Below are 60,948 nucleotides of genomic sequence, written 5' to 3'. Positions count from 1 at the left end.
TTCGCTGAGATTGCTCGGCGATAACAAAAACCACACGGATGTTTTAAAGCTGGCCATAACATTTATAATGAGATAGCGTCAGAAGCCTGATAGGGAATAAACCGCCGTCGGAAACTAAATTCTGTGGCTAGTTGCCACGAAGTGACGTTGCCAGAGCAGAAGTGACGTCAATCCCAGTAAAAACATTAACATTAACAGCTGCTAATGCTATTGTATCGCCAGCACATATACAATTAAAGTGTCCAGCGAATTTTTTAGTTTCATTTAGAGGCCCCAGTGTCTTTGAGCAAGTAAGCCAGTCTTTGTTAGAAATGTATTTAGCAGAACCACGCCTTGACGTCATTACGCGAAAATTGGTAGAGACGCTTGCGCACTACTCCCCCCCCCCCCCCCCCCCCCCCCCCCCCCCCCCCCCAGAGAGATCTAACCTTAAAGAGCACCTGTCTGTCGGATCACCGCAAAGCAGGTATACAGAGTGAGTGCAATTGTTTCATCGCAGAAAGGAGCTTTACTCGTCAATTGAGTTGATCCTTAGACGCGCAAATATCGCTAGTTACACATTACATATCTACATTAGCGACGTGCATACCATAAAGGCATCAGTAATGCTCGAAAGAAAAATATACGTTTATGTGCTGACGCCTGATGTGAGGCAAACAGTGTGTTTGAGATGCATAGAGGCCTACACAAGACAGCAGATTTAAGAAGAGTGACAACTTATGCCAACAACATAAACGGCAATTTTTTTCATTTCATTTCATTTATTTTCTCCTTAAGGGCCCGAGGGCATTACATAAGGGGGGGGCGAATTAACATGATGTACAAAATCTTGAACGTGGAAAAATGTGAAGAGCAAAATACAAAATACAATGAAGGCAAGCAAAAACAAAAGTAAGAAAAAAATACAGTAAAAAATGAAGTTTTGGGGAATTTGATGCGCGTAGGGCAGAAAAGCCAGTTTATATCTGCGCTTTTGTCAGAATTTAAAGAGACCCTGTTTAGATTTTCCTTACATGACTTCAGAAACTGAGGATAGAAGATTAGTTGGGAAGCTGCGCTTTATAACGTTGCTACCCTGGCGTTAACAGACTTCTTTCACTATTGGGAATACATAAGTCAATGAGCGCATCTTTGAAAACGGCTTGAGCTATATTCGTTTTGCTTAGTTTGGAATGAGCCGTATCAAAACGGCGAATCAACTTGCTGCGCCTGGGTTTATGCTGCCAGCAAGCGTGGTCTGACGCAAATTTAAGGCCCAGTTCTAGAAATTGTAAAAATTCATTTCATGACAATCCATGAGGTAAAATAACTGTGTCAAGCAGTGAGAAAATACGGCTAAGGCTGTCTAGACCGCTGAATTACAGATATACTGATCGCAATTAAAGTAGCTAAAATCATCAACTGAAAGAGTTTTATAAGCTTTCTTCCTTTCAAGTGGCTACTGATAACATCATTTAGCTTCAATAGTTATATGTCGCTTAAAGGCGCGGTTATAACTGACCCAACGCAACGTGGCGTTAGAACTGGGCGTTAAGTACGCTCTCCTCATTTATGCGCCTGCCACTAGATGATGCGCCGTCTAACTTCTAGTTGTTTTCTCAAGTGAAGCTCCGGGCTCTGTTTTCGATGCAAGGGTTAGTTACGCTGCGCAGTTCTGGTGGAGCTAGCAGCAGACACTATGACGCACGAGAAAACTGGAGGATGAAGTTCTTTCGCGCTCATTAAGAAACACAAAAATTGATGCACTCCTGTTGAACAGAAGATTCGAACTTTTAATTTTGATACATAATCGTCTGATTCCACAATTTGAGTTTACAATTACTGTTCAGGCAGCAAAACTTCCCGGACACTCACTAAGTGCATGCGTTGCGTTTTATACGCGAATCTTAGCTGTTCTTACTCTTTCTATTCATCACAGTATTGAAAAATCTAGGAAAAAGATTTCATAGGATTCGCCCTGAATGATCCGTCATACTCTAAACGGTTGTTGTGCGTAAAATGGTTCTTGAATTTTTTTTTCATAAGAATACGACCTCCTTCCTGCATGACGCCTTTTCGTATGCACAGTTCCTCGGCTCGTTTCTTCAATACACCGGACCAGAAGTCTCCTACTGACACTGACGAGTAGAACAAAAGCGTTTCTGACTGCCAGGTGCAGCTGATGATGTTGCCTGTCGTGCAAGCTGTTTGCGGTGCTGTGGATTTCAGGGAGAAGCACAAGTTAGCGGGCAAAAAAAAAAAAAAACCCGCTCAATGAAGTGCACATGCGGAAGAAAGAATACTCATTGAGAATACATAAGTGCCGATGCCAGTATGCATTTGCGACTAGTGTGCATGAAAGGTTGTGAGAGCAAGAGACAGTCGAAGGTGGAGTGCTGCTGTTACGAGGGAAAAAATTCTTCATCTGGTTGAGCCATGATTTACTTGGTGTTTGTCATGCTAGCCCTGAGCTACATTGCAGGTACGTGAGGCGATTTGATTGAACATTCAGAGTCGGGATCAAAAGTCAGTGCAACACGTGTTCCTCAAACGAAGCCGATAGATCTGCTACTAGCCTCTGGCTGGAGACCACACTTGCGTAGATGAAAGAACAAAATTTTGACCTTCACCTCCACATGTGTGATCTACATCCGCCAGCTAATAGCAGAACTATCGGCTTCGTTTGAGGAACACGTGGTCCATTGCCGTTTGATCACAGGAACCTTTCAGAATGTGCAGATACACTCTAGAATTTAAGAATATAATCTGCACGAGACTTCGCAATATAATGTCGAAATTCAGGAAGTAGAGTTTTGAAAAAGTCATCATGTCGCACTAAGTCAAAGCTTGCTAATAAAGCGAGCTGCACCTGTGCTGCAGGTGCTGCTTATACTTTTAGACGCTATGTTCAGTAACGAAACAATACTTCGAGTACATTGCTAAGCATGTGCCTTCTAATTTGGTACTCACCCCGCATCTGAAAATCGCTGCCATGGAGAGCGCATTACGCGTAATCTCTGCTCTGAAAATAATGGTGACGAGTAATTAGTTTGAACCTGTAGAAACTAGGATTCCAAAGCTCCGTGACCAAGATTCCAAGACCATCACGCAGGCCACTCTGTTTCACAAGGACTTGAAAAGATGCTTCTTTTATGAAGCAGCAGTGGCAGCCAAATAACTGGGAAGTCTACGCCGAAAGGAATGCTCTTCTGCATTTTACTGCATCAGAGCACTCGCTAGGAGGTAGACATCAATATAAATCAGGGCAATCAAGGCCACAGAACTGCTAGCGGTTCCTCCTCCTTGCATCATTGGGCCGTCATTCACTATATTGTCAACTAATAGTCAGTTCAGTGCAGTGATGCCGGGACTCTTGCTTAAATCACGAAATCGCAGAGGTTCGCTGCGTACAACTTAAGCATAGTATTAATGTTGATGCGTATTCATGCCAATTTAGGTGAGCCGAGCAGACGCACTGGAAGCGTTCTCAGTGGTCTTGCGGTCTGTAAACAGGTCAGCTGTGCTCGCGATGCCCATAAGATCGTGGAAGGAGGATTAGGTGGGCAGCCCAGTTTCTTTTTCTTTTTCCAAAGAACGTTAGCCGGCACGCAGACAAGGAAGCTTTCTTCTGGCTGTGGAACGATGCCCCGTGTCACGCTGAAAATGGCCGTAAGTGTTCCCTGCTAAATGTTGGTTCCGCCTATGACCTGAAATTGATGCTAGCGTCGTCAACGGCGTTTTGTTAAAGCCAGTGTGTTTCGCGCCCTTCTGATGAAGGATACTAACATCCGATCTCTGAAAAGCCGCTATTGAGTGGCGCCATTTTCTACACTTCTAAAGTGAAGATAGCTGAATGTTGCAAAGAGTACGTAAGATGTATATACCATAGTGTAATACAGAACAGACAGGCTCATGTGGTACATACTACGCTTTCCTTAAAAAAAATTATCTTTAGACAGTCTATAGACGGTCCATAGGCTGCCGACTATAAATCTATAAACTCTCTATAGACAAGCACCAGAGAATAGCCTATGGGCATTACAAATCCTACAGGCAGTCCATACATAATCTGCATATTTTTGGCCGTACAGTTTATTAGACTTTTGTCCATAGAAAGTGTATTGACTATGAATGACCAAAAGGAATACCTATAGGAAGACAATAGAGTATATGATAAGTCTATAGACTGTCTATCGACCTTTTTAATAAGGAAACTGGCGCTCACAAGCTTTGACTAGTACGTTAGTGTCTCGTAAAAGTGCTTTATTTGAAACTTCTGTTTGAGTGACGCTAATTGTTTTTCATTCTTATTCTTTCTACTCTTTAGGAGCAAAACCTTCGTGCAGGGCAGGAGAGGAATTTGGCTGCATGAGCTCGTCTCCACAGTGTGGGGAAAAGCAATGTTTTGAAGAGCCCAGGAAAGGACCAATAGCCTGCAATGCAGACTGTATTCAGGGATGCTGGTGCTCCAAGGGGCTGTACCGAAACAAGCTTAACAAAAGCTGCGTCCCCAAAAAGAATTGCACAATATATGTCACCTATGGCTGAGTTTACGCTAAAATAAACAGAAGATGTCTGTTTTCCTCCAGATGAGATGTCATTCCTGCCTTCACTTACGTTGGTGACATGCTGACACGAACGTGTGGTCTCCATAAGAGCACAATTTACTTTTGGCGATAGTTTACCTTTTGTTAATACGCAGGGAGACGCTTTACATTTAACATTATTGATTAATTCTAGCATGTACACCCATGGAAGTGAGTGAAATAAAAAAACAAACAAAATGTATTAAAATATTCGAGCCTTCTTCTTCTCTGGCAATTATTTTTCGGTTCCCTGAGGTTCTTTCCCCTTATCACGAGCCTTCGTAGAGACTAAGGCCATTTTCTTTCAACCTTAAAGACCCCCTAATGAATGGAGAAGGAACGTGGAAGGAACAGGGCCTTTAAGGTAATAAATTTAAATGAAACTAAATGAAAAGCAGCGCACCCAGTGGCCAGTTTTGTGTTTGATTGCATGCCAGTCATGATAATTCTGCACTAAATTCGAGTAGACGATGACGCTTTTATCCCGCGCAGCCGAAACGCTAGACAATGCATTGATTTGCGCAAAAATAATTAAAGATCACGTACTTACTGCGTATCTACGAAGGTTTCTCGAAGACTTTGATAAAACATATGTATATTATAAAACATATGTAAATTGAAGGTTAAACCTTGTTTTGTTAGTTTAGTTGCACATAAAAGAGCGTTAAATAACGCATGAAATAATTGTCTAACCGAAGACACCACTCCGCAAGAAGGGAAGATATTCGCTGATTTGGTTGTGGTCTCTTCCATAAAATGCGTGGCAAAACTGTGTTCTCTAGAAGCTGCATTTTCATATACGCCTCTTATGGCGGGTGCATGAATCAGGTAAAATCGGGTTTTGCCTGAAAGCGAACTGTCTTGTCATTCAGTAGAACAAACTTTAGTTAATTACTATTGAATTAAAAGTTTGGCCAGCTGGAGTGAGATAAACCAACCGCATGGCTTTCAGGCCATGATATGTTAACAATGAGCAGCATCTTATCCGAATCAGATCGGTGACAACGCGTAGCTCTTTTCTCGAATCCATTCAGCCAACTCTCGAAGGGCTCGTTCTGAACTTTGCAAAGCATGCACTTTGAAATTTGAGTGTGGCTGTTGTTATTTGTAAATTGGGAATTTTCGACAAGTGGGAACCCTTGCTATTTTAGGCTCTATTGTGGTAGAAATGGTCGCACTTTCAACTTTTCAGATTTTTTAAAGCAAAGAAAATTTATTAAAAAGAGGTGCCTTTGCTTGAACGCCCTTCGAGGAATGCCGTGTGACATGGATATAAGAGCTTCTGCGTCCTTGCAAGACCTGTCTACATTCCTGTGTATAAAATGACTTGGAAGAGGACATCTTTAACCTGTCTAGTGCTATATACAATGACTCAAATTAGCCACCTGGCTGGTGCCCATGTTTTAGCGTCTGGCTTTTAAACTTCAGTTTTTGAACTTATCCTCACATTAAGCCGCGCCTTGAGTAACAAGAGTTAAAAAATAGCCTGCTATATTGCTGCTTTACAGGGACACAAATGCAAATAATTCGCGAGTGTACGCTCCAAATTACGACGTCATATAACCTGTCGCCCGTCATCATCTGTTTAATATGACACGACAGTAATCCGCTGTGTGCTGGCCAGGAATTGCATGCACCCTCCTGATAAGTGGCCTCTCGAGTGGCTAACGATAATATTGAATTCAGGCAAAAATGATTCGAGAGCACGTTCAGTCTCCTCATCAGAGGACTTAAAAGAACATCTTGCTGGGCAAGTTGGCAACTGTACATGTTTGGTTACAGGCGCGAAAACAGACACAACACAAGGCCATCCCGTTTTTATGCCTTGTGTTGTGTCTGTTTTCGCGCCTGTAACCTAACATCTCATCAGAGGACCGCTTGGTTTCCTGGATGGCTGCCACACTCACGCTCCATTTATTCAAAAGACGCCGTAACTGATGTTGCATTCGACGATTACTCAAACCACAAAATTTAAGGGTAGTGACCTGAAAATGCTGCTAAGCTCGCTACTTTTTGTGCTTGTACTATTGAACACCATCCCCTGAAATGGGGTGTCCCGCCTGCAATTCGGTGGCCAGTAGGGCAGACATCGCAATTCGTTTTGAGGTTATCCTTCCCAATGCTACTACACCGGATGCATTCAGCTCATCGCCAGCGACACAAATCTCATCTGCAGAATCTTTCAAAAGTGCGATGTTGTCCATAGCCTCTTCTCACACAGCCAATGCTTTGGCGCATGATGCCTAGTGAAGCACGCCGCTCGCAGCCACGCTGATAGCGAAAAAAGCCTGAAGCACGCTAGAGACTGAAGCCTCACTCCGCACACTGCTGTACTCCAGTGACGAAGGGTCATCACCGACGGAGCAGACCTTTCGCACATTCACCGGCTTTAGCGCATGCACTGATTCTACAGAAGAGATGCCCATTATTCGTGATCCCGGGGTGACAGATGGTTGTGGGGCAGCAAGCACAGGACTCAGATTGGCACGCTCAGGCAGACCCTGGTCCGGTGGATTGGGCCTGGAGACGAGGATCCTAGATGGTGCGTACTTGCAGGCTGTCCCATGCTGCTGTTTGAAGCAGAAAACTTGGATCCCCCTTCTTCTCAGAGCTCAGGACTGAGCTCATCAGACGCGTCCACAACATCCAACACATACATAATGTATTCTGACACCATATCACCCTCATGTGTCCAGTTGCCCGGACGTAACCTGTCAGCATAGCACATGACACATTTCTTTACTCTGTGCCCAAAGAGTCAGCCGGCATTGGGTGCACGGAGGCGTACGACAATGAATCAGTACATGACCAACCCGGATAGAACGAAGACACAGTGGAGGCCTACTTGGGATGAGAACTAAATTATGTATCCCGAAAATATTGAGCGCGTGAGGAAATGTTCTTGCTGACACTCCGTCCTGGAGCGTGAGCAACATTTCACGGTTCACCGTTTCCACGTGCTCGATTCCGGGCCATCGACACATCTCACTCTCGACGGTTTGTTCACTTCTAAAAGGTTCAAAGCTTTTACAATCCTTCGGTAGCTCCATATAGCGCGGAGGCCAAAGCAGCCAACGTTATCGCCGCAACCGATGCTCCCTCGTTGTTATTGTTGTTGCTGTTTTTGAGAGATCTTGAGGAAATTGGAATGAAAATCGAGGAAGCAAAGCGGTGAGGTTTGAATCACTAAGTTTTAAAGCCAGAATAAGAAATAATTAATTTTGAGAGAAAAGTAAAGGCAACGAGAAGTTTAAACAAAAACCTCCTGGTTTCGGTAATATACCTGTGAAAAAGCTCACACACCTGCTTAAGGGCATGCCCGTTGACCGTGGCACCAAAGGAGAGGAAGACGGGAAGAGTAAACGGCAGCCCTAACTGAGCGAGAGCAATTTGCACAAACTTAATTCTCTGCCGTGCAAATCACCGGCATAAGAGAATGAAATGATATACCCCTCGTGTTTAAGCGCCACTGTCTCGCGCGGTACACTGCATGTCGTCGTATTCATCAAATTCCATCCATGCGCAATGCTATCGCGTTGCCTCTTAAGTTTCGTTAAGCATTCCCAAAATTATATAGTGCGCTAGCATTGAGGTTCCCAATCACTGATTTCGCCGATGTTTGCCTGAATGGGCTGAACTTTTTTTTTTTCTCTGATACCTTTCTAGTCGACAACGTTGTGCCTTTAGGCTCCATTTTGATGTTGAAATATTTAAATTTATCTCGCGGTGATCCGTGGGGGAGAAATTTGAGCTCAATGGAAGGTCGATTGCTAAAAAAGCGATTTGACGAAAGGCAAACCCGGCGGTTTTCACGCACTTGAGCAAAAAATATACGCTCCTTACCATTCACATCGGTAGACAGTAAGGGCACTGTAGTTTTCTATTGAGCAGCTGAGTGAAAATGCGACGCGTTTGAGAGGAAAATAACGAGTGCAAACAGTGATAACAGAGATTGCATAAGTATAACTGATTTACTCTGCAATAAACACCATCTGATTCTGGGTCACCGGTAAGGCATAACGCATTCACTGAAGGGGACGCATAACTGGTCGAGCTCTCTTCGGTACATGTCGCCGATACACCAGCAGCCCTCGTTGCATACGAAGGGGCAGACCTGGTTCGCCGGCTTGGGTCCTTCGCTGCATTTGTTTTCCCCGCAGAATGGCCCCTCACCTGTGCACCCATACGTTTCGTTTGGATCGCAGTAGTCACCTAGCGAAGATAATTACAGAAAGCAATCAGTACTGGAAAAATGCGCCATATCAATAATTTAACCCAACAGCAACCAAAAATAAAAACAGTCATCCGATATAATCAATTGCTCTACGAAAGCTGCCAGTGACGTGGTGGGGCATAAAATGCGTAGTCGACATTTTCTTAGCACTGCTTTTAAAAAAGAACTAGTGCAACATTATATTGAGGCACTGCCCTTCTTTTTACACAAACCGACTCTGTTTGGAGCTAACTGAAATATGGTAAAATTGTTACGCTATTTTCTTCAACGAAGCTTCAACGCTTTACACATTACAGGCAAAAATTATGCCATTGCAAACACGTTGCGTTAATAGGCTGCAATGTGGGACAACTCAATACAGCTCAAGCCCAATTATAACGAACCTGGTGGTCACGGGGACTGCGTTCGCTGTATGCGATGTTCGCAGCAAGTGGACTCCTTCTATATATTACAGTAAAAATGACTAACTCGGTGAAAAGCAGCGTTAATTACGCAAAGCCTGCTTCATGCGCATCTGCTTCTTGAAGAAAGTGCCTACCGCGGTGTTTGCCAGGCTGTCGAGTGAGGTCGTGTTCTCCTCTTAGAGACCATTAAGGCCAGGAATTCTGCTTAGGTGCAATGTGTAACTAATCATGGTCCAAGCGTCCACGGAAGCTGGTGGCAGGTCCGCCACATTAATCACATTCCTAGTGTTTCGAGAGTGATCGTACTTTGCATGCGCTGGTTTCGTCATACAACGTCCCAGCGCGATTTTCGGAACGTAGACATCAGAGTAAACGTCCGGTGAAGTATGCATCAACGACTAGTTTCCACAAATCTACATGCGTCTCATAGTGTCTGTTTTTTACGGCGCCATCTGTCGTTTCTGGTCACTTGCAGCGAGGAAAGCAGCGCAGCGTACGTTCGCGCAGAATGTATCAGCTGCAATGTCTGCTATCTGGCGCTGCCTGTACGTGTTAGCAGCACAAATAGGTGGAGTTAACTGTGCAGCCTGCGCATAACACAGTGTGGCCAGAAAGGCATTCAAATTTCTCAAATAGCTGCCGCTACTTGAGCCACGACCATGTTTTGAACAGCCGGTGCACATGCACGCAGTGAATGACCTCGTAAGCGATAGGCGTGTGTGTGACTGGCGGTTACAGAAAGTTTCAATTGCGCTTTTTATTTTCCGCAGTTGCTGGAAGTCTGAATTTTTCAACTTTGAGGCCAAGTTTGCAACGCCTCCTCGTTCACTATAACCGAGTTGTGTGGCCGCAGTTCGTTGTGTCTGAGAGAAATTGCCACTTTCCTGATGCATAGTTTGATGGTAGTACCGCAAATGTCCATACAAGGCGAATATTCGTTCAATCTGCGGCCGTTATAAGGGAACTCGACTTACAAGGAATTACTCCTTTCCTGCAGCGGAAAGATCTTTGCATGCCTCCTAAGCTTTTCAACAATTGATTGACAGTCGTCGCTTTTGGTGTATCCACAGAGTGACTGCTTAGCTCCGTTACATTTAGTTGTTGCTTTAGAAGTTCCGTACAAGGGTTAAATTAAACCGGATCAGTATTCTAACATCAATGCTTAGAATGCTCTCTGTGGATGTCATGTCTAATTTACGATTGGTTTTCATGATTATGCCATGCAGGGTAAGAGTCAAATACTGCAAATACTGCTGCTTCTGATTCATCGTTATGTAGCTGCTGCTTTGCAGAGTGCATTGACTGGCCGTTGGAGTGCAGTATGTCTGTATCCATAATCAAAGAGTGCACGACCCATGAAAACGAAGTATTTCGATGTCTCGAGCTGTTTTAGAAAGATACATCGCAGGGAGTGACTGATGAGGTAAGCTCTTGCTTTTTAATGTGTGTGGCTAGGTAGCTTAAAATTGAATTCAAAACTCACCTCCGACGCTGGAATATACGTACTGTGCCGAGACATGCAACTTCTGGACGGTCAGTATGAAGAGCACTGCTAAAACAAAGCACATTGTGCAGCCGCACCCCCTGCAAAGCTCAAAACTATACGTGATCCTAAGTCTGGAAGAGCTCCTTCCCAACATTGTTATTTTCAACGAGAACCTATTGAAACAGAATCATTGAATCGCCACCTACGGTCGGTTATAATTTCAGCACACCTTTCTGAGCAGCTTCGCAGGCAAGCAGAAAGCTTTTTCATTTGTTAATCAACAATTTAAGCGTTCAGGTTGATGACGCGGCACTGACCGCCCTGACGCGGTTGATGACGCGGTGGTGGCTGAAGTTTTCTACAGGAAATAGTTCGTGTCAGCTCGTGTAAAACCTTTGGAGAAGATAATAAAACGAATGCTTTAAACCTAGCAAAAAGTGTGAAGATGCGCTCCTAAAAATAAAGCACATTATACAGCGATTCTCTAAACGCTGCGTGCTGATAACAAAGCGACCACCTGTTTTCCAGCTGGCCACTTTGTTTTTTGTATGCCTAGACCCAAGTTAGGCTGAGAAAATGAGCTGTTCTTTTGTTTCAAGCTGATGCTAACATGACTTCGGAACGTAAGCCTTGAAAGAGGACTCAAATGTTTTCTACTTCTCAGTCTGCGCACAGGACGAGCGCACTTCAAGTAGTAGGATCGGTGGTGCCACGAAAAGAGCTACAACCCATCCGCTGATTCTTTAATAGACCATGTCATTTATGACGACAGACACGAGGAATGTGAAAAAGTGCGTTTCAGCAGCTTGCCTAGAGTCTCACGCCCTTACAACAAGAGGAACAGCGGCAGGTGGTGAATTTATTTGAAGACATCGCGATGCAAAAAAAAAAAAGAAAACTTAAGAGAAAATCATTATAACATTTATTTTAACGCCTTTTATACTTGAAGCAAGTAACAGTTTTCTAACATCGCTATCGGCACAAAAATCATACATGGTGAAAACAAATTTATACATATTTATCCGGGAAAGAACAGCAACGTACACTGAATGAAAGTTTGGCAATCAATAGCAGAGCAATATCATGAAGGAGGAATGTTAAGCATTCAATAGAACAGAACGCAAATATAGGTACTACAATGATAATAATCAACATAAAGTGCCTTTTCAGCTCCTAAACATAAGGCGTTCGTGCTCGTGGCCTATGGTGAGCAACATTTTAAGCTGCCTCCGTAATGATGTCTCCTGAAGAGGGGAATCAATGGCGCAAAACAGGTCAGTATTTGCGCTGCGTTTCATATGAGCATATAGTGCGTATTAAGGCGGTGGTTTCCTAAGGCATACCGCACTTACGTCTAAATTTTATATAAGCCTTAGCCAGTGGGGTTGTCATGAGACACGATTCAATATAAAGAAATTAGTCATTAAATAATGTCGTCACCGAAGCTTCATACTACTAGTTTTTTTGCACCGTCTTAGCCATAGTGAACAACGACGTGTTTTTGTGGGGATATGCTTCTGGACTGAAACGATGAAGAGGAAATATGGTCCATGACAAGAATTGATTTTCAACAGGTGTTGAAAATCAATTCTTGCATTGAAGCCCCAACTCGCCCAGTCTGCCGTCCTTTTAAGATAGGTCCATGCCTAGAGAAATATCGCATGCCACTCGTCCACATGTGCGTGTTCTCCGGATAATCATTACTGAAATTCTGTACGTCTGAATGTCAACGACACTGAGTGTCAACGACAAGCACGCAACAAATTCTTCGTTGGGAAGTATCAAATTAGTATGCGGGTGTGTTCTTCGTGTGAGTTTCGAAAACGGCATTCGTTTCCAAAGCCGCTACGTCTGCTATGTATCTCTCGTTGCTTTCAGGGCGGCCTATAGTGAACCATACGAGGACTGCAAAAAGCGTTTCTACTGATGTCGTTTTAAAAATATACAGAATGAAAATCATGGAACGCTGTTGACGCTTCGCGATGTAAACGCCACTGGTTCCAAAATACACCTGAAAAAAGCGAGGTTAGTCTGCAGAACTACACAGTTGCGACGTCAGCGCCTTTTCCATAAATGCATGTGACATATTTTGTTTTTTGAAAGGCCGCACCTGCTTTAGCAATGAGCTGGGTGCGCTGTGCGTCAGACGCCAGATTTTATGAAAAGGTAGCTAGCTGACGCACGTTTGTTTTAAGTTCTCGCGACAGCCCGCGGCCAACTGATAGTTTAAGCGGACGGGAATACGTGGCTGCTCTAGAGAGAACAGCACGGAGGTTAAATCCTAGATTGTGTGATCAGCAGATGTCAAGGACTTCTTGGACTACTTGTTACGTACGAAGGACAACTCAGAAGGACAATGCAGCCAGTTCACTCGAGCAGTCTTTATCGTTTTGAGTCCAAACTCTGATTGTGAGCAGCAAATTCTGCCCAAACTTGAGAATTAAGAAATCAGACGCTTAGCTGGGTTTTCTACGAGAGGATCCGCTCAGCACAGAATCTTCAGTTCTACTTCAAGCTAAAAAGGCAGGGCAAGAATTCCATGCTTAGTTAACCCAGGAGTCAATATCTTCAACGCAAATCAGTTGGAGAAGTTTGCAGACAAACAACGTCGAGATATGTCTTCATTCAAGAGCTTGGACGCTGCCGACAGCGCCGTCTTCGGGGTTCTCACTGCCTTAGGATACCTGGTGGGCCTGTACTTCTCTTTTGTTCGACGGCGCAGTCAGGTACGTCGATGAGCTCAGTGCTCGTTTTAATTGATAGATTCACTTGTTGTATTCATTTATAAGTACGCAAATGCCGGGGTGGCTCAGTTTCTTTGCCGTTCATTACTTAAACCAAGGTAGCGGGTGGTATTGGTGGTAGTGGTTGTTTTATTAAAATAATAGTAAAAAGGAAGGAAAATATTTTTGCTAGCCCCGGCATCTGCCATCGATACTGAAGCACCTGAGCTGGGGCAGCGGAAATAAAGGATAGCAGGCAGAATGGAGAAATGAAATGAGAGAGGTGAGGGGAGAGGAAGAGAGGATAGGGGAGAAGTAATATATAAAACTATTTACACAATAAGAAATGTGTCCAGGTTGTGCGCATGATTAGTTCATGTTGGAGGAATTAAATCACACACGCGCACAGCACTGTGTTGGCTACAACTGGAGTGGGGCGTCCAGTTATTAATCGTTCAAGGTAGAGCTCGCGGAGCGTTCGGTCATGGTAGCGGGATAAAATCCCTGTTGCGGCCGCCGCATTTCGACGTGTGTGACATCGCACTACGCAAGGGCGCCTCCTCCGTCGAAATGCGGTGGCCGCAAGGAAGCGGGATAAAATCCCTGTTGCGGCCGCGCAATTATAACGGAGGAGGCACCCTTGCGTAGTGCGATGTCAGCACATGTTGGAGAACTCAGGTGGTCTAAAACATTGTGGAGGCATCCATAACGTCCCTGTTACCCCAAGCACCACTTCCAAAATTTAAAATTCGAAAATCTAATTCACGATATACAATTCATGATTATGGGAGCAGCCATGGTTTGAGCTGATAATTTCGGTGTTCTTGTAAACCTTTTCATAATGACCAAATTACTCGAGACAGCCGACATGCATCCAAAGGAAAAGGAAATAATTGTCTTTATTTCGAGCTTTTTAAAATCACAAACGTTACCTTTGAACTTTCCCTGGAGAACGTGAGCTACAATTACCGTTCTATGCTACTAATGCAACCACAAAAAATGGATATGTGTTTTCTGTCTTCGTATTGCTATCAATGAAATATATAGTTTGTGCGGTTTTAACGTCTCAGAGCGGCTCAGGCTATGAGGGGCTGCGTAGTGAAGGGCTTAGACCCAAGTTCGACGAAAGCTCGTCTGGCGACGAAATAACACCACACCTGGACTTTGCCTCTGCACGTTCGACTGAACACAAGCGCTCCGTGGCATCAGGACTCTTCTCACGCACAAAACGCCTATGCTTAACGCCACAAGCGTGAATGAGAGAGGAAAAAGCGTAAAAGAAGTGCTTACAAGAGAAGGCCACCATAGGCAAATCCTAAACAAGAACGTTCTGGCGGGCTAGATGGTTCATAATGAAGAGAATGAGTACAAAATGCGTTTTCCTTGATTTCCGCTAAGCATTCGATGTAGTTGTGCATAGCCTCCTCCTTAAGAAATTAGAAGCTTATAAGCTTGACTATAATATTATTAAATGGATTGCCTGATATTTGTCATTACGGAGACAGGCTGCTGTTCTGAACGGTGTTTTTCCCAATATACACCAGTGACTTCGGGAGTTCGACAGGATTCTCTGTTGAGTTCACTATTGTTTTTGTTATATATAAATGATATTTCAATTGATATACGGTCTTCATTTAGAATGTTTGCTGATGATTGTGTTGTTTATAGAGTAATTAGTGGAAATTCTGATTCACAAGCCTTGCAAGATGATTTAGATACCATAGCTGGTTGGTGTGCGCGTTGGGATATGTCATTAAATATAAACAAAACTGTTCACTTCATCTTTACAAGAAAACGCGCTTGCCATCCGTATAGGTATAGAACTGGTGACATTTCCTTAGGCACAAGTAGGGAATTTAAATATCTGGGAGTCTTTTTTACACCTAATTTACGATGGAACAGGCACGTTAACTATATTCGAAAAAGGACGGAATCAGTTTTGGGTTTCTTGAGGAGGAATTTCAGCCATCTTCCAAGTAACTCAAAAACCCAGCTCTACTTCAGTCATGTTCGACCAATAATTGAGTATGTGCGTGTTTGTTGGGATCTTCACACAGCTGAGTTATAGACAAATTAGAAAAAATCCAGAACAAGGCAGTCAGATTTCTTCTTGGAAATTACAACCGGAAACTTAGCATGACAGAATGCAAACATGAACTTCAATGGCAAGAGCTAAAGGGTCCCAGAAGAAATGGTAGATTAAAGTTTTTAATAACATTTACTACTCTAAAACAGGCATCAACCGCGATAAGTATATACAGGCACCAAATTATATTTCGAAGCGACTGGACCCCGATTTGAAGGTCAGGGAATTTTCTTGTAGGGGTGGCGTTTTGCGTTACTCTTTTTTTTTGTTAGAACTGTGCGAGAATAAAACAGTTTGCCATCAAGCAATGTGTATATTTCGATGAGCAATGCTTGTTACCATGCGTTCAAATAATATGTAAAGTGACAGTTAACGTTTGCAGCCTCCCTGCTGTAATGCCCTACGGGCGATGCTGGTATCCAATAAATAAATAAAAACCTACGTGCTAAAGCAGTCAAAACCTTTTTCGAAAGTATACTTACTGCTTCCCAGTTATTGTACGTTCGTTGCAAAACCGGTCATCTCAGCACACTTCTCTGCCGGATGCCAATAATTATCACCTGAGTATTGATTTATTTACTGTTTAGAGCACGGTACCTACATGGGATTACAAGCGGTTGTGGAGAATTGAAAGCATAACTGAAAAGTGCAATTTGATAGATAAATCTAATTATATGTCCGCAGGGAAATTAGCAAAGTACTCCTGCTTTCACTTAGCTGGTATGGGGCCCCCTGTGGAATTAATGCCGTGCTGGTACGTGAGCTCCGTCACTCGCAGTCTGCCAAGTTTTGTTTCTCTGCATGTTTACATTGCAGTTTTACCACAGTATCGCATTCATTATTCTTGTCGGAGCAGGTCGCCACCGGTGATGCGGACAGCGCGTCCAAAGCCCGGCTGGAGGCGTTCCTGGGCAGCCGAAGCCTTCCGGCCACCGCTCTTGCTGTGTCCATCGTGGCCTCACTCGCCAACGGCATGTCCGTTGTGGGCTTTGTGGGGCACCACTATGCCTACGGCTTCCACATGCTCTGGGTGCTTGCCTTGAGCCCGATTGCGATGTTGGTGACTTCTGTCGTGGTGGTCCCACTGCTGTACCGACTGCAGGCCACGTCTATCTTTGAGGTACACAACTCGCGAAAAAAAGCGCCAGAACTCCGTACATTGAGTGCACATAATCATTGCGCCGGAACAAGAAAGCGAACAACTTTTGCCCTTTGTTTTCGGCGCAGAGTCATGCGCGTGAACGGGATCAATACCGCACAGTTCTGCATAGAAGACATCTCCAAGCATGTTGGGACGTAGAGTGTGACCATTCCCATGGTCAATAAACATAAGTACTTCCGCCGCTTAATATACGCAGTTGGGCCGTGGTTTCGTTAAAGTTTTCTAGGATTAGCCTTTCTTTAGACCATTTTTCGCTGATTTTCTTGTAACTATTGAAGAAAACCTAGGTGATTCAAGTATATTAATCGTATTCTCCAGAGGTATTTAGCTTGCACAGATTCTAGCTTGAAAGAGGACGTGCATCGCTAAACAGTCGCCATGTGTGGCGGAATTACTATCGAGGTCATATAGAAAGTCTGTGTGCCTTAGTCTGCTTGTATACGTAGCGATCGCAATTTGAACCACATTGCTGGTGATGACCAGTAAGCTGGCACCTGGCGCTGTTTTCACTTACAACTGAGAAATATTAGTTATGTGATCAGTGTGAGAGAGCTCTCAACACTACCATTTGGAAATTACTACACTTTATGGTTTTACAAGCTGTTCACAATTAAGGTTTATAATTAGGAAACCAATTTACTTTCAGTTATTAAATGAGCTTTCGTGAGGCACCACAAATGTCAATTGCCACATAAATTATTAAGATCTACAGAAGGTAGCTTTAGACATCTCACATGTCGTTATTCCTTCATTAAGGTTGTCTTTTTTTTATGGAAGTTCAATTACCTTGCTGACTACAGACAGTAATGGACGTGTCTCTTGAGTTATGCTGGACTGCGCATGACCACTTTATTTCACATATTCAATGCTGTGACGCGCTCTCTCATTGCTTCTATAGTACCTCCGCATGCGCTTCGACAACAAGGTGGGGATTGCGGCCTGCCTCATCTACTTCGTACTCAGTGTAAGAAAATGACTTCTCTCTGCTCAATTTTGTCAAACCCAAATCAGTTGTTCGTTTGAAAGCAAAATGTAAGAGCACGAGCAGTTCCACCTTAGTGCAATGTGCTTCTGTAATTCGCATCATAACAATGGCCTAAATATTTAATAAAAGATGTCATTTCATGCTGCTGATCACATGGGCTTTAAATCACTGAGAATCGCTGCGGTTCAAACTTCTTTCAAAATTAAGCTTTCATGCACCCTTTTTATTTGATCTATGAATCCCTGCGTTCTGAATACAAACTAATTTAGGAGGAGGCAAAGAATGACTTTTAGGACTCTGGGATAATTCCTACAAACTGTGGCCCTTGACCGCAGACCAAAATCTCTGTACGCGTGTGTGTTTTCCCTCCGCGTGTACCAAAAACACCGGCATGGCCAGGCATTGAACCAGCCATCTTGAATCCAGCTGCACAACGCCTGAACATTTGGAGCCACTTGCAGCGTTGTAGTGCTTTGTTACGAAAGAGAGTTAAAAACGCTTACGTTCACTGTTTCTTTTAAAATAGAAAAAGAAAAGTTGAAATTCTGCGTTTTGTTTTGAATATACGTTAGAAAAGGCGTCCAACTGTTTGATAGCACTGCGTGTGAGGTGCTCTTGGTGGGGCGAACTTAACTCGCTTAATTGTCTTGTGCTACTTGTGAAGCTGCTCCACGAATTAGAATCGTGTCAGAATGTATGTGGTGGCCGTTAAAATTGCTCGAAGTAATCGGCCTGGAGTCTCAAGTTTTTTGGCATGGCAAACTTACTAGTTGAACACATTTTAAGCGTGGTAGCTGTGCGGCGAGTCAAATTAAGCGCTTCAAAGCATCTCTGTATTCACGTATCAACACGATGGGGATTCCTTCCCCTAAAAACTCGTCTGCGGTTCACAAACCAACCAGGAACGTAGAAGTCGCTGCTTGGACACTGCCAGCTAAGGGTCCGAGTCGTGCTGTGTAGACAAAATCTGCTTTGTTCACCACAGCATTCCGCTGGTGAAGATAACGATCTTTGGAAGTATTCTGGTGGCCTTCTTTGCTAGAGTGCTAAGCTCGACTTTAAGATACGTCTAATTGGGAAGAGACTGTCTTTATTATGTTTCTTTTTTATTTTTGAAAGCATGGTAGCATCTGCAGGGCTATGTTTAGGTAAGGAAAAGTTTTTTACAGTGTTTTTTAGTGAAGCCCTATACCTCGGCATATAATATTGAACTTCCACTCGGCTGAATTTTTCGCATTTAATATAAATTTCTCTGAAAAAACGCCAGTATTTACAATGACTGCATTTCTATTTTATTGCGGAAGAAAACCATGAAATACTACTTTGAAACCGACACGCTCATTTACATCATCTACACAAGCATTGCATATTGCAGTGCGAAAAGTTGTGTTCCCTCCTTGCTGTTCTCTTGAGTTTCTAGTCACGTAGACGCCACCTGGAAAAGTGGAGACCACTTGAGCCTTGTAGCGCATTCTTGCACCTGTGCGCTTTCTGCAAGGCGCTATCGAACGGTAAGGCGTATATGTGATTTTAATAAAAGAATGCTTGTCCTGAAATAGCCAAGACTTTACGTACAGACAGCGCAATGTCTCCGAAATACATAGTTTGAAACTGTGACGTTGTAGCCGTCTTATTTGGTTACTTTTTTTTTTCACACATAAATGTACTTGTCTTACTGTCCATTCTCCTTTTTTTTTTTGCAGCAAACGCTTGGCGCAGTGGGAATATACAGTGCTGCTATCGGGATTTCCACTAGTAAATATATTTTTTCGCTAATCTTGTTCTGCTGTTTTTGTGAACAAAAAACTGTTACTGCTAACTGTGCCTAAAGCGAAAGATAGCAAATCTTCTACAGATGAACGTACTTGCCTATACTGCTGCAAACTCCCTTTAAACAGTTCGTAAATTCCACATAAATTCCTCGCTTAGGGAAACCTCGAACAAACTATGCCGATTCGAATTAGCTGCCTTGTTTCAAATTAGGCAGGCCAACGAGCTTGATGATAGGTATGGATGTACCAGGTCAGAGAATCACAGAAGCTACGAAAATGTACTGATGAGCTGTCGCTTACAGAGCCGTCGCTTGGGGCAGCACCATACCACTGATTAGAAGTAAAAAACAGCCTCACACTGGTCCTTCTTCGGCAATCACTACCCGCAGCGACCGCGCCTAATGCTTTCAATAAAACCATTTTTTTTCTGTTTTTAATGATATCTCGTTATACATGACGGATGAGAGATTAGTAGCTAGCTTGGATGGAAAAAATTATATGTTTACTAGCTTACAGTGCTCTCATTACTTCATATTGCAAACCTGATCTCAAGAAATTCTGTGGGCTTTAGGTATACGGTTTGTCCACATATATTAACGGAAATATAAAATTTCTGATCTGAAGATAGCCGATCGCTCTTGGCAGGAGATGGTGCTTACCCACCCTGCTGCAAAAAAACACTACGGGCCACTTGCATTGCAGTTGTGAAGCGGTGAAGTATAATAATCCCTCTTCTGTTCTTTTCCTGAAATTGGTTTTTAATCTACGTTTTCAGTGTATTCTGTCCCACTGCTGTACTCAAACATCGCCATTGGCCTGGCGGGCACAATATACACGGCGCTGGTAAGGCATTTGTATTGGCCTAGGATCTGCTGGGCATAACGCAGATTTAATGTGATTACGTCTCCAGTATTTCTTAGTAAGACGCAAGTAATTGGTGCATTGACCTGCGCCACAGGGACAAATAAAAACCAGTTGCAATAACTCCACCTTTTACTGCTAAAAAAAGATAGACTTCTGTCAAAATGTTTTCTTTTGAAAAAGATAAAAGAATGAAATTTCGTTTTTAGACGTGAATTGTTTGTTTGCTTCATTTCTCTTCATACCTGTTAACACTCAAGGAAGTGGAAAAAGGAACATAATACTCCAAAAAGGCAATGATTTCCTTTTTGAAAGTATAGAGATGCCTTTCAGCAAATTCTATCGCTGACAATAAATTGGCCATGAATGGCTTTGATTTGAAATATGGTTAATTACCACCTCCGAGAGCTGATGGTTTGCCATTCGAAGACAACAAAACTCGATCCTGACGTCTCTCTGTACAGTACCAGCACTCTGTCACTCGGCGTTTGAGCGGCTCTTATCCAGTGAGTGGTGGATTAACCAGGTGGAGGGGCTGTCGGACATACTTCTCTTCAAGTCAGAGATGTCAGCCTGTGGGACCACCGGTTCTGCTGGAGGTTGAATGTGACCTCACAGAAGATCAGAGGGTTGGGTTGCAGCGAAATCGGAGCTCCATGAAAGAAAAAAAAAACGCGCTTCAACTTCTCTATTTGCTTGGCTTCCCAGAATGTTTCAACGAAAAAAACACAATTCATGCCCAAGAACTATCTGTCTATACCACTTTAACGCAAGTGTACAAGCTGCTTGGTAGGGAATCAGTTTTACTTTAAAAAAACATTCGGGAAATAATGCAGTCGTTCAACTAGTTCCTTGTTGACGAAATCGAGAGGGTGTTTTAGACGATGCAGTATTTTGTGTCCTTACAGTAAAACTTAAATTATTACACCTCTCAAATGTGGACCTTAAAGTTTTGTTTTACACTTCTTGCAGCCAGTTTTCTTAAAATAAACAGTAAATGTGATGTCATGATACGAAGCTTACTGTTAAACGGTTGTCAGAGGTCCTTCCTTGAGTTCACTTGGATGTACTTTTTTTATTTTGCAATGGAAAGGCTTGTCCAGAGATTTGTGTTCTGTACATGTAAATAGTTTCTTTCGCTTTAACAAGTAGCTACCTAAGGTTTTTTTACTTTGACAGTACTTTTCGCAGCGTCTTTAACAGCCGATGTTTTTGTTTCGCTAAAAGGGAGGATTCCGAAGCGTCGTATGGGCAGACTGCGTTCAAGCGTTTGTCATGCTGGCTTCGCCATTGACCATCATAGGGAAAGTCCTCTATGACCGCACAGGCGTGAGTCCACCGCTGCGGCCCATAAGTGACATTAACCTTACGGATGTTGTACTGCGGTGAGAATTATTCCGTCTTCCTTTTTTAGTGCACTGTGGCACTGAATATCCCAAGCACTGCATTGGTTTCGCGAATGAGTCGAACAAGAAAGAATGGAACAAGTACCAACATTGAAATGCCACAAAGCTAAAAAGCCCGTTTCTTACATACCAGGCTCGCTTTCCAAGAAGACCACGCGTGGTGGAGAAATGCGCCTCGAATTAACAAACATTTGCTTGCGTGTCATTTTCACACACAAACTAATAAAAAGAAGCATTTAAACCCGCCTTTAAAAAACAGCTTAAGTTGTGTGGCCATTTCATGAACTGTAGTTTTCATTTGCAAGTCAAACGGTTACACGAAGGTACGTACTCTAAGGTTATCCTAGTTTCGGCAGCCGAAGGGATCCGTAAAGATAGTACCCTGGGTCAAAACCTTCCATAGAAATATGTAAGCAGCTCACAGAAGTTGCGTATATGCCTAATACTTCACATATCGGAAATGCAATCAGCCAGTGAGCAATATGTCCTCGTAGTGTTCTCAACTTGACAAATTAGAGAAACTTTGTTAGATGATAAATACCTTTCCTCTAAAGAGGGAGCCACACACTTAGAAGCGCCAGAAAAAGATTGTTGAGTGAGCGGCTTCGGTTGCGCATTTGTGCCCAATCTCAGGTGGTAAATTCTATACATGTCAAACCAGGAGATGCTTGAATGACAGGCTACTAAAATAAAACAAAAACTGAGAAAATGCTGAAGAAATTCTTGCCGAACCCTGTGAGGAGTGCAAATCAGGTGACGGCAGCTTTAGTTTCAATGAAAGTAAAGTCAAATGAAGGAATAGCAAACTAGTAACACGTGATGTCTTGTGAAGCAGACGCATAAAAATCTGAAATGCTGTGAACAAGAGTTTAACTGTCCAGTGGATATAAACTTGCATTGTGATAGCGGTGAAACTTTTATGCTGCCGCGGTGCATAAAAACCTGTAAAGAACTCGCCTGATCAGCTATCGCGATCTTCTTATCTGAGCACGGAAAGTGGCATGATTGCTACGGGCGTTGCAGTAATGTTTGAAGTAATCTTTGCTGGGTGAGCTGTTTCATAATTTCAAATTCACAACAATGTGCTCGAACACACAAGACCAGACACAGAATACGAGGTTGATGGGACTGGCGAAAACTTGCAACTGATTTTATCGCCTTGAAAGTAAAAGTTGATATAGAAATTGGTATAAAAACACGAGAAAACACAAACTAAGAATGAACGGACACTTTCACAGACGAAGCTCGCGGCTGTACCTTGCGCACAATGTCGCCCACAATATAATGAAGGTGGAAAACTGGCATGGTACCCCTATGGTGTTTTGAGCGCCATGAAAGGACGGCGGCCGACATCACCGAATCAGTGACGGAGGGGGCGACCAAGTGTACGCGCATCAAAACATGCCATAAAGTTTGTGAAATGGGCCAACACTTTCGTCTACTGAATTCCTCTAATTAAAAGAGGAGAGCACATGCCAGTTCACTGCATTGCATGCAAATTTTGCGAGTCAAGACTTCGGAGAATCAAGATTATAGGCAGAACTAGAAGAACAGTATAGCGGGAGCTGTTGGAAGCGTACTGCATCATGAGAACAGGTGGTGCCTGCGTCAGTGATACATCAGTTTCTTTGCATAATTTGGAAAGAAAATGGCATGCCACGCGCACTGGCTAGTTTCCGTCGTTTAGGGGCATGTGCTTTTTATCATTGCTTATGTTAGCTTTCACCTTGAAGCCAACAAAATCCGTTGCAAGCCAGCGCCAGTCCCGTCAAAGTTGTCTTAAGTGTGTGTGATATGTGTTAGCTTAATTTGTTTGGAATTTAAAAAGGTGGCAGGTATAAATCAGGGTTGCATAGTAATAAATTTGTAATCTGTAACTTCTTGAGAACGAATACTTTCGAATGTAGGCTGCAGCCGCTAGGCGTATGGTAATGCCATCAAACGAAAGCCTCTTATCCTCTGAAGCTCTCAGAGACGGATTTTGACTTTGACACGCAGTGCCAATTTCGACGTATCGACGGACGAGAACATCTTGAGTGCCGTGATAGCTGCCCTACCCTACGTTCTAGTTCGTATGGGTGTTGACCAAATGGCGGTTCAGCGATACATGGCAGCCAGATCATTGAGGGACGCCAGAAGGTATGAATCTTTCCTTACGTTTTTGCTGCTGCATCTGTTAGCGGCAGATGCAGGTTGGTGTTTTAACCGGATAATTCAAAAAATATTTCCATTGCTCTGCTTTCTCAGAATTGTTGTTGGCGGCGTGCTGTCCGTGGTGGCCTTCTTCATTATTGTGGCGGTTTCATCAGCAGCCATTATATACTGGTACAGAGACTGCGACCCAGTTTTGCATGGAGATATCAAAAGCTACGACCAGGTGACTATTCCGTATTACGTGCAGAACATTATAGAAAGGCAAACGAAATTAAGGAACATTACCATGTGGCACAGATACTTATATCGTGAATCTTTGTAAGAGCGCTAGTTATGTTTGACGCAATTATTCACATTAGAACGCTATATGGTGCCTTAAAATACGGCTGACGTTAGAAACTGACATGCCATTTTTCTCGCCCGAGAATGAAAATATATTTTGAGCCAGGATCTGAAAAATAAAGACGAATCTGCAAATTGGCGACCCTGTTATTGCGGAATAATGTTGCCCAGAACTTCTTGGCTTGCACGAAAGCAGATGACCGTTGTGTTGTCCTTAAGAAATAACAGTAATAGGGTGTACGTTTGGTTTTATAAAACATGCACGTGTTCACAAGATGAACCTCCAAACCATGGATAGGCAGAAAAAAAGAAAGTACAGATTCTTTAAAGTAGGCTTATTGCCTCAATCATTAACTTTCACCACGTATACTCTTTAATTTTGCACATTCTTATGCAGCAGGGGGCGTCGTTTGCGCAAGTTGGTTCATGCAAGTAGACAGATTGGTGGCGCATAGGAAACATTCAGAAGAAGATGGGAAAGGGGCAAACTAAGAACTGGGGTTTATGCTAGGAAACAGACGTTGATACATATGCCTGCCAGCACAGGCGCAGATGAGTATCAAACGCAGATGGGCGTTGTAAAAAGAAAAGCGTTTTTTTTTCATGTTTTCAAGGAAACGTGCCTCTCTCTTATAAAATCTGATTGATGTGTCACTTGTTCTTTCTTTGTGATAAGACGTTCTTCTAGAAGTTCCCGTGCTCTTTCTTTATTGCACTTGCGCAGTCAAAACACCATGAAATTTTCTGTCGCCCAAGCCCAACTGACCTGACATCTCCCATAATGTACTTGGGGGGGGGGCTCTAGTTGAAGTACATCTGATCTCTACTTCCAATTGATTTGATATGGTAATAGGCTGTCTGGAATTTTATACGATTAATGTGTACCGTACAAGAAAAGTAGATAAGACCAGAAAACCATTATGCCGTCTTTTAGTCAAACTAAGGCCAAATATAGTCAAGAGAGGACGGGCAGATGGTTTCTTGACACACACAAAGCGAATAAAGGAGGGGAAAGCCTTAGTGTGTTTGCCAACGCTCTGACAAGAGAGCTTGTCTTCGTCCGGGCCAACTAAGGTGAATGAATGTGTGTGCGTAATAGAAGAAAAATACGGGATGTAAAATTTCAAGATTATGGTTAACCAGACCAGTAAAGTGCTTCTAGTGACTTCAAATAAACTGATTAGCTTCTCTTCCTTTTGGTCTTAATAATTGGTGATGTGGTGAACGTTCTGAAACATGGAGTACAAGCGACAGAGTTATATTGCATTCCTTTCCAAAAATACAATATAAAGGTGCAGAGGTGTCTGCTATTGTGAAAGAAAATCGGTGACACCGACAAAAACCACGTCCCCTCTTTCCGCCACTTCTTCTTGCTGCCTTCCAGATTCTTCCATTGTACATAAGGGACAGCCTTTCTGACGCTACAATGCTCAGAGGGTTATTTCTCGCAGGACTTCTCGGCGCTTCCACGAGGTGAGAAAAGGGATGAGGCCAAAGTCATTCTGTCGAATGTACACTCGCTTATAATGATTCTAGTTATAACGAATACTCGTTTATTGAGAACGAGGAGCATGCTACCGTCGAAATATGCATCGAGTTATTGACATTGTGCATCGCTTAAACGAGCAACCATTTTTACACCACTCGGCCAGAGTGAACCGAGACGCAGCAATCTCTCCACCCCGGTCCAAAAGTGCTCACTTCTGCCAGCTCGGAAACCGAATAGCAACTGCCATCTCCCGTGTTCCCCGTACCCTAGACGATGAGGTGACTAAAGAAAGCAATCTAAAAGACAGCTTTAAAACTGCTTTCGACTGCTGACCGAGAACTCTCCGACGAGCTGCGACGCCGATCAACGTGCGTGTGTGCAAGCTGGGTAAGGAGTCTAATGTGGTTGCAGATCAAGGTGGGCGCGTTAGCAGGGCAAGGATGAGAGTGAATCTATATCACGCGGTAGTTGATAAACCAGTTGCAGCGATTTGAGAAGTTTTGCACACAATTCACGTGTTTTCTCTCACTGGTCTTGCCGGTTGCATGGAGTGCGTCTCTCATACAATCTGCTGTCTGCCATCTCCGCTCTCGCTGAATGCCGTGAGTACAGACGCGAGCCACTTCTTTAGAGCGCTGGAGTTCTGTGCGCCCGGACAAATAAAACCAGATTTCTGCACGTCTGCATTGTTGCTGGCCTTGCGCATGTCCCTATGTCGTTCTATTACGTACGTGACTGCGCTTAAGTGCAAGGTGTTTCTGTGAGAACCACTAGCTGCTTAATAGAATGTCGCTTTCTTTGTTTCGAATAGCACTGCATGAGTGCTGTAGACGAGACTGCTTACATATACTTTCTGCGGGCACGTGAACTGCGCTAGCTTCGTCTCTGTATCACGCAACTTTAGAGGGGACTCTTAAGCTCTCCTTTTAGGTGGGGGGGGGGGGGGTTATGCCATATATGGTAAATTGGTCTTTTTTACTTTATATTCGTATATCCCTGGCAGTACTTATACTAACGCTGACGCAGTGGTGCAGCGTTTAAGCGACACGCCACTTCCCTGAGACGATGGGTGCTTCCACCGGCATGGTTTGAGCGGCTCAGGTTCTAAGGCTGCTCTTTTCAAGCAACCTGTGGCGACCAATCATTAATTTAACTGCCACCTGGAACGTGTCCAGTTTGCTCCCAATCCGCTGGGCAAGTTGTGATGACACGACAGGGCCACCCTGGGTGGATGAGGCGTCCACCTGAGCCACCCTACCCTGGCCGATTTTTCGCTCACAACGCCTCCGACGACGACGGATTTTCTGCAGAACGGAAGCCCAAACGCTGCCGCGTCAGAAAGAGGCCGGCCAACTATCAGCTGCCGTTCAGGATTAAATCGCAATTACTTGCAATTAATTAACAGCAAGTGTCTCGACGAGACGCACATGGCCACGCTGGAGGGTTTGAATAACAGTCTGATAGAGTGTGATTCGATAAATGAGGCATACATAACGAATTTTTAGCGAACTTATAAAAACAACCTTTTTCTGACTGTGTATTTTTCCGTAATAAGCCCTGTTACAACGACTTTCGGATAAAAAATGCACTCTGTGCCACCGTCAGGTTCGCATAGGTGGGCTTGAGTTTGTTACATAGCGCCCTGTTCACAAGTATGTAAAAATTAAGATTTTAAGACAAATGGTTACATTAAAATGTTGTTTTAACTGCGATACTTGCAGGTACTGCTTGCAGGTTGCACTACTGCTTGCAGGTAGCAAGCAGTAGTGTGCTGAAGAATAGCCGTGGCATTTTTTTTACTATATAGAAGGAACTACTCATTCAAACTTGCGTAAAAAACTATGTGACAAGAAATACGTTCTCTGCCGCCATGTAATAGTTATGTATGTAGATTCGCACACAATATATAGTAAAAAAACTCAGGTGACTGCGGGAAAGTGTCGCAGCAGAGCTAGATTACTTTCTCTGGCCCAGACAGAGAGAAGAAATGTAAGGGAGCTTTTTCTTATACGGTTACCGCTGTAAACAAATTCTCTCATGGACATTTTATTTATGATGGCACATCCGCGTAAGGTTCAGAAGGATCTTTTTGAAGACATGTGCTGGCTATGTGCCGTAAATGAAAACCAGAGCTACTAAATTCTCACCTCTCATTATGTCATATTGTGTGAAACTGAAAACTGAGCTGAAGCTTCATATGAACTCTTGCCTTTCCCCGAGTAATGCATCTGAAGAGTGGAGTAACGCCGCCTTAGACTTCCGTACGACTAAGACTTCTTTGATGCTTCTCTTGTAAAACAGGGCTTGAATGATTTTAAATGTTATATATTCATATATACTAATCCTTTTATATCTGGTCTGCATATACTTATATGCTGTATGTTTACACACCTACACTTCATGCATTTTTATCCGCGCAACTTTTTGGAGAGTGCGTAATAATTCATTATTATAATCCTCCTCTGGAGTAGCGGAAATGCCATATTATCAGGCTAGGACATCCTGTTTAACGAACCGTGACCACCCGTCCTCTTCGTTATTGAGTAGCAAGCGTCTCAAGGTGTGTAAGTACTGCGGCTGGAACTCTTCATTCAAACGCGTCTCCAAGTAGACACCTGTCAAGAGATTTTTCCACAATGCATCGGTTAGTTCAACATTGTCAGTACAACCTTCACGAAAATAAAAGTGAATAACGGTTTTTATTCGAGAGGAGCTGAAATCGCAGTGCTACTTGCGGTATGAAGACAGACAAAACTCCATCTGCGAGCTCTACTATGGAACCTAGTTTGGCTAGATCGCACATGTACATTACAACTACAGGCCTAGGCACATGTCATTGCAACCTGCTGCACAGGATGAAAAAAAAAAGTTTAGTCCTAAGCGCTTCAGGCACTCCAGCTGCTGTAGAAAAATGCCCGACGAATTTTCCTTGTACGCAGCTGGCTTCAGCTCACCATCAAGCCCCGCTGCGTGATGATATTTCAACGCCTCTCCGAACCGAAAACATATAAAGCATGTATGCTGCTGACGTGTGCATAGCTGAGTTTAGCCGTATTGACAAAAAAGAAGAAAAATGAGGTTCTCGTGGAGCAGCAAACTGGGAGAAGCTTCTTAGCCGCCTGTGGTGCAGGCGTAAAAAGCAGTCGACGAGCAGCAGCTAAGCAACTCACAACATGATAGCCTCGTGACTGCAAACTTCATTTGCCCGCGTTCTGCCATAGCTACAGCTTAAATGCCTACAAGGAAACCTTTGCTTCCAACCTTTGCCAAAAAAAAAGAACGATGCCGGTACAGTGGCCTTCACCCACTTCCAAAACGACGCAAGGCATACCTTGAGGCTTCAAGTTGATCACAGACGATTTTCTGCTTTTGATTCAGTTCGTGCCGGAAATGAGTTCAGGCACTTGGAACAAGGTTTGGGCTTCACTGCATCTCATTCGCGACCTTTCGCAGTTAATAATACGTCCCGCCTAAAAATTGCCAGTGGCTTAGCTCGGCTGTGTTAGGATATACGTAGCGAAAGCAAAGGCGTAGCTTGGTTAGCCTTAGTTAATCTTGGTTGCAAGTCCAGGTTAGTCTGGTTTTCTGGCTAGTTGTTGTCACGTGGTTCGTCACGTGGTGCGGTGTGACCACGGTGGGAATGCGAGCACGGTGGGAACGCGAGCACGGCGAAACTGCGAGTTCGTGGGCAATATAGCTTTCGCTACAAAAGAAAAACAACGTTGACCTTACAAGCTCCCACTAGAGCGTTTCCCAGCCCCTGTTTTGTCACGAGCTAGCAATTTGCTTAAAATTACTGTGCGATATAGCATAAGGAGCTCGTCGCAACATTTTGCGTTGACGCCGTGACGTCACACCAGAGCGTAGGCAGTATGTCGTGGCGTTTTGGTGCGTGCGGGCGCCATGCTGCTGTATGTGGCGACTTTATGTGTTTGAGTCATATGACCAGTAAGGAGTCAATCACATAGACCGGAAGTAATGGATGCTGCGTTGTGTGTGAATGTCTCTAGAACTATCTCAAGGAGGAAGGAAAGAAAAACTTTATTGTACTCTAGCGCATCTTCTTTTTGTGGGATTGGGGCATCTTCAGAGATGTTCTCTTTTTGGTTGTATCCATAGGAGTCTTTTCTGTCGACCCCGTCCACATTTAATTAATGGTCTGTTGCCCTCACTTCAGGGCTCCGCTGGCCACTGCCGCCCGTTGAGCTCGCTGTACCAGACCTTTTCGGTCTTCACAGCGGTCGCTGGACAGCAGACTCTCCCATTGCTCCGCACTAGGGCTTTGTATTTTGGGGACCAAGTCTATGTTTTGACAGGCCCGTGTGACCTGATATAGTGCGGGTTTTTCGTCGCACCAGGGACTTTTGTCTGCGTATATCGTAGGGTGCATTATGTTTGGTATGTGCCTCAAACAATGCGGCGTCGACCGACTCTCTTACGTGGCTTAGTATAGGGACAGCGGTTGCCTAAATTCGAGTTCGGCGTTACAATAACTTAGGGATGTAAAAAGCGTTACGGGCTATCTCAACGCCGAAAGGAATATTGGTAAGACGAGTGTGTTTGCGATGGCAGCACAGAGACATGTTTTTATGTCGACGCCACGTTCATTTCATCTCGTTTGTGAAACGCTTACGCTGTGCCCGCTCCTCGCGGCCATCGCTTCTTAAGCCTTATGGCCGAAATTCTTGCCATTGCATTGTCAACCGGACAAGGTGACGTCACAAAAGGAGCGCAGAGGCCTTCGCTGTTTCAAGATAATGCCGAGCCCAAACGTATGGCGGACTCCATTCTTAAAGTGAGGGAGCTCGATCCCCAAGCCGCCCATGAAAGATGCCAAGATTCCGTAACAATCAATATATCCACAGATGCCCAAGTATGCTGAATTCATCATTCTCTATTTTACGTTCATAGATTGCTGCTGGGAGCCCTTATATTATCATGGCACAGGAATAAAGCGGTTAAGTCATGCGACATTCCCCCGGTAGGTGGCTGTTTCAAACAAAGACCCCAGTGGGGCTTGTGAGATCCAGATTTCTCTGCCGAATCAACCTCTCGAGCATGCCAATTAACTGCCACCTGTCCCTGTGGGCAGTTTGCTCACAATCTTGTGGGCAGCTTGTCACCTGCCACGGATGGATGTTGCGAGGTCGTCATAAGGTTCACACCACGTCAGACTTCACGCTTTACGGCGGCTGCTATTTCCGCTTGCACGCACCCTTCTAATGCTAACGTATTAAAATTTGCATTTGAACTGATATTACTGTTTTCGGTTTTTCCGCCTTTCGCAGCACAGTGTCGTCCGTTGTCAATTCGAATGCCGCTACAATTTACGTCGACATTATTGCTCCTTACCTCAACATGAGCGAACGGAGAGCTGTTGCAGTGATTCGTATGCTCGGTACGTGCAACTCAACTCGGTGAACGCCGAATGCTCCTGCCTTTTTTACTTTATACGTTACGTAACCGACTATTTGCAAGCAGTATGCTCTAACCGCTAAGGACTTGTCTACGATATTCGTAATGAAAATGTGGAACATTGCCCGTATTAGCGTGCATTTTCCATAATACAACTGTTGTACATTCTTTAGCAAGGCTTAGCTGTCGACATTTTATGAGTATCCAATCTTGTTAATGTGATGTAATACTGCCTGGGTGATCGGGATCACTGCCCAGGATAGCCGCACTCCGAAAAAAGCTTCGTTTCTCTTTGACAAGTTAAATAGGAAATTTAAATTTTATTTCTTGCAAGGTAAATGATCTTGCGATAGTCGGTACACCACATGGCTTCGAATATTCAGGGGGCAGGGGACCACGGCGGCTATTTATTACGCTGCATGTTTCTACAAACTCATAAACCATGGTGTATTTTGCTTGCCGTTTATTCCAACGCACCATTTACAAAACGTTCATGCGACATCATCTGAGCGCCATCGATGCATTCAATAGAGAAAAAAAAAACAATAGACAAGAGCGTATTCAGAATGAAATATATAATTTTTCTTGACCCTATTCATTGCGTTTGCGAGTTATTGCTATTGCAACAATAATTATTTTCTGTAATAACAGAGTGTAGATAAGGGCCCAAGAGAAGTACCTCGCCCGCACCACTATTTTCTGGAAACGTGGTACTTGGCGTCTTCTTGCATTCAACTAACTCGCAATGGGCACGAAGCTTGCGGTCTAATCTAGTGGACTAATGAATGTGGACTAAATACCCTCTTAGATTTCATGCAGTAGTTTATTTCTTTATACGGTACTTACTTTCTCTCAGGGCTTCTATTAACGGCGCTTCCATAGAGGCCCCAAGTATTATTCGAAGCTAACCCAGTGCTGTAGCATAACGGAGCTCCTCTGTTACCCAACCTGCATTGGCGAGATGGCCTCCCAGTCTGGCCCGCGCACGTCAGCTCTTTATGTATGAGGTAGATTGGCCCGTTCACGACGATTTAGGCTGAAAAAGCAGCACCTCAACACAGGACAGGCACCGGTGCAGAGGAAGAACAGATTAGCCTCTGCGCACGTTTCACTGTCTACCTCCATGGTCAGGCGGAGAACAATAGCAGTACACGAGCGACTAGATATATGCGGAGTGGACATGGAAAGTTTAGAACGTAAGTTTTCATCTGTATGAGTAACTTATTTGACTAAACACTCTCCTTTCAGCCGTTGCCAGCGGCACAACAATGACACTGTTTGCCATCGCAGTCCCACTAATGGGAACAGCCGCAAAAGTATGTATTATCTCTTGGTGCAATACCAGAATTTTGTTTCTGATTTGAGTTTGCTCATCTGTAGCCGCGTTGTGCATTACTCTCTCACGACAGTGCTTGCGCAGTGATTGAATAACTCGCTTACCTACTTGCTGCGCAGCTCTTCTTGTCTCTATATTCCTCTGCTTCCGGGCCGTTCATCGGACTCGTCCTTCTCGCCATTTCATCACCGTGGGTCAACGCCAAGGTGCGGCTTTTCTCCTGGGGCTTGCATGCCCAGAAACGGTTACATGAAGCTGGTCGACTGCAGCCTTTGTAACTAAATCACCCACCTAGATTTAGTCATTCTCTACTTAACACTCATTCATCCCTGGGAGTCCTCATACCATTGCTGGCGCAGTGGTACAGCGGTTAAGCAATGCGTCACTGCCCTGAGATGTCAGGTGCTGGAACTGGTGGGGCTATAGCTACTCAGGTTGCTATTCGCGGGCAACCTCTCGCGGGAGATCAATAGTTTAGCTGTCACCTGCCACGGCGCGCAGTTTGCTCAAAATCCGGTGAGCAGGTTGCGATGACGCCACAAGGTTACATGATAAAGATGGCCCACCTGCCTCTTAGGTTGCTTGTCTGAGGATTTTCCCCTGATTTTTCGCCGACGACGCCGACGACGGATTTTCTGCGACACGAGCTCCTTAACGTTATCGCGTTAATCAGTAATCGAACTTGATCCATAATTTAGTGAACGCAAGCGTATAGCGAAGCAGCACAGGTAGTCGGCCCAATATTGGCAATGCATTGGAAAATGCTGGTAATATAAAGGACCAGTGCGAAGTCAGCACTGTCCAATATTGGGCCAATTGCCTGTGCTGCTTGGGATATACAGCATGGACAAAAGCACAGCAGCCTATCTACGAAAAGGAGCAGAGTCACGGTGTTTTACGAGCCCAATATTGGAAATGGATGGTTTTACTCTGGTCCTTTGTTGGACTGGCCTTTGCCAATGTAACTCCAATATTGGGCCAATCACCTGTGCTGAATCGGCACTTTATCTGGCAAAACATACACCAGCTGACATCACAGGGTGCCGCCTGGGCCAGCCTGCTGGTCTGTGGCATTCAGCTGTGGCACGCCGTGGGCAGGATCGTCTCCGGCGTTCCCCCACCACCTCACCTTCGCATGACACTCGACCGCTGTCCGACACTTTTGAACGGTACCGACATTGGATCCAACCACACAGCTACATCGTAAGCACTCAACTTTCGCAGGGAGGACCATATGTTATTAAAGTGTTTTGTTCGCGACGTACCCTTTTCCCTCTTGCAAATTTGTGTTCATCGTTAAATAGCGCGTTTTCTGGAAATGACGTTTTTAAAGTCACTTTGTACCAATATCACTTAGACTTTTCACAACCGTTCACTGCACTTTATTAATTGTACTTTTATGTGCATCTATCCATCATAATGGATAGTGTTGCAGGAATGATGGTCATGTGTCTGCTTCGGGCTCTATGCACCTTGAAGTCAGCAGACTTTTAGTCACATCATGATCTACATTCTCAGACATGAGTTGACCTAACATGCCCAAGTATTAAGGATTCCTTGACTTTTACCAAAGCGCATTACGTATTACTCTATCTGGGATGACAGTTACGTTCCTGTATATCTCCAACAAGAACGAAAATGAACAAAAATTATTAAAGTTTCAGTAGCTGAGAGTTAAAAAGTATGTAAACGCTAAGGAGCTTTTATGAAGACTCCATTTAATTTATTAAGTACAGAGTATCAAAGGTATATTGAGTTAAGGTCCTCATCTTTGAATCTTATTTGAAAGCAAGAACGTAATCATAGATGGTCAAAACCTGCCAAAAATAAGTAGTTTTGAGTTTGTTACTAATTTTGTGCCTAATCGCATTGTTTAATATCTGTACAGGGAGGAATATTGAGAGAAAAGGACAAATATTGAGAGAAAAACGATTCTCGTGTTGTAACCTCTGAATTAATTGAAATCAAATCATACGGTGCCTTTACAATCATAAGGTTGTGGTAATCCTAGATATCTCTCTATTTAGTATAATTGTCCTTGCGCGTGCCCTGTGCTACGAGATATTCATCTCCAGTTTTTCAACTCAATCTGCGTAATTGTGCATTTAAAGCGGCGGCGAGAAACGCGAATCTACTCCTCATTGTGGCACCGTACACGCATACAGAGCGTCTTCAATTTTCTGAGCCGAAAGCGATAGGGAAACAGTTATCATACTCTCGTGTTGCTCAACATTGTGGGAGGACCAAGCGTCATGCTACTCCTGCGTCGATCGTTACATGAATGGAATCGCAAATCCACAGATGAACATCGCAGAACAAACGAGTGCTTTAATAACTCTACCAAATGTGACTGCTTATGAGTTTTCATTCTTGATATGCAAGCTGCCGCGATGGGTGAGTGGTTATGGCGCTCAGCTGCTGACCCGAAAGACGCGGGTTCGATCCCGGTCGCAGCGGTCGAATTTCGATGGAGGCGAAATTCTAGAAGCCCGTGTACTGTGCGATGTCAGTGCACGTTAAATAACTCCAGGTGGTCGGCGTTCCTCATAGCCTGAGTCGCTCTGGGACGTTAAACCCCCATAAACCGTAAACATACCATCATTATTGATATGCACGTTGTTTTGGAAGAAAAAGCATTTAATAACTGATTTCAATTAAAAAGTAGCGTGAGTACGGCGATAATCCTGTTAATTATGTCCTCCTTGTAGAATAGCTTATGTGTGAAAACGGCTTTTGTGTCCTGCCCACCACTTGTTTCTGAAAAATCCGGAAAATACAACTTCGATCATCTAGTATTGCACTGCTCCACTTTGGCCTTTTTGAACTACAATGAATACCAACGAACAAGTGCGATGGCAATCACCCTTGACTTGGGAATCACATCCAGTCCAGACATATTCCCGCTGTACCGGGTGTCCTTCTTCTGGATATCATTCATCGGAGCATTGCTGACCATGCTGCTGGGAACCACACTGAGTATTGCTACAGGTGAGCGATGAGGAAATTCACGTGAACCTAATTAATGAACCACGTGAATGAGTTCACGTGGCTCTAAACTGTATAAAACCACGGGTTGCACACGTGGTTCTATGCGACTTGGTTTTGCGTGATCGTTAGAAATCCCCAGCTAAAAGCGATTTGTGCTTTCTTCAATACACTGACACTGAGATCAATAACAGAAGCCTGGACATTTGAGAGGCTCAATACTTTTTGCGTTTGCTGAAAAATAAAAGAATTGTGTTAGGTAACATGTGAATTGCTTTTGTTAGCTTTCCAGTATATACATACTCAGCAATTCTGGACAAAAGCAGTTGTGAGCGGGAAACCGTTTATGAACGCAATTTTTCATATAATGTAAGGTTTCACTATAGCAATCAGCATATCTGCAGATCACCCGATGACAGTCTTGTAATTTTTTCCATTTCAGTTTTTGCTATCGTCAAAAATGTGCCTCATTTGTTTTCTATGGAAGTCTAAACTCTTCGTTGCGATCGATGGAAACATTATAAAAGAAAGATTTTGGTACATATCAGAATAATGGGCGATTACCTTCAATATTTTCATAACAGTGTCTTGCAATTTTCCAACTTTCAATATTTTTGCTCGAGAAAGCTGCACATGTTTCAGCGTGGAGGAAAGTTTTGTGCTTCGACACTCGTAACAGAATCACCGTGCGAAATACTATAATTTCTGTGAGGCCTTTTTTTTTCTGTTCATAAAGAAATCTGTTGCAGTGAATGACCCTCTTTGAAAGCATTGGGAAAGGGTGTTGCTCTTTTATTGTGGTTTGAGCAGCGCAAAAGAGCAGAGATCGCTAAATTGCTGTATTATATGGAGCTTACACTCCGAGCAAGAAAAGCTCAGCCTTAAAACTGCCATTAACTACTGTCGCGTTCTCCAGAAAGAGGAGGAAGGCATGTTTGCCCTGTTGAAGGCGGACGTTGATTTCAAAACTTTCCGCGCTCAATTTCTCTTCGAACGCAAGTTGTGTCTACTGACTGACATCAACAAACCCATATTTTCTGTATGCGACTTAAGTTCAACACAATATTGAATAAAGTGGCTGTATTATAGCGTGAACAACATACCAAAGTAGCGAACCAGCTACACTTACTGTGTTTAGACTTCCGCATGGAGAATACCGAAACATCTCTTGATATCTCGGTGACTTCGTATTAGCTCACTAGGTTTGACTCCTCTTTCTTAAGGCGGAGCCCGTTATTCTAGAAGAAACCTGCGCCTCACCAGCCCCGTCTTCCTGAACTTCTGGAGGCGCTTCAGGCGTCTTCGTAGCATACTGCAGGTAAGCCTTTTTTTGTGCATATCACAGCAAGAAACAAAGAAATTAGAAAATAGTTTTCTTTAACACCTCCTCCACAAACTGCTTCTTTCATTTGCGTCGCTGTTTATAAAGCAATGAATCTCATTGAAAATGAGTTATGAAATTGTAGCCCGCTTGGTTTGATTTTTCGCTGCGCAATGCATTCAAGACGCTGTTTTACCCGTTTTTCATCACAGCTGGACGAAGTGATGGGTGACTACGCCAAGAATGCTTCAAATGATGTTGAAGACGACGATGACGACGCCCGTACTGCTTTGGACGCTGGTCGATTCATGATGTGCGAAAAAAATCATCTTCATGCTGCCTCTTTGGGCGGAGGGCCGTAAAGTGTTCACTGAGCAAGGAACAAGCAGGTTGGGGTCACTTTCAAGGAAAGAATGTGATGCAGTGCCGATGAACTTTTGAAGAAGGAACCTCTTGATTTCTGCTGTTGTGTTTTGTCGTGTATTTGTGCTGAGGTGGGGCGTAACAATAAATTCCGGTGAAGATATTTGCAAAAGGGGTTGCCCTAGCCCAAAATGTCCACATGGGACCTACAGGGGCCCACATCATGTGCGACTTAGGCTAGCTTTGTCTGCCGAACTGCGCCGCCTACGTAGATCGCATCCGCTTCAAACGGGAGCTTCTGCTCTCAGGGGAGAAATAGGCAGAGGCACGCTAGTATAAAGAAGAACCAAGAACACAAAGTGTGCAATAAATGTTTGCTTGAAGAAATGTGTTCGATGTACCTGTCATGGCAAGGAAGATTGAACTATAATACTATGTATATCCGTCCAATCGGCCGATCGATCACCTATCAATTTTTTTTTACGGTTGGCTACCATTCCGCGATGGCAATCTTCGGACGTTATTGGAGAACTTCAGTCTCTTGTAAGGCTTCAAGTTCATTGCACTTTCCGAACGATGCTGGCCAATAGTTGCCGGTAATTATAGCTGCAATCATTTCAAGCCAAAAATTTAAATGAAAGGATAGTTTAAAACGAAAGCAAACTCATGTCAACCCATACGCGTCAACACACTATTAAATGCTCACGTACACTGAAGTTTAGGCAGGTAAGGCAGTTTATTCGGCTAAATCCTCTAGGGCCATCTCTGTACCATTAATAGCGCCAAAAGTATTGCATACGCGGGCAAAGCCAGTCTGGCACGCATCGACCCCAGGGGTCCCTGTAAAGCCCCGCCCGGCAGAAACACCTCGACACACAGTCCGTGGTGCATGGCTTCTGCCCGTCTTGTCGCCAGAGTTGCCAGCAGTTTTGCTCGCCGCAGCTGCTGCTCTCGCATTCTCTGAAGACTTCGCTAAGAGGGCAACCTGCGTATTAAACATACAGGCAAGACCGTTGGGTGAAGGTGAGTGGATTTGTTTATCTATTGACCGCATGGAAGGAAATTCTGTAAGTCGAATGAACACAGAAGGCACAGAGGTGCGGGAGCGGGAGGACATCCTAAGGATAGCAAGTCCCTGTTCCAGCTTACTGTTTCCTGGTCGTTTTTCTTTAGGGTTCTTACAAGCTGCAATTATCAAAATTAACACGTGGTTGCACTGAAACTCGAAAGCCCCAAAAGGTAAGTTTCTTTAAATGCTGTGTCTAAATATAAATGACGTCCAATCTTTCAAGGTACCCCACACAAAGGAACCTTTGGGAAAAGCTACACATAGAGCAGAAAATTGAGAACTACTTTGGTGCTATGCTTTCAAAGTTCGGGTAGAACTCAACTTGATATCTTTTCATTGGAGCAATAAAATAAATTTATAATCATCATCAGTCAGATCCTATTCAAGACAGAAGGAATGCGCCTCTTATTGATATACAGTTTTTACAATATTGCGCTGAGCGCATGCAGCATATCTTAACAAACCCCTTCTCTCACCTCTCCTTCTTACTATCAGCCCCCACAGGCTTGCCATATCCTTGGAGTCTACTCTGTTATCACAGATTAAAATTAGTTATTTGCACGCCACACTACATTTCTCACCTAGATTCGCTTCCTAAATTTTGATTTGTGCAATGAGATTGTCAAGGGGCAGAGCCCGTATTTGACGCACACAACAAAACAACCAGGGCGAATAGCATGCGCCAGGCATATCACTTAGTTAATTTCGTCACCCATCGTATTTGAGGCAACAACAACTTCGTCTCATTGTATACGTCGCAGTATTGGCGCGAACAAGAATACGACGAAGCGGGCAGTAGCGCGGAGTGGAGCAACCGCGCTAGGCTGGCCATTGAACCATATCTAGTTTTGTCATCATGTCGTGCTGTTCTTTCGCTTCCCACCATGTAAAATCTCGGTGGAGGTGCTGCCGTTCATCCTAATTATGTCCTTGGTAAATTGATGTCTTCCGCTCTCCTTGGCCATTGGCGGACCGAGGGCACCTCGGCTCGGCTGCTTCGCTGAGCCCCAGCTAGTTTGACAAGACCCGATCCTCCGCTCGGCCTCTGCCCCGTTTCCAGCCGTCACCACAGGACACGACGACAAGGTGCTGACGCGATATGACCCGACACTTGCGGACCCTCGGTGGAGTACTGCTCCGACGAACAGAAGAACCAAGATTGCACCCCCGCCCTAGCCGTCCGGCGTATCCACAGGCCTTGGCCTCCGGGCTCTTGGCAAAAGCTGGACCTTAAGCTCCGGGGCCAACCCTCATCAGATCATCTCATTCATTGCGGTGGCAAGCCTTACATTTACTTCTACCTTTCCTGAAAAAGCTCAGTGTCGCTTCATCCATCCTTTTCCAAGCCATCGATACGGACGATCACTCTGTGGCCCCGGGTAATGCTACGAAAAAGACAGCTACGAAGCGGCCAGTTGCGCGGGATGGAGCTCTTGCGCTAGTCCTGCCGGCTGCTAAAGCATATTTATTCTGTCATCACGCCATCCTGTTCTTTTTCTTGCCACCATGTAACCGGATTTAACTGGAAATGACTCCATAAGTCACGTTACTTTTTTCTTCGTATGGGCGGTAAACACATTCTGGGGTATGTCCATGGACACATTGAGTTTACCAAAATCTCGCCATGAATTTTCCCACGGGTGCATCTTGTAGACGCAGATATCGTCATATGTCGTCACGCCGACTCCGACACATAATGCGCAGTTGAAGGAGCGGTTAGTTTATGCGGCAATTAGGAAGTAAGTCAAAGGGAAACACTTACGTCTCCAACCATGCCAAGTGTTCCACCCGGGCCAGTTACCGCGGAAGTAACCGTCTTTTTGATATGCGAAAACCACTGAGAGTGTCGCCAGCGTCGAAAGAAGGACTAGCAGCACCGTAACAGGGCGACACATTCTGACAAACCAGTGGGCTCACCCGTGCTTCGAAAAGAATGAATACTCCAGGCAGAATTCTTTTATACAACTTTTATTTCTTTTTTTTCTGCATTTATCAGTTTGTAAGCTTATGCACTCAAAGCTTTCCTTCGCATGTCAGCGTTTCCTGCAGGTCTTTTTCCGGACCATTGTTTCCTATCTGATATGACATTACACTGACCTTGTTTCAAAAACAAACATCTCGTGGCAAGGAATCCTCATAAGGTTCTACACGGGCATTATTATTTAGGCGCTGCGTGATGATAATATTCTATGCTGTTTTTAGAACCGAAATGAGCAGCCGTATGGTGTTTAGTTTAAGCCGCGTGAACCCAGAGGAATACGCCCAATACCACCAAAAAAGTGGACGAGATTAAATTTCGCGCCTTATATTGGCACATGCAAAGGGTTGAAAGAAACAAAACAAAACTGCTTAGAGTTTTATTATGTATTACCAGATGTAACTGGACACAATGAAAAATCACCGTGAAGTTAGCTTCTTCACACTGTTTTTATGCAGTATGCATTCTTTATTTACAGTCAACGTCCCCTGTAGCTAACGTATCAAGAGCTCTTACGTTCGGTTCATTTGTTGACATTCCCCTGCGCAGAACGCGCGTTGGCACGAAGTTACATGCTTATGTTGTTATTTATTGTTATTAAAATAAAGTATTGTTGCTGTAAGTCACGTTGCTGAATAATATGAAATATTATCGCTAGCAAAATGCGGCCTGTGAAAACAAACACAAGCACTGCTGTTACATGCACATATCTGGACAAAAACATTTTTGCACAGGAAACCTTTTGTGAGCGCAATTTTTTTCATATAATGCAAGATTTCGCTACAACAATCAATGTGTCCGCAGATCACCCAACGCCAATCTTCAATTTTTTTTTCCTATTAGCACTTGTGCTGTCGTCAAAAGCGTTCCCCATTGGTTTTTAAGGGTATGTTAACTGTTTGATGATATTGATAGGAACACTTCAAAAGAGAGATTTTGCTACATATCAGAAGAATGCACCATTGCCACCAATATTTTTGTAAAAGTCTTTTACAATTTTATAGTTCTCAAAATTGCTGTCTGAAATTGTCGGACATTTGGACATGATCCTGTTTTGAGTTACTGATGACATTTTAAGGCCACTTGTAGATTTAGGTCAGGATACATATGAGTGCTCCTTTATAGGAGCTAAAAGAGTACCCGTGGCACAAAAATTGCTTCTGCGCGGAATGATTTTACAGGAAGGACTCGGCTTTCAATGGTGAATTTTGACGCGGTACCTGTTATATGTTTCTATGAGATATGGCGTATTTTACACTCAGCCCACGATATTAATGTGCACATATATCCTACGAGGCCGTACGTTTCTTGCTTTGCGTATCGAAAATGTGAGAATATTTCATAAGAGTTGTAATGCCGTGGTGTTCACAAAGAACTTAGTCCCTTTACATAAGATGCTTGCATCCGGCATAAACACTTTTGAAGGGAAAAGCTTCACTACGCAATTTTTTATTTATTTACGTTACACCTAAAGAGCCTCCAGAAGAGGGTATTACATAGGGAGGTGGGGGAGGGGGGGTGCGGGTAGGCAATCTTCGAGTAGGCAGCACAACGACCTTGAACCACCTTCAGACCAACCAAGGATAGCCGTGTATGACCATATGTGGTAGAGTTATGGTGTCGAACCCTTGACCCCTGACCACCACACATGCGCTCTAGTTGACCTTTGACCGATGACCTTTAACATTGGGGGACCTTTGGGTTGACTTTTGACCTTAAGAACATTCGTTGGGGTGATGTGAAGCCACGTGACGACATCCGATGTGGGTGTCGTGAGACCAAGTGATATCACGTCATAGCCACGTGGTCGTGTGGGTATACACAGAACGGCTGTCGCGAGCGTGTAGCGGAGCTGCCATGGACGAGCCTCAGACACTTAGCAAACGCGCTTGCTTTTCGCTGAATTCCAGGGTTAGCCAACTTAAGTCACTGCCATTTTTCCCCGATAGATAAACAATAGGTATTCGGTATACAAGGCCTTTGCACCACCTCCTCCGGCTGTATTTCCTCCGTGAGCTATCAGCAACCCAAGAACATATACGGAAGTGCCTGTCTGTGTCACAGCTGGCGCATATGGAAGGAAATATAAAATCCCATACAATGATACGAAAACATGCTGTCGTCCATGCCGTTCCAGAAAAAAAAAGAAAAGCAGGAAGCTGGACTAGAAGAAAATGGTTGCAGTGAAAACAGTTTTACGAATTCACATCAGGCAGCTGTTCCGGATGAAGTACAAAACAACTGCCATTGTTTCAGATGTGAGACGTTGACAGCATGCAGCAGTTGCTCTTCTTTCTGCGTTTGTTTGAAAGAGTGCTTGCAGGAGAATATCGTGTCCTTATTCGGGCTATTGTGCCGTTCTCGAGCGATAATTACAGTTTCAGTCGGCTGTTGCTCATTATCGTTTGCCAGTAACAACTTAAGCGCTACTTCTGTCTGGTTCTTGGTGTTGCTTATATTCAGTTAATAATACAAACGTCCTCAAAACTTTACAGTTCGTTTCCTATCATCAGTAATGCGTATACGGTAACTGCCACGCAGAGTCACTGGAAGCCACCCTATAAATGGGTGTGAACAATATAAATAATTGATATGCAGTAAAGCTGGCACCTCACTATTAAAGAAAACAAGGTATAATATTTTAGAATCAAGTTTACGCCTTGTCTGCGTTGATTTAGAGGAGGCAGCCTGACTAAGAGGACGATAGAAGTGGTATATTTACATAAATTGGCAGTGTTTTGACTAACCCTAAAGCAAGAACGCTTGCAGCAGAGGCTCGTCCATGGAAGATCCGCTACAGGCTCGAGAACGCCGTTCTATGTATTACATATACCCACTCGACCACGCGACTATGAAGTGGTATCTCATGGTCTTAACGACATCACCATCGGATTTCATGACGTGTCTTCACATCAGCCCATCGTCGGATGTTCTCAAGGTCAAAGGTGAAAGGTCAACCAAAAGGTCCCCCAAAGTCAAAGGTCAACTAAATGTCAAAAGTCAAGGTCAGTGGTCGAGGGTTCGACACCATAACTCTACCACATATGGTCATACACGACTAACGTGGTTGGGCTGAAGATCGTTCAAGGTCATTATCCGGCCTACCCGACGACTGCTTTGCCTAGCGTAGTCAAGCCTTTCGCTTTAATACGCAAAGGTAATGCTTATATTTTGCAGAAACGAACCCTAGCTGACCTCTGCACCGTGGTGTTTTGAAGCGTTGCTGTTTCTCATTCAAGGCCGGGCACTGTCCTACGCTGTGCGGCCCTCAGCACTGGAGCCTTAGAATCAGTGCTCCACCCATGTTCGAAAATTTTTCTCAATCTATCCCAATAAATGTTTTCACCACCACCACCACTCTAGAGAAGTCCTTTAATTTGCCATCAGTACAACAAATAAATCTTCACCATCCGTAAAAGAGCTGTGACAACAATCGATCGCTGAAGCAGACACCGGTTTTCGTTGTCCCTCTTCTTGTATATCTTGCGGTGTCATACTTTCAGAGCACCATGGCTTGAAAAGGCCAGTGTTCCGCCTCCGTTGTCCTACCAGTTTTCCGCATTTACTCCATTGATGATGATGATGATGACCTCAGGGTTAATTGAACATGCCCACGGCAGGGGATTGGCCAAGGTTCATTGCGGATTGGTACAGACTTTTTTCTCTTTGTAACTTCTCCTTCTTAGTCTCTTCACCTCAGCACCACTGGACAAATTGCAGCCAGGAAGTTGTTCTCTGGGGTGCACGATGTGAGGTTCACCCCATCAGCGGCTACCACTTCGTGAGCAGGATTGTGTTCCGAATTGCTGCCGCTATCGTAAGACAGCTCCTTTCGCTCTTGTCTCCCCACGGCACACTTATTTTATTAAAGTCTACGGGTCTACCTGAAGAAATCACCTGTTTGTTAATAAAATGCAATTTCTTTGTGTTCAACGGTAATTCAGGCAGCAAAAAACTGCCTCTAAACGATTCCTTATAGCCTGTTGATGCGAAAACGTGGCGTTCCGTTACCCACGCAATTGAGCCCCGAATGTTACAACAGCGTGACTTTCTTTTTTCAAGAAAAAGCTGTTATGTAGAAGCGAATGAACTGAAATTCATTTTTTTTTGCAATTCATCAGCCTACCGCATTTCCACAATGGCGATGAAAGTAAAAGAAATGACCAGGACATCTCTAGTTGTTCTTTCATGCAAACAAAGGCACATAGAACATCGTTTACGAGGCGTGAGATGAGACTTCGCTGTAATGTGGTTGCTAGGCACGTTGAAGTATTGTCTGGAACCGGAGTACTATTGTTCTTGCGTTCAAACTCGATTCAGGATTTCACAAGCGGTATATCGCGAATTCTCTACACTCGGTCACAAGAAGGTGAAGAAAAGAAGTCTTCCCTGCATGAACATCGAGTACCTACCTCAGGTACCATTATCCTGTAAAAGAATAAAACTTCTCCCTAGCGAGTCATGTGCCTTGCGGCTTCTTGAAAAGATATTGCAGTAGCGCTGTCATTTCTTGAGCCGGTATACTATTGAACTTGTGCGGTACCATTCTTAGTGCATAATAGTGTTGGTTTTCATTCAGAAAACCCTCATCATGTTTAGCTGAGAGTCATTTATTTCGTTTACGTACGGCGGTGATCAGATAGGTTGCGTGTACTTACGCGTGGTTCAAGGGTTTGGCCAGAAGGTCATATTTTCTCAGTCATTGCCTGCAGGTATTTTGCCTCACAACTGGAAGGTGGAATAGGTCGTTCCCGTTTACAAATCAGGTAATAAAAATTCCCCTTTGAATTATCGTCCCATCTCACTAACCAGCGTGCCTTGCAAGATCATGGAACATGTCATATACTCACAAATCATGAACTTCTTAGATACTAGCAACTTCTTTCACCATTCACAACATGAATTTAGGCAAGGATTTTCATGTGAAACACAGCTGGCACTTTTTGTACATAACCTGCATGCAAATCCTGACTGTAACATCCTGACTGACGCTGTATTATTAGATTGCGCTAAAGCATTCGATAAAGTATTCCACCAACGCTTGCTGCTAAAACTTTCCCTCCTAAATTTACACCCTCATGTCTTAAGTTGGTTAGAACAATTTCTTACTAATCGTACTCAATCTGTGCTCATAAATAGCCAGTCGTCTAGCCCGCTACCCGTTACCTCAGATGTCCCACAAGGATCCGTCCTGGGTTCTCTTCTTTTCTTACTATACATTAACGACTTACCCTTGCATGTGTCTTCCTCAATCCGCTTGTTTGCTGACGACTGCGTCGTTTATCCTACAGTAACTAACATCCCAGACAAAAACGCTCTTCAGACTGACCTTAACAGTGTAGAAGAATGGTGCGATCAGTGGTTAATGACTCTTAATTCTAACAAATGTAAGCTCATGTCATTCACCCGAAGACTTCGACCTTTTCGTTCTACTTACACAATAGACGACCAACCAATAGAATGTGGGCTAACATTTAAGTACCTAGGCATCACACTGTCATCTAGCCTATCCTGGAAGGAGCACATTGTCAACATCAATTCGTCGGCCAACAAAAAACTACGTTTCCTCAAACGCCACATACGCCATGCACCAAAAGGCTTGAAACTACTAGCATATAAGTCACTGATAAGACCTAAACTTGAATATGCACCCGCCATCTGGGATTCCCATCAAAACTATCTGAAGGCTAACCTCGAACGAGTTAAAATCGAGCTGTTAGATTCATTCATTCCGCATACTCATACGACATCACTGTATCCTCTTTGAAAGCTGAAATTAACTTGTCACTTCTTTCCCATCGCCAGTGCATTGCTAGCCTCTGCCTTTCTCACAAATTATTCAGCAGTTCATTGCACGAAGCACCCTACATCGTACGCCGCATGCACACATCTCAGCGCACTGGTCATCCGCTTCAAGTTGTCTGTCCACGCTCCCGTACTACTGTATTCTCGGCCTCGTTTTTGCCCGAGCAGCATTTGACTGGAACGGCCTTCCCCACCAAGTCGCAGCCATTACCTGTCCATCAAGATTCCACCAAGAGTTAACGCAGCTGATGGTAGATTAGAACCTCATGTTATATCCGTAGTCCTACCCCTTATGTTATACCCATGAATAGGGGCCTTTAAGGAAATAAACTGAACTGAACAAGCTGCCTGTGCCGCCCCCAGGACGCCTAGCGGCTGGTTAAGAAGGACGCTGCACTGCACTCGCATGTAGGATAAAGCACACACGGCGAGCACGACCATGACGCCCAGGATGACCATGCGTATAGCCCCTGAAGTGCATTCCGCGCTGTTTATATATGTAAATGAAAACTGGCTGTGGTTTAGCTCTGGTTAAACCTGGAGTGACGCGATAGCTACAGCTGGCCGAGTCTTTCGCTGCTCCGTCTCGCTGGGCTTTCCTTTTTCATCTTCGTCCCTGGACGTGGATTCACTCTCTCCCCCTCTCCCCCTCCCCCCCCACTCGGTTTTGCCGCCGCGCCACCGGCAGCTGCTCCGCACCACGTGACTAACCACGTGACCAGCCATGGCGTCGCCACGGAGTTGAATGGGTGCCGCGCTGAAGGCTCGAAATGCTAGCGTAATGTAACTATCGCTACGAAAACGAAAGACTCCCAATTCCAAAACTTTATTTGGTCGAAGCAGTCAGCGTGGCTGTCGCATATACGTCCTTTTCCTTTACTTCACCTACCCACCTTGTCCCAGACTCCATTGCATTCTTGAATGACTCAGGACTGAGTGCAAGATTGTGAACAATCAGTGTGTGCCCTGTGTACCCTGCAAGTAACAGCCAACGGACACGGGGAAAAGTGATCATATTCCTTTGTTCTCTCCCTTTTCTATCTCTCCCTCCGTTCCCCTTTCCACGTGTAGGGTAGCATACCGGGCGCTGCCTAGCTAACCTCCCTGCCTTTCCGTCTTTCTCTCTCTCTCTACTGCATTGTGTTCAAGTCACACCATCTGCGCTTCCTAGAGAACTCTTTTTTTGTGTGCTTGTGAACTCATGATCAAGACTGCAGACGCAGCACAAAGCTTTCTGAGAACACAATCTCTCAGTTCCCCACAACACGTCTGAACTATAATACATAATCGAGAAAGTATATTCCGTAGTTGTTAGGCGGCTAAAAACGTACTTGGGCAAGGCTTAAGGTCAAGCCTGGATGTCCACTTCAAGCGTCTCACTGCCGCGTCGCTGGTGGCGAAACCGGCGGCATTGTGTACTTAACAATTGTACCCGCGTTAACAGTTCTGTCTAAGCCTTTTTTTCCTTGGAATTGAATGCATACTATTATTAAATTACTTCTGTTACCAAGAAGCTCCCGCTTAGGTGGAAAACTTAAGTAAGAATGTTAGAAGCAGTAAATTTCCGTTGCAGGGAAGGACTGTACCTTTTTAAAGTAACTCGACGAATTGTACATTATAAGGCGGCGAGTATCAGGACTAAGATACCGAATGCATATATGAACTCAAAGCTTTAAAAAACATCTTCGTACGAAAGAGCTCCAAGTTGAACTACATGTCATCCTTTGTTCCCTGTGTGAACCTCATGGAGGGGTGGTAGGCTATCATTGAACTCAATTTATTTTACTAATAATTCTGCTAATCCCAAAACAATAGACATAACTTGCACAGAGCTAACACTGTGCTTCAGCATAGTGTCTACGAAACTTCAGTGCAGAACTTTGAAGCCTACTGATGATTTTATAAAAACATGAATATTCACATTCATAGGAACATTTTTATCCCCCGCATTTGGGCTTCCTGCAAATTCAAGTTTGTTCACAATAAAATCTTATTACCAAATGCTGCTATTTTAGTCCAATACATGCACCAGACGTGTATTAATGTTAAACGAATGCGCAGGCGAATTGGATGTTGGGAGCAAAGAATTTTATTCAAATTTTATTCAAACAGTACTTCAGAAACTGCGGTTTAATGTTTGTCCGCGCAGTTGCAACCTCAAAAAGCGCTTATTCGCTTAATTTGAGCGCCGTTTCCTTGATCTCTCTGATCAAACCCTTCTTTTAGTTCATCTACTCTCTCTGTTTTCGTTATAGGTCCGAAATCTGTCATCATTGGTCAGAAAACATGAGTGATTTGAGATATAATCATCGGCAAATCAAGGCGAACGTCATCCTAGCATCAAGCTGAACATGTTGCTGAACATGTCGCCGTACTTAACGGCGAACCTAACATGAAACATGACGATGAGGTTTTACGAAACATTTCGAAACATTCCAGACTAACGGTATCCGCCAGAAAAATAAATATCCAGCCTCAAATTGGATTTCAGCCAGTGGCACTGAAAAAGAACGGCTGAGTTTCGCGCTGTCTTATACCACTCGGCCAACGTTGCGTTTTTTTCTCTTAAACACAGTAATTATTAAAGGGAAATAATGTGCTATGCCGATGTAGTATTTCCGAAGTCTTTACAAAGACGGGCACGAAATGGCCATTTTAAAATTCACAGCTTATTGAATAAGGCTCCAGGTGGGATCTACACTATAGGGCGGCCGCTACGGTGGTCACTGCTGTGCAGGCGCGCGCACGAAGCTGTCAATCACGCGTTGCGTAGACCAATCACGCCACAAGTGGAGATCGTAAAGCCTCTTCTCAGCACCACCTGTGTGCACACGCACACGCTAAACACGTGTGCTTTATATCCAGACACCTTCCTATCTGCTCCTCACCGCCTTCCCCATCCTATCCTCCTCTGTCTTTCCCCTTCCACAGTTCCCCTCTTCGCTTCGTGGCCTCCTGTTCGAGGAGAGGAGGCATTCTTCCTTCCTGGTGCTGTGTTACCTATCGCGTCTTCACGCAGCTGTTTGCTGTGCGCGGAAAAGCCGCGATGGCACACTTATCGCGGCATTGCTCGGTCAGCTATAGGCGGTAGAAGGTAGGAGCTTTGGTAGGGCGGCTTTTGCTTATTATTGTTTGCCTGCTAGCGTCATATATTTTTTACGGTGGACAAAAATACTCGGTTGGCCAACAGTACATCTATTATGCAAATACGTGGGCAGCAACGAGAAACACGTGAGTTAACTTTAACTTGAGTTAAAAGCTTAACAAAGAAAACATTATTTCGAAGCATCTGCGAGAGTGTTGTAACGATCCCTTCTCCATGTTCTTTGTGTTACCGCTGCTCCATTATTAGGCACCGCTTGCGACGCTGGGGTTCTTAGCCAGCAAGTGTTAGGAGTGGCTCCTTTATTGTCCCTTTCATACATGCAATATGTTCTACAGACCAGCAAAATGTGTAAATTTATGTGGCGGTGGCCACCACGGTAGCTCAGTGGCTATGGCGCTCAGCTGCTGACCCGAAAGACGTGGGTTCGACCCCGGCTATGGCGGTCGAATTTAGAGAGAGGCGAAATTCTAGAGGCCCGTTTACTGAGCGATGGCAGTGCACGTTAAAGAACTCCAGGTGGTCGAAATTTCAGGACACCTTCTCTACGGCCTCCCTCGTAGCTTCAGTCGCTTCGGGATGTTAAAATCCTATAAATCATAAAATTTTTGTGTTTATAATTAAAACCTACAGTGCTGCAAAAACAGGATGAGTGCTCCAAAATATTAGGAATTCACGTGGGCCATATTTTTCACTCACGGAATTACAGCATTGTTCTCTATTAAATAATATTTACAATAATTTAATTACTTTTATTCTAATCCGAAGTTCTTTCCGCAATGAAAACACGCTGCAGATGCTAATATGATAAGCGCCCGAGGTGCGACTGCGGCAAATAAGAGAGAAAGGGAGAGGAAACCATGGTCAAGAACAGAGGGGAGCGATAGCCAGAAAAGACCGGCAAGAGCTATGCACACTACCTAAGACTGATTTTGAAAGCAACGGATGACATGTAGTTCAACTTAAGAAACTTTTCAAGGCCAATATTTTCAAGTTCTGATTTCATATACGCATTCCGAGACTTGGCACTCGCTGCTGTTGGAGTGAAATTTTGCTTAGAGGGAAGAAAGTCCTTCCGTGCGACTAAAATCCTCTACAAGTAGCGTTCGTTTTTCGATGTTGTCGCAGTAGCCGGAACCGCCATGATAACACAAGAAAAAAACTTGCTTAACGGTGTGTTTTTCAAATTCAATGGAAAAAATTGGCAGAGGTTTAGCATAGTTAAACATGGTATTCAGCGAAAGCTAGCTTCACAGCAATGGTTACATAACGTCATCCACGCGACTAATCACATGACCCCTCCCCTTTTCCTAACGTCGACTGAATGGTAACCCAAAGGTTAAAGGTCATCACAGTGTCAAAGATCAAGGTCAAAGGTCATGACCATGTGGTGACACATCAAGATGGTCCGCAAGGTTAGGCTAGAGGGCTTAGTTGTGGTGCGACTTATAGCCATGAATGACCTCTAACTAGGTGAAGGTGAAATTGAGTGCCACGCGAAGTGCGGCTCTACCTAGCATTGTGAACCTTTCGTTTCAAAAGGTTTTCACCGAGCTCTTCAGGGTGTCCCTGTCGATTGTTGTTTCTTGTTTTAAACAAAAAGTCTCTTTCTTGACCCAAAAAAGCTTCAATTTGAGCACTTTTTCTCTACAGCAGTTAAGAAATCCTCTGTATAATCCCCGGATTACAATATGGCATTTTTCTTCATTCTTTGCTTTTCGTGAGTGTTCATCATCACCATCAGCCTGACTGCACCAGCAAACTTCTTAATCTCATCTTCCTACCTAACTTTCTGCCACCCTCTGCTATGCTTCCCTTCCTTTGCAGAACCATTTAAGTCCAAATAGATACCAGTCAAGGAAATCTCTGAATGCTACTCGTTGTGCGTGGGCAAGTTTTTCAGCAATACGTCACGCATTACAAGCAGGGGAGAACCTTGAGTTGGCCGCCATGAGCACCTCAAGCTGCATCATAAAAGAAATACTGCATAAGAATTCAGTTGCACCCTGACACATTCGGAATGCACTGCTGAATGAAAGCAAATGAAGTAATAATTGAAATGACTATTTTGTACGCTACTTTTACAGCCAGCCTTGTGTCATCTTAGCGTAACGACCTTATAATAGCGGTTGATCTGTCATTTACATCCACGCCATGTCTTTGAGAACTGTAAAAAAAAAAATTAGGCAGTGTTTAACCACGGTTATACTTAGATCTCGAGTGATAACTGCGGCATGGCTAGACAGACGGTCTAGACCCTTCTTCCATGGTTAATGAGGCAAGCACAACTACGCGGCGTTTAACTCCGCACCATAAGTTGACGTCACGTTACTTGACCTGTTAGTAGCACCGCTTCGACGAAAGTCATTTAAGGTGAAATGTAAACGGTCAAAGGCAAAGGAAGCCACCATGGTGGACATCAGGCACCATGGTGTACTTTGGTAGCCATTGTGCACCATAGGGTTTTAACTTTTATAGTACGAAAGTATTCCAAAATTGCCAAGGTCAAATTTTGGCAATAGTCACGGCAAAACCTGGATGTAGCTATCGTGTCGAGCACGCTCCATTATGGTTGGACACAGATTTTAGTCCAAATCGGCCAGGGTCAAATTTAGGGCGTGGCCCCGGCCAAATTTTGGAAATGACCAGGACAAAGCTTGGTGGACGCCATGGCGTCGGGCACGGTGAATTGTGGCTGGACATTGATTTTGATACAAATCAGCCAAGGTAAAATTTCATGGGTGGCTCATTATTTTCTGGCCGCTTCTCAGAATTTGAAAGCATTTAAAGAGTATACTCTTCGAAGAAGTCATCATAACAACTAGTTACTGCCGGCAAGAGACTACCAGATACCATTTTTGTTGAATCGTGTAGATGCGTTCGTAAATGGGGGCAAACTATGGTGCTAAAATTTTGTCAACTGCTTATTTCTGGAGCATGACTTTAGATTTGTATAGTTTATATATAGAAATTCATTATTTGCTGCACCTGAAAATGTATATGGTTTCCTGTGAAGGGCAATATACTACCAACAAACACATTTTTATTATTGTCGCGTATAACGCTCTGTTCAATTTTGATTCATTTTAACTATTGCCTGATCTTTACTTATTGTTGAGCGATCAGGAAAGCTCCGCTCACCGTAATTAACCCCGTTTCTTATTTGCTCGTAAAAAAGTTTTACTTTTGTGATGTTGTTTGACAATTTCATCTAATTCAGTACAATTCTGTGTATTCAATTTGCAGTTACGCTTTGAAATGCTCCTGTCGAATACTCTTACCCTGCTTGACCAGTTCGATTAACATTACTCAGAGCGAAATCCTCCATGAGGCATTGTAGTCTTTAGTTTAAGCTCCAGTTTTCTATAGGGGAAAGAAAAATAGGCAGAGGAAAAGTCTGCGTCGCCCATTCAACAAGATCTGCTATCCTCTTTCTGGGCCGATTTTACGCTAGTGTCGGGGAGGGCTTTGGTTAGTTTCCCTGCTGAAACATATATCCTAGGCCAAAATTTTTGCATGCTTGTGGAAGCCAGATCTTCTCATGGACTTCCTAGTCGGTTTCACTTGTGAGTGTACTTTATAGGGCATGTATGCGGGGATGCATTGATGAATGTCTGAAGTCCTATTCCAATTTCGCAAGTTCTGTAAATTGTAACACTCTGGAATGAACGCATGATTCAATAGTGCTGGTGCAACGTGCAGCGCAAAATAAGTAATTAAAAATGTAATTCAGCATATTTAGGCTTAGTTAGGCTCATAACATAGACCGTTGTCTCTTTTGTCTGCCCAGACCGACGCATACTCAGTCAAGACACTATCCAGGTGACCATTACGTTGAGTTTTTTTTTTATAAATATTTAGAATATAAAGAAGATCTTGGTGCGCCTAAATCTCTACACTTTCTCACGGCTCCGTAAGTATACTCTGCATAGGTTAAGTGTGGTCTGTACATATTCAAAATGAGTGATATAGAAAACACGGAATATATCTAATTTTATAAGTTTCTTTGTAGTAAAGTTACAAATGTAGCCCTACTGACCAAAACGTACACAGTACCCTAAGGAGGCAGTTAAAATTACTCGACTTGAGACCGTAGCTCCATGTTAACGACAAGCATGAACGTATGTACTGCACCACACCATTCACTTTCTCCTCAAATCAAGACGACGAATCACTGATGACCCTCACGCAGTACTATCGGGAAGAGAAGTCCCCAGGGTACGCGACCGGCAACCAACGTGTATAGGTTTGTTATCAGTCTGTGGTTACAAGCAACTCCTGCGGAGTGAAATTCGCTTTTGCGCTCTCCAATGTGTGCTAGTGAAATCAACGGAACATTGGCATACTTTACACCTATGCGCCAAGATCTATGGTTGCGTGTCGTAGACACTTTTGTCCCCAGTACTACATACAATATTTGTATGGCTTGCAGAACTCTTATCACAATTAGATAAGCAGCCTTATTGTGCTTTTCGCCATTGTTCCTTTGGACGGCCTTATCTTATGAGCACCCAAGGATTGTACAGAACGCGTCGGCGACTACAACGGCCAGCCATGAAATCGACACTGCTCCTACGCGGTACTCTTATTGCTGGTGAGCTGAAATGTATATTTATGTTCTTTTTATTAATATTATTTTAAATTTAGTTTTCAGAGTAAAAGCTTATTCTCTGGCATAGCATTTTGAACGGTGAAAGGTTTAACAAGCAAGCAAGAGGTCCTATATTATAACTCTTAATTCAGTATCTCGGCTCTACATTCCCGGCATGTAAATTAACTTATGCATTTTTGAAAAAAAGAAGTATCGCTAAGTAATTGCAAGTGCAAAGCATACAAAATAAAAAGATTCGAAAATTAATTCACTTGTGAACTGGAACTTTCGCACCTCCGGTAAATCCATCCAGAAACTTTATCATTTCTTCACTGCTGCCGCAGCAGCAGGATCCCTGGTATATTTCTTTGGTATCATAGAGAAAAAGTATATCAAAGCTTCCACTTTCCAAACAACATCTACTAATTATGCAAGGCATGCAGAAGATAATAACTCCTCTCAAGTTGCACAAAATGTGGACACGTGCATATTTTAGCTGGTGCAAACATAACTGTTTCCTGAATAGCACCTATAGTGCAGGACATAAAGAGAATGTTGCTAGCTTTTGAAGCGAGGGACCTTACCGGTCTCCTCCTGTATTCGATACCTGAGACTTCAGTTGCGCTTTTAGACCTAAGTACGCTAGTGTGGTTTCTAGCCAACTGTGAAAAAGTGAGTGTTCTGAAAACACAAACTAAAACTATACGTTTACTGTGTGGATAATACGTGGCGTGTAAAGTGCGGAACGGTTACTGTAATGACTGCATGACCGTTTGCAGTGTTCCTGCTGGACATCAGCAGCGACGTTTGCTCGGCGTACAGCTGTCGAAAGCCGCCCGGCGGTTGTCCTCCGCCAACCACGGAGAAGACCATCCGACTCTTCTTCTTCGACCCCATGTGGGGAGGGTGCATCGACATCGAGACGAGCGGCTGCGGGCCGTACGGTTGGCCCTCGCTGTACCATTGCAAGTTCTTCTGCAACGGGCCCAGGCTGTGAGTTTAGCTTTTCCCACTGATGAGCCCAGATGTGCCGGCAGCAGCTACACTCAAGATTCTCAACTATCATTTTCCCTCCACCTTTCCAAAATTCTTCTTCAGCTGCTCACCAGGAATGAAGACACCGAAGCCCGGGCTTCGCATCATGGTCATTAAATATTTTAATTTTCATTAGCTAAGCCATCCCTGAAAAATAAAAGAATCACTATTTAACCTTCCTTATTCAATAACTTTGCTTAAAAGCCATTCCAATGACTTCGACTTTGGCAATACCAAACATGTTTAAATCGTTTTCTTGTTCCTTTTGTTTGTTGCTATGCAAAATACTTATTATTGTTTGTTATTTTCGTATACTAAATTGAATTAAGCCTGTTTTTGTTAGTGTCACGGGCAGCGACCCAAAGTTTATTCGTGGTGTCGTCTTCGCGCAAGTACCTACCTTTTCAGAACACAACCAACTCGTCCAAACAAAGGTAATAAGTGAACATATTTCTCCAACTTTGGGCTCTCTTCTGTCTGCACTGAAGAATCCTGACCCGCCAATCACGTGCGTCAATTTCATCACCACAATCGCTTGCCAAGGAAGCTTTCAAAATTTTTGCATCCAAACGAAGCAAGCACCACTGGAGGTTCTTGGCATTTTTGGGTTAGCCAAGCCTTCATGCGGTCACGTGATGCGCATGTGCAAAATTCTTGCGCTCTGTACATGTCATATGTGTTTCTTCGTTGTGTCCTGTCTACTTCGAGCAAGTACGCACTTTATTATAAGATTCGTTTTTACTGCAAGTTCTTGATCGAAAGCATTAAAAAAATATTGTTGCGTCACCGTAAATTTTTCTGTTATATTTTTAGACTCGTTTAAGCACGATCTGAACAAAGAAATTACACTGCAGTACAGTGTACCGACGTGAAGGATGCAGCTAATGATCTAGCCCTAATGATACTATCGAACAGCCGGATTGCTATAAATCGCGGAAGCTATTTCTAAACGATGAAAGCAGCTTCCATATACGCAAGCAGGATAAGGTGCTTTGAAATGCTTGTCGGTGGGCGAACTATGTGCCAAGAAAAACGCATTTCTTTATCTAAAAGCTTGAAAGCAAAGTACTCAAAGACAATCGCAGAATTCATACCATGAAGAAGAGGAAAGTGCGTCGTTTATTGCCATTCAGTGCCTTCTAATGCTTTTCTCTGTAAACGAAATCATGTTTTTATCTCGTTGTTCCATCAGTTCGTCTTCTTGTGCATCTAGGCACTTTCAAATGTAAATATAGATCAGTGATACAATAAACGTAAAGGCATAGCTAGTCTCACACCGTGGTTTAGATTTTTATAGCATGCAACATGCACACACATGCAAAGTACAAATAAAATTACTCTGTATAATACTTGTGACGGCACCTTGAATGTGTTTCTAGGCTTGGTCCACCAGTATATCTTGTGGCAGAAAGGAAAAAGTGTATATCCTTTTTATTCCTACATAACAAACGTTTTCAAAGCTACACTTTCTCCGTGACTATGCATAGTTGTCACAACAGCCGCCATTTTACACCCAGTTAAATTTTCGCATGTGTTCCAGAATAATGTCACCTCTAAATCCTGCGCTGAATGCATTGCCTGAATGTTATTACACGAGGTCCATTAAATGTTGAAATAACATGGCTGACGAGCCGAAATTCATGTTTTTTTTTTAGGAGCGACACCTATATAAAGAACTTTGCCTAGGGGTGAACTGCGCACGGGTCATGATATGCAGCTCACAAGGCAATGACGGAAACCCCCTGCGTTCCCAAGCTGACCCAATGCAACATGCTGTCATGCTGTATGGGTAGGCCTGAGTAATAAGAGGCATATGAGTTGCAGAACGAGTGCTCTCAACTTGTGTCATCTGTGGCAAGGGGTCGAGGTGAGCCTGGAAGCAAGATCACTTATAGGAGGCCAAGGTTCGATGTCACAGGTGCGGCTGGCACATTATTGAAAATCTGGGTGCTTTTGTTTACTGCGAGTATTACAGCTATCAATACGTGGTCCGTGGAAATTGTCGCTCTTCTATTCAAATGCAAGTTTCGCTGTCCAGCATGATGATATACTGGTCTGATTTCGCGTCATCGTATTTATTGCAGGGACCAGCCACACAATGCAACACGGTTGAGAGATGAACCCGCGGCAGACTGACAGGAGTGCCACCGGAATCTTGGAAACGATCACCGCGCCCGTGTTCGCTCTCTTGTGGACAGTTCGAAAATTTCATCGCTACGCCACTCGTGTGAAAATGGCAAGAACGCCCTTCCAGATACCCATCAAGTTAAACCGAACAAGGAGAATATAGTGTCCACGACAAAAACGCTTACATGGCTTCTTTCTTTCGCGCACGTTTCTTGTACCTTGTTCTCTTATTCCTTCGATCCATCTCATTTTTCTCTATTTCGTTTCATTCCAGGTAAACTGTAGAGAAAAGTGCGCAATTTTTGGTTACATGTAGTTTTTGCGTGAAGACACGAAATGACAATGCAAAACGAAAACCTAAGCAAATGCGGGTGAAATCATGTTGACCTGAAACCTTTTACTTGAAGTTAATGACACGGCGAAACATTTCGTCATTGCGCTGATAAAACGACTGCGGAAGCAGCCGCTGCCATATCCACCACGGGTGGGGGACGCAGGGTTATGGGAAGAACCCGCCTCTTGTAGCGTGTCCCCTCTCTCGGTCTGCCTGGCCACTGCTGCCCCTGGAAAGAGACTAGTCTTAGACTTTCGCCAGCAACGCTCTCCGCTATCCACGCTTCTAGCCCTGGTCTGCTGTCTGCAACCGAGCGGCAGCAATGGACGTGCATTTTCGGCATATACGCCTTCATAGCTGCACTGCAGCTTGGAGTGACGCTACAAACGCGATAGCTGTGGAGGCTGCTGCCTGGTCCACGGAGAGGTCCTGATGCCGCTTGAACACAATGCGTTGTGTCAACTACGTTTGTTTCTCTGGTGATGGTTCGCAGAGCATCGTCATGCGAGTTTCTCGCGTTACGGCCAAGTTTCAGGTCAGGCAGCAATAGCTAAGATAGTAGTAGTAGTAGTAAAGACGTTTAATCGACCATAATTTATAGGCCGACCATGTCGACCGCCTGGGCGACCAGAAGCCGCTGTTCTTCTTCCCCTTCAGCGCCAAGCCAGTCGAGCCAGGTGGTGATGGATAGAAAGGGTGGGGGGAAGGAACCCGACTGCTGAGCAGCCGGGCAATAGAAGAGGCAATGGGCCAGGTCCGCATAGATGCAGGGGCAGTTGGGACAGGAAGGGTCCGATCGATAGCGATAGAGGAAGAGGCGGGACGGGGTGATAACTGCATTCATCTGAATGTGCCGAAGAAGGCGAGACTCCGGCACCGTGAGTGATGGATGAGGAGGAGGGTAAAGGCGTTTGTCGAGGTGGAGCTCAAGGTAGACCTCTTTTATGGTGCGGCGAAGGGTGAGCCTCCCACCGTCCTCCGAGGGCTTGGGCCAGGGGATCAACGGTGCCCGGAAAAGTGTGTCGCGGGCGAGCTGATGAGCCAGCTCATTGCCGTCAATCCCTGAATGCCCAGGGACCCAGCGGAGGAAAACGATGGAAGGCTGCAGTGCGGAGACCGCTCGTTCGACCTCCTGTTGGAGAGAAGGGGTCAGGGTGCGTTTCTGTATGTGGTGTATAGCGGCTTGTGAGTCTGAATAGACTGTGTACTCTTGGAGAGAGGGAAGGAGGGCAAATGACTGGAGGGCATGCGCAATGGCGAGGACCTCGAGGGACAATGCGTCTGGAGGGTGTAGATACGGCCCGCTGGTGTGGGTTTCAGGAGCAGGGAGGTGTGGATGGTACAGGGCGTAGCCGCAGGAACCTCGAGGAGCCACGAAGGAGGCATCCGTGTAAGCTACACCCTGGGTATCAAAGAGAGGAGAATGGTGCTGTGCGGCCGCATGACGACGTCCGGCGTGCAGGACGGGGGACATGTTGGTCGGGAGGGGAAGGATACGAAGATTGGGAGCGGGGGTGGGAATAGGAGAGGTAAACGGGGAGATTGGAATGGGCGAGATACCCGCTTGAGTCAATAACCACTGACCCTGACGGGTAAGGGAAAGCCGGGCAAGTTGCAAGTCACGATGGAGACTGAGAAGAGAACGAAGAGGATGGAAGAGGCCTGTGGCAAAGAGCTTAGTGGTAGAGGTAGTGATAGGGAGGTTGAGAGCTGCCTTGTAGAGGCCCACAAGGGCAGTCTCGAGAGTGTTAAGTTGAGTCTGATTGAAGGAAGCGTAGGGTGCAAAGTACAAGACTTTGTTGAGGGCCAGCGCGTGGGCAACGCGGCACGCGTGAGCCTCGTGGAGACCTGAGCGTCGAGTGACCACGCGCCGCAGGAGGTGAGTTACAGAGTGGCAGGTGGTGACAGCGCGGTGGAGGGCTTGCACATTCTTAGCCGCATGCAAAGGGAAGCCAAGAACTTTGCACTGTGTGACGACAGGAATGGGAGAGCCAGAAAGGTGGAGAGAGACGAAGTTGTTGTGTGAGCGCTGGTAGGAGGAATGGTTGAGAAGGAGAAGCTCGGATTTCTCAGGAGCAGGAGAGAGGCCAGCGGTGGTGAGAAAGGAGTCGATGAGATCTAGGCCACGTTGCAGGGTGTCCTGTACGTGACCGGGAGAGCCAGATGAACACCAGAGAGTGATGTCATCGGCGTAAAATATATGATGCAGGTCGGGAATTTCAGCTAGCTGGGAGGCGAGAGGGGCCATAGCGAGATTGAAAAGGGTAGGAGAGAGAACAGCACCTTGAGGAGTGCCACGGGTGAGGTGGTGTGGGTTAGACAAGTGGGTATCTACACGAAAGCGAGCCACACGTTTAGAGAGGAATGAGCGGATATAGGAGTACATGCGGGAGCCACAATCCAAAGAGGCGAGTTGAGAAAGGATGTGATCGTGGCAAACACCGTCAAAGGCCTTGCGAACATCGACAGTCACAAGTGCGTAAATTTGAGTGGGTGTGGGACAGGAACGTTTGCTGGAGAATCAGAAACATGTCCTGTGCACAGACGCGGCGTCGGAAGCCAATGAGAGAATGGGGGAAAAATTCCCGTGCCTCAAGAAAATCAGAGAGGCGAGTCAGAGCCATTCGCTCAAGGGTCTTACCAACGCACGACGTCAGGGAGATTGGGCGGAGGTTAGAGAGAGAGGGAGGTTTGCCCGGCTTTGGAATCATAGAAATAAGGGAGGATGTCCAGGAGCTCGGCAAGCAGCCGCTCTCCCAGGCCTCTAGCTAAGATATAGCCAGCATAGCGCGTTCATGCAAAGCTACTCCTCTGCAGCACCTATGTTACATGGAGTGCACAAATACAGACGCTTTAAATGGGGGCAGTATTGGAGAACAGTGAAACTTTGTAACATCCAAGTACACTCCCCAGAAACTGCTTACATCCAGATTTATCTTATAATAAATGTTCTCCATATATTACCTCTCTTATTCCTCGAAATGCAGCTAAAACGTAATATCCACAGCCAGTTCGCTAGAAATGAAGTGCTAATAGCTTCTAGTGCCAACGTTATTTGAATTGTGGTTAATTTTCTCATGGCTGCACACAGCCAATAACAGTTTCTGGTCATCACTCTCTCATTTCAGGTTTCTCTCTCATAGTAAGTTTGACAACGATACTTATTTGGTTTAGTTAAGCACGATACAAACCTCAATCTTGTGCGGTGAGATATAGAAGCCAAAAGCCACAAACTCCCGCTTTCCGCCTCGGTGCGGTGGCGGCGCCATCTGCTGTCCACAAGGAAAGCGCAACCATGCGCTGAGGCGAGCGTTGCAATGTTCGAGGGTGCCTTGATGGCGCTATCGTCCCCCTTCGGCGGCAACCTTGCTTTGGCGGCTTTCGGTTCGTCGATCTCGCCGCAGATCATTACTACTACGAAACAGCTACTGCTACTACGAAAGTTGCTACGAGATGAAAGTTATCGCAATATGCAAGGTCTGCGTGCACTTCCACAGCAAACGACCTAGTGGTTGAAGTGGTAAAATAAAAAAAATTCTTACAATAAACATGCACAATGCTGCACATAGCTGTGTCATACTGCATGGTGATGATTTACAAGGTAGGTTGGAATTTATGACGCTTCCAGGAGATCCTTGGCCTACTTACCTTCTGTTCAATGTAAAGCGATATCGCGAAAGTACCTTTACCTGCACACCCCACCTGGTGTTGACATCCCTGGTATTACTTTGCTTCCACAAACCGAGAAATATGGTTCAAATGTTATAAAAATATTCTGCTTCTAAGCCAACATGGGACTAGCATCCGTTCAAGCTGC

At 44.4% G+C, this 60,948-nt stretch overlaps 2 protein-coding genes and 1 long non-coding RNA gene across 6 annotated transcripts; all 3 read left to right on the top strand.

Moving 5' to 3' along the window:
* Positions 1 to 2,191: 2,191 nt before the first annotated feature.
* Positions 2,192 to 4,567, top strand: LOC144100022 (uncharacterized). The gene is made up of 2 exons (XR_013307498.1): positions 2,192 to 2,461; positions 4,307 to 4,567. It is a non-coding gene; the product is annotated as an uncharacterized LOC144100022 (long non-coding RNA).
* Positions 4,568 to 12,864: 8,297 nt separating this feature from the next.
* On the top strand, positions 12,865 to 37,462 carry LOC144100848 (putative sodium-dependent multivitamin transporter). 4 transcript variants are annotated; one of them, XR_013307864.1, is made up of 16 exons: positions 12,865 to 13,415; positions 16,355 to 16,618; positions 17,559 to 17,624; positions 19,349 to 19,400; positions 20,193 to 20,260; positions 21,506 to 21,663; positions 23,683 to 23,823; positions 23,932 to 24,061; positions 25,565 to 25,653; positions 30,963 to 31,067; positions 32,333 to 32,400; positions 32,540 to 32,626; positions 33,460 to 33,623; positions 35,308 to 35,408; positions 36,629 to 36,723; positions 36,939 to 37,073. XR_013307864.1 is itself a non-coding variant. In XM_077633733.1 (16 exons), the coding sequence occupies exons 1-16, from the start codon at positions 13,305 to 13,307 to the stop codon at positions 37,086 to 37,088; spliced, it is 1,854 nt and encodes a 617-aa protein (XP_077489859.1). In that variant the 5' UTR covers positions 12,865 to 13,304; the 3' UTR covers positions 37,089 to 37,462. The 4 variants fall into 4 exon arrangements, 3 of the variants coding, with proteins under 3 accessions (XP_077489859.1, XP_077489858.1, XP_077489860.1); XM_077633733.1 differs by having other exon boundaries at positions 30,958 to 31,067; positions 36,939 to 37,462; XM_077633732.1 differs by having other exon boundaries at positions 30,958 to 31,067; positions 33,448 to 33,623; positions 36,939 to 37,462.
* A 16,023-nt stretch (positions 37,463 to 53,485) lies between these two features.
* On the top strand, positions 53,486 to 56,981 carry LOC144100846 (uncharacterized). The gene is made up of 3 exons (XM_077633731.1): positions 53,486 to 53,638; positions 54,415 to 54,628; positions 56,755 to 56,981. Exons 1-3 carry the CDS (start codon positions 53,548 to 53,550, stop codon positions 56,804 to 56,806), a joined length of 357 nt encoding a protein of 118 aa, XP_077489857.1. The 5' UTR covers positions 53,486 to 53,547; the 3' UTR covers positions 56,807 to 56,981.
* The last annotated feature ends 3,967 nt before the right edge of the window (positions 56,982 to 60,948 follow it).

Source organism: Amblyomma americanum, chromosome 8 (genome assembly GCF_052857255.1).
Source record: "Amblyomma americanum isolate KBUSLIRL-KWMA chromosome 8, ASM5285725v1, whole genome shotgun sequence".
Classification (NCBI taxonomy): domain Eukaryota; kingdom Metazoa; phylum Arthropoda; class Arachnida; order Ixodida; family Ixodidae; genus Amblyomma; species Amblyomma americanum.
Note: the sequence above shows the minus strand (reverse complement) of the source record. Positions and strands in the feature narration are given on the sequence as shown.

Coding starts and splice junctions, on each gene's coding strand:
- LOC144100846 (XM_077633731.1), top strand. CDS start 53,548: ATGAGCACCCAAGGATTGTACAGAACGCGTCGGCGACTACAACGGCCA. Junction 53,639..54,414: donor ACGCGGTACTCTTATTGCTG/GTGAGCTGAAAT, acceptor GACCGTTTGCAG/TGTTCCTGCTGGACATCAGC. Junction 54,629..56,754: donor TTCTGCAACGGGCCCAGGCT/GTGAGTTTAGCT, acceptor TATTTATTGCAG/GGACCAGCCACACAATGCAA.
- LOC144100848 (XM_077633732.1), top strand. CDS start 13,305: ATGTCTTCATTCAAGAGCTTGGACGCTGCCGACAGCGCCGTCTTCGGG. Junction 32,627..33,447: donor CACCGTGGGTCAACGCCAAG/GTGCGGCTTTTC, acceptor AACATACACCAG/CTGACATCACAGGGTGCCGC. Junction 36,724..36,938: donor GTCTTCGTAGCATACTGCAG/GTAAGCCTTTTT, acceptor TTTTCATCACAG/CTGGACGAAGTGATGGGTGA.